General features: G+C 36.0%; 5 protein-coding genes across 8 annotated transcripts; 2 read left to right on the forward strand and 3 right to left on the reverse strand.

The window, feature by feature from the left end:
* The first annotated feature begins 2,056 nt into the window (after positions 1-2,056).
* LOC132544269 (vezatin-like) lies at positions 2,057-17,754 on the forward strand. Of its 2 annotated transcripts, XM_060207843.1 has the most exons (13): positions 2,057-2,118; positions 2,207-2,311; positions 3,493-3,591; positions 5,711-5,847; positions 6,297-6,590; positions 6,875-7,024; positions 9,935-10,091; positions 11,003-11,075; positions 13,452-13,686; positions 13,917-14,137; positions 14,826-14,923; positions 15,274-15,354; positions 16,167-17,754. In XM_060207843.1, the coding sequence occupies exons 1-13, from the start codon at positions 2,080-2,082 to the stop codon at positions 17,055-17,057; spliced, it is 2,580 nt and encodes an 859-aa protein (XP_060063826.1). In that variant the 5' UTR covers positions 2,057-2,079; the 3' UTR covers positions 17,058-17,754. The 2 variants fall into 2 exon arrangements, with proteins under 2 accessions (XP_060063826.1, XP_060063827.1); XM_060207844.1 differs by lacking the exons at positions 2,057-2,118; positions 2,207-2,311; positions 3,493-3,591 and adding an exon at positions 5,382-5,454.
* Positions 17,755-19,585: 1,831 nt separating this feature from the next.
* Positions 19,586-32,255, reverse strand: LOC132544267 (centrosomal protein of 83 kDa-like). Of its 3 annotated transcripts, XM_060207841.1 has the most exons (13): positions 32,200-32,255; positions 31,344-31,581; positions 30,897-31,047; positions 30,021-30,245; positions 29,392-29,640; positions 28,679-28,925; positions 28,040-28,184; positions 27,549-27,698; positions 25,924-26,287; positions 24,819-24,919; positions 23,851-24,046; positions 23,027-23,057; positions 20,230-20,312 (listed from the first exon to the last, which is right to left on the reverse strand). In XM_060207841.1, exons 2-12 carry the CDS (start codon positions 31,550-31,552, stop codon positions 23,043-23,045), a joined length of 2,052 nt encoding a protein of 683 aa, XP_060063824.1. In that variant the 5' UTR covers positions 31,553-31,581; positions 32,200-32,255; the 3' UTR covers positions 20,230-20,312; positions 23,027-23,042. The 3 variants fall into 3 exon arrangements, with proteins under 3 accessions (XP_060063822.1, XP_060063823.1, XP_060063824.1); XM_060207839.1 differs by lacking the exon at positions 23,027-23,057 and having other exon boundaries at positions 19,586-20,312; XM_060207840.1 differs by lacking the exons at positions 23,027-23,057; positions 32,200-32,255 and adding an exon at positions 31,966-32,021 and having other exon boundaries at positions 19,586-20,312.
* Positions 32,256-37,091: 4,836 nt separating this feature from the next.
* On the reverse strand, positions 37,092-39,513 carry LOC132544268 (E3 ubiquitin-protein ligase RNF135-like). The gene is made up of 3 exons (XM_060207842.1): positions 39,386-39,513; positions 38,045-38,228; positions 37,092-37,643 (listed from the first exon to the last, which is right to left on the reverse strand). Exons 1-3 carry the CDS (start codon positions 39,511-39,513, stop codon positions 37,092-37,094), a joined length of 864 nt encoding a protein of 287 aa, XP_060063825.1.
* Positions 39,514-43,937: 4,424 nt separating this feature from the next.
* LOC132544249 (E3 ubiquitin-protein ligase RNF135-like) lies at positions 43,938-45,662 on the reverse strand. Its single transcript, XM_060207822.1, has 3 exons — positions 45,538-45,662; positions 44,879-45,080; positions 43,938-44,387 (listed from the first exon to the last, which is right to left on the reverse strand). Exons 1-3 carry the CDS (start codon positions 45,660-45,662, stop codon positions 43,938-43,940), a joined length of 777 nt encoding a protein of 258 aa, XP_060063805.1.
* Positions 45,663-48,104: 2,442 nt separating this feature from the next.
* Positions 48,105-54,451, forward strand: LOC132544250 (uncharacterized). Its single transcript, XM_060207823.1, has 2 exons — positions 48,105-48,188; positions 53,495-54,451. Exons 1-2 carry the CDS (start codon positions 48,105-48,107, stop codon positions 54,449-54,451), a joined length of 1,041 nt encoding a protein of 346 aa, XP_060063806.1.
* The last annotated feature ends 455 nt before the right edge of the window (positions 54,452-54,906 follow it).

Raw genomic sequence — 54,906 nt, forward strand, 5'->3', positions numbered from 1 at the left:
AGAATTATTTTTCTGACTTAATCACCAGGTACTATTATTAATATCAAGCGGACACTTTTGTGATCAGCATACCATTTACACAGTTGTACACAGTGTTAGATTTGTAGAAACTGATTATCATATGAATATAAAACAATAGTTAAGAAAACAAAAGGATGAAAAGTATTTGATTGTATCACTATTAGATAAATAGATGCTGTGTTAATTAATCAGTTAAGTATCAGTGATTAACCCAACTTAATGATCAATGATGGAAACACTGGTGAAATCATAACTACCCATCCTGATTCTCCATAGCAATGTTTGATTAACAGTATACCTAGTAAATCACTGTCCTCATAATGACATTATTCTTGGTAATTGAAACTACTGTAAAGCTACATGTCAATAATTTTGTTATTTAAGAATTAATCAATATCATCATCCTGGTTGTAGTCTTCTATTCTTTCTATTTGTGATAATACAGGACACAAGCTCATCATACCTACAGGGTTTGTCTTCAGTGAACCTGGAACACATGTAGATGTAACTGTTGCCTTTGAAAGAAATTTGACACCAAGAAAGAAGACTTGTCAACTCTTCATCAGCATTTTCTATATCTAGCATGTTCTCTGTGTTTGAAAGGTGAAGATTTGTTTTCCTTAATGCTGCATCGCCCGAGTTGTTCACTAGAGCTGTGTTGTCTCTCCTAAACCTTTTTTCTGGCTTGGGTTCATCAGCTTGTGACAACTGATTCTGTCCATTAAGAAAGCCATATCCAGGCTCAATTAATTTTGAGGAGATTGCCAAAATGCCTTCATTGTCCATTGTAGATTCTGTCTGGTCTATTCCTATTTTCTGGTTCTTGTCTTGATGATGCTGTCTGTTTGTCTTCAAATTCATCTTGGGTCTTTGCTCCTTTACCATTTGATGGCTTGCTTTGCATTTTCTTTAAGAACTGCATGTGGTAAAAGAGAAAGGAAAGATATACCAAATGCAATACAAGTTATCAAAATATTTCAAAATTTATCGGAAATTTATTTCAAAATTAAGATATTTCACAAACTGCAAGTCAATATATTCGGAGGATATTACTTTATCAAGAGGACTGTAATGGTTACATAGTTTTGTAGTTACATGTTTTGTAGTTGTTTCAATGTTCAAGGAATTCCTGATATCACAATTTTCATGCAAGGTGTTAGCAACTGACAGACAAGCTCATAACACCAGGTTTCAAGAGATGCAGGCTGTTGAAATTACATGGGTATCAAGTTTTACAGTTAGCATAAAGATCAGAATTGGGAAATATTCTATTTCCTTGTATGATACGAAGTCAGACATGCTTGATGCCCATTAGTATACCTAATGGTTCCAATGTTCAAGTGACATTACTTACTTTGATCGACCAAGATTTACATGTCTGGTGTCGTCAATGAAGCTGGAGACGCTTATTCTTTGGGAACACCCTTTTTTTCTACCTGTAGTATTTTCAGGAGTCTCCTTGTAAATATTTGTTCGTATTTTACACCAGTTAAATTGAATTTTGAGTTAGAAATAAATTTCTGTTTACATATTGGTATTTTCTTTATTTATGCACCAATCATTTGTCTTCTTAATGTGATATGTTTTTCTTTTACACAGCTATTGTAAATTGTGAATACATTGCAGACCTACATAACATTTAGGTCCCTAATCAGACAAACAATTAGTATGTTAGTTTTGTAATAAAGAAAATCACAGACGATGTCATCATTGTTGACTTTAAAAATAATGATAAAAATCAATTTCTTGTGGAAGAAAAGGTCAAAGGTCACACACAGTTTCTCCAAAACAATAAAATGCCTTAAATACACAATTGATTCTGTAAATCGTCTTTCGGTCTTGCGTTACTAAAACAGGTACGGTTGTTTTATGTAACACATCTTCATTTTCCCTTTAAAATGATGTTTTCCGATTCTGGCTTATCCTGCCCAATTCTGCCTGATGCTGTAAATCGTCTAACCCGTCATCTTTATATTCTTATAAGTCAAATATTTTACCGGAAGCGGAAATGGTTAGTTGAATAAGAACCAAGAACGGACAGACATACTTAAACCGGAGATGGATGTATCTGACGAAGATGAAGATGTTATTTTTGAAGTAAGTACATATCCATGTAGTAAGCTTCTTTTGTAACACTAAATATTTACAGATGATTACATAGTTAAAACTTAAAATATTCTTTCAGCACTCTCCCCTTCACCAAAGCCTGAAAGAAGCTGGTTTGAAAGATGCTGATCTTCATCTGTGTAAGGGAGCCGCTGTTCAACTTTCAAGATCGACATGCAAAGAGGCGAGTAAAACATGTACAATGACGTCAACGTCATGTTCAGGCATAGAAAAACCTCTTAAAGACCTTTATACAAGCTCACTCTGATATTACTCAGGGATGTATATTATTACTCCGTATCTTACGTCCCTGTACTGCAGTAACATTTAACTGACAGGTAAATATACATCTACTTACACTCATCAACCAACGCTGTTTTTTTCTTCTTTTTGAAGCTCATGCATTAGTACTGTTACATTCAATAATAATGAATTATTTATTAACAGATTATTCATTTTTCACATTTCATATTTGGCCAATTTTCAGAAATCAGTAAAATCAAACTTTACATTGGATTATGCTTATAAACTATAGAAGATGGATTCTAGAATTTCTTTACTTATTTAATGCAATACTTAAAAAAAATGGAGAGTTTTCAGTGATTCAGAAATTCGGAAATATTACTTTATTTTGATAAAAATAGGAATGTATACTCCTATTTTTTATTGAAAATTTACACTACTGTATTCAGCATATAGAGACGTAATCAGCCTGTTTTTAGATGTAAAGCATAACAAGTAAAAAAAATCCTGAGGATGTCTGTAATTGTGGAAAGAGGGTCATCATCGTGACTTCCAGAGATCCCGAAGATTAACGAACGGTCACGTGCCAAGCACCACCACACACTCCGCCTTACAGTATTGCAGAGGTCCCGTTGGGCGCCAATGTTACAGTTCTTGTTTTCTAGCTAAAGAACACAAGGACCACTGGGTGACAAAAGCTAAATGCTGATCTTTGCAATATTGACATAATCTTGCTTCTTCTGACATTGAAAAACTGTGCTAGATATAGTTGCCTCATTAGTACTGGATAAGAGTAACTACCTCAAAAAAAATTGACAAGTTTAGATAGGGAAGTTTACACTTAGTAACTCTTGACCTTGGGTTGCAGGTGTTTGTGTTGACCTCTTGGTCTAACTGCAATAAAGTACCTGTAAGCCATATATCAATTCAACAATTTTTCAAAGCAAAAAATATAAATATAGATGAAACAGTTTAAAATATGTGATAATTACCAGTCACTGCATTGGCTTGTCATATACTTAATATCTAATGTTAACAGAAATACAGAAAGCAAATAACACCAAATATTAATTAAATAAATGTTTGAATTTCACCTTCTTTTTCTTTTGCTGTTAAATTTAGGAGGTACCTCAAAGATGGAAGCTGTCATTGGAATCAATGAGGAGATTTATAATGACTTTCCTGGGACTCACAATACTTTCACAGGACCTACAGAGACTGGTGGGTAATCAGATTGTACTAGTTCCAGGGTTTTCCGTAAGAGCCGGTCGCCGGCCAATTTGATCCGCTACCTTGATCATTTGGCCGCCTACACCAATCCAGTTCAATAAAAATGTTTCGTACATGACTACACGTACACAGCAGGCCAGCCTCCTACTTTCACTACACAGCCTACTACTAACAAAATTATGGAAAACCTTGTAGTTCTGATGTGTGGGATCAGGGGTCATGCTTTTTTTTAAACCTATACCAAAACTTATACCTGGATACATATATTTTTATAGACCTATATATTTTCAGAAACCAATAGTTTAAGGATGATGCTGTGATAAGATATATATATATATATAATTTATGTAATGTTTGTCTCTTGATAAAGGAGCAGGTTGCCTCGGAAATTTGACAATTTGCATGTCCGCACTGTTGCTATCACCTCATTGATCATATATAGTTATAGGAATAGTTAGTTGTGATCCTCATTAATTGAATATTTATTTGGTAAAAACCAAACAAACTGGATAGTTTGTAAGTTTTAAATTTAAGTCCTTTTTAGTGAAAAATCTATCTATAAACTTCACCTACATAAAGAAAATCAATATATAAGTAAAAAAATATACTAAAAATACTCTGTTGTGGTGTCCTTATCTTATACACAAAGATCTATGTCATTTTGGATTGATTTATTTGAAAGATAATTGTTTCCAGTTTAATGTTAGAGTTCACTTGCAAATTCTGGTTTTCTTTTGTTAAGAATTAACTTGTTTGTCTTTATATATTAAATCAAATGTATAATTTTACTACACCACACCTGTAAAGTTATGCATTGTCTACAAAAAGTACTGAACAGTTATTATTGATCCAACAATACATCATTTTAACTGAATTACACAGGACTGATGTGACAACAACAGAACAAAACAGGTAATAATTTCATAAAACTTATGTAGATGACCAGATATGAAGATTTGGTGGCATCTACCATAACTAGGTCAGTGTTACCTGTATTTTAAATTTCATGAAAAGAAAACTATTTTTTATTCTTTCTAAAAGCCCTCTCCCATACTATTTTGGCATTGGACTTTCAATATTTATTGTTCTTGTGAGGCATCCTCAGAAGACTATGTGCTTCATACATAAAACAGTCACTGTGACTTATGTTTTCAACAAACGGCTTCCAAGGTATATCAGATGTTCTTGTCACATAAATTATCTTTATTTTGTTATATCCTAGGAAGATTGTTGTCACATACCAAAAGTAGGTCATTATGATTAATATTGCAACCTTTGACCTCAGCAAGTAATAGATATTGGTCATTCCCATGGCTGAAGCGGTATCTTGTAGGATCTTTAGTGGGTATATATTAGGAAGGTGGTGTGTATTTTGTGTTAAAGACAGAAAACCTCAGGGGTCAAAATTAACTTATTTTAATCACTAGCAAACCATTGCAAGTGCCTAAAATTTCCACTAGCAAAAATGATGAACAAACTAGCAATTTTTTGGTGAATAGGTTTGACTTTCATTTACTGATATATTGAGTTTTTCAGGAACTGAGTGATATTGGAAAAGATATCAAAGACATTAGATAAGAATGGCTGATTGCATCATTACTAGATGATTTGTTGTATCCTAGACTAATATTCAATTCTTTTTCCCATTTCCGTACCGTTTTTAACGTGGCCGTATATGCACGTGGTTGTGATTTTTGTATCAGCAGCGTCAGGAGAAACACTCTCCGATTTCGACGATTTTTTTTCAGAAGGGCCAGGCTGTGGCTGTTGACTATCGTCTAACCTAATTACTCATTTAAAGGCAGATGGAGAAAGGCATTTTGTGGCAGATGTTTCGTCAAAAATAGTGATTAGGTATATTTCATTTCCACTTGCAAAATTTTTGCTAGTTCATTATTTTCCAGCTAGCAATAAACAGATTTTAGCTGGCATTTTGCTAGTTGTATATAGTTAATTTTGAACCCTGAAACCTTAACCTATATTTTTACTTTTGACCTATATATTACCTTTATGTATTATCAAGTGGAATCAGGAGTAGTAAGCTCTTCTTATAATGTATCGATATCTGGTCTGTGTGTCTCATTCTCTCAAAATATTTCATTTCTTTCAGACACGTTTTTACAATGCAGAAATCTTGAAATTGATACTGAAGTCAAAACTAATGACAGAAGAGGATATGGACTTTCTGAATACAGCGTTACCTATACGGGACACCCTTACTCACAGTATCACAGTCAGACCTACAGTGTAAGCATACAAATCTGTACTAATCCAAAGCATACTCCCTGGAATACTAAAAAAATATGTCTGCTATTGGTTATCAGACAAATATACCACCTGACAGTAAATCCTAATTGCTGTTTAACACACTGAAGGAATGCTTTGAAGGGATTTTAGTAAATTTTGGCGTTTACTTTGCTTGTATATTTACAGCTGCACTTTGAAGGTGCAATAAATTTTGTAAGCCATTATATAACTTTTTATGATATTAAACTTATACATATATTTGTATGTCTTTTGTAAAAGAAATATTTATCACAAAGAAATATGCTATGTTAATTGCTGATACCCGGTATTCTAAAATTGATTTCATATCATTACATGAATTAATAAAAAAGTTTTTCTACCATGTTTTCTTAATGATAATTTTCGGCAAATAATTGAAAAAATAGAAATGTTTGCCATTGTATCAACAGTTTGGTAACATTGTCCCTGCCTTGTCTCCTGGCCTACTTGTATGGGCGAGTAGTCTACCCAGAGATGCCATGGAAATTCCGCAGTCTGACCGATGTGATGGCTTTTCTGTGTCTGTGTTACATGGTAGCAGTGATCTTGAAATGGGTTGTGTTGTATCATCATCAGTCAAGGTTAACCCGAGGCTCCAAGCACATCCGCCGACTTGTCAGCTCCTGTGAGGGACTGCTGCGTATCACTGCCCGATCTCTACGACTTGTCCAGGAAGCAGAGCTTGTAGCCCGGGGATTTACCCTGTAAGATGTGTGATCACTGTATCTTAACCATGTAACATTAAATTGTGGGATTTGTCAACAAGACATTTGTTCATATCTATATATATCTTTATATTTGTGACAACTGTTGTGAGTGTCTGCTCTTAATCATCTCTGTAGGACTGAGATCAGTGCAGAGTGTCTTTACTGTCAAACATCTAGTTTGTGAAACATATGATCAGAAGAGAGACAATCATCTTAATTCAATCTTGTTCTTTTTTCTTGTAGCATTTGTTATTACAGTGTCAAGTGAATTTTTTTAATAGGGTGAGTCAGCAGACACCAGTAAGCAGACTAGAACAGAATAGTCTCCACAGCACACAACGACAATGTCCACAGCTGCGTGCTTTGCTCTTCCTTGTTTCAAGGAAGGCCATGCTTTTAGCTAAAGATAAGACCATGGCCCTTATCAACTGGTATCTTTTTATCACACTGTTAGTCACACAGTTTTTACTCTTATTGTTCAGCTGTTAAGGAAACCATAACCTCTGTCATTTTTGTTATTCTCAGTTGTTCCTGTTTCATTTATTTTTAAATACAATACTGAATTTTTTCCCATTCGTCAAGATATAGGACTTTGGTTTGTACTGTAAAGAATACATATGTTTGGGTAACTTGTAGATATAGGACTTTGGTCTGTACTGTAAAGAATACATATGTTGGGGTAACTTGTAGGACTTTGGTCTCACTGTCTGTACTGTAAAGAATACATATGTTTGGGCTACTTGTAGATATAGGACTTTGGTCTGTACTGTAAAGAATACATATGTTGGGGTAACTTGTAGATATAGGACTTTGGTCTCACTGTCTGTACTGTAAAGAATACATATGTTTGGGCTACTTGTAGATATAGGACTTTGGTCTGTACTGTCTGTACTGTAAAGAATACATATGTTGGGGGTAACTTGTAGATATAGGACTTTGGTCTGTACTGTAAAGAATACATATGTTGGGGTAACTTGTAGGACTTTGGTCTCACTGTCTGTACTGTAAAGAATACATATGTTTGGGCTACTTGTAGATATAGGACTTTGGTCTGTACTGTCTGTACTGTAAAGAATACATATGTTGGGGGTAACTTGTAGATATAGGACTTTGGTCTGTACTGTAAAGAATACATATGTTGGGGTAACTTGTAGGACTTTGGTCTCACTGTCTGTACTGTAAAGAATACATATGTTTGGGCTACTTGTAGATATAGGACTTTGGTCTGTACTGTAAAGAATACATATGTTGGGGTAACTTGTAGATATAGGACTTTGGTCTGTACTGTAAAGAATACATATGTTGGGGTAACTTGTAGGACTTTGGTCTCACTGTCTGTACTGTAAAGAATACATATGTTGGGGTAACTTGTAGGACTTTGGTCTCACTTTCTGTGCTGTAAAGAATACATATGTTGGGGTAACTTGTAGATATAGGACTTTGGTCTCACTGTCTGTACTGTAAAGAATACATATGTTTGGGCTACTTGTAGATATAGGACTTTGGTCTGTACTGTCTGTACTGTAAAGAATACATATGTTGGGGGTAACTTGTAGATATAGGACTTTGGTCTGTACTGTAAAGAATACATATGTTTGGGCTACTTGTAGGACTTTGGTCTCACTGTCTGTACTGTAAAGAATACATATGTTTGGGCTACTTGTAGATATAGGACTTTGGTCTGTACTGTAAAGAATACATATGTTTGGGCTACTTGTAGATATAGGACTTTGGTCTGTACTGTCTGTACTGTAAAGAATACATATGTTGGGGTAACTTGTAGATATAGGACTTTGGTCTGTACTGTAAAGAATACATATGTTGGGGTAACTTGTAGATATAGGACTTTGGTCTGTACTGTCTGTACTGTAAAGAATACATATGTTGGGGTAACTTGTAGATATAGGACTTTGGTCTGTACTGTAAAGAATACATATGTTGGGGTTACTTGTAGGACTTTGGTCTCACTGTCTGTACTGTAAAGAATACATATGTTGGGGTAACTTGTAGGACTTTGGTCTCACTGTCTGTACTGTAAAGAATACATTTGTTGGGGTAACTTGTAGATATAGGACTTTGGTTTGTACTGTAAAGAATACATTTGTTGGGGTAACTTGTAGATATAGGACTTTGGTCTGTACTGTAAAGAATACATATGTTGGGGTAACTTGTAGGACTTTGGTCTCACTGTCTGTACTGTAAAGAATACATATGTTTGGGCTACTTGTAGATATAGGACTTTGGTCTGTACTGTCTGTACTGTAAAGAATACATATGTTGGGGTAACTTGTAGATATAGGACTTTGGTCTGTACTGTAAAGAATACATATGTTGGGGTAACTTGTAGATATAGGACTTTGGTCTCACTGTCTGTACTGTAAAGAATATATATGTTTGGGCTACTTGTAGATATAGGACTTTGGTCTGTACTGTCTGTACTGTAAAGAATACATATGTTGGGGGTAACTTGTAGATATAGGACTTTGGTCTGTACTGTAAAGAATACATATGTTGGGGTAACTTGTAGGACTTTGGTCTCACTGTCTGTACTGTAAAGAATACATATGTTGGGGTTACTTGTAGGACTTTGGTCTCTCTGTCTGTACTGTAAAGAATACATTTGTTGGGGTAACTTGTAGGACTTTGGTCTCACTGTCTGTACTGTAAAGAATACATATGTTGGGGTAACTTGTAGGACTTTGGTCTCACTGTCTGTACTGTAAAGAATACATATGTTGGGGTAACTTGTAGGACTTTGGTCTGTACTGTCTGTACTGTAAAGAATACATTTGTTGGGGTAACTTGTAGATATAGGACTTTGGTCTGTACTGTAAAGAATACATATGTTGGGGTAACTTGTAGGACTTTGGTCTCACTGTCTGTACTGTAAAGAATACATATGTTGGGGCCACTTGTAGAAATAGGACTTTGGTCTCACTTTCTGTGCTGTAAAGAATACATATGTTGGGGCTACTTGTAGATATAGGACTTTGGTCTCACAGTCTGTACTGTAAGAATGTGGTATGGATCTCTTGACTTGGTAAACGGCAGGACTTGTTAGAGAATTGCCGTGAGCCCTATACTAAGATGGACAGTCTCAGCCATTTTGTCTTAAACAAGGCTAAAGTTTTGGTACAAATTAATACAAAGTATCTTACTTTAAGACTTGTAAAGTCTTACTAACTTGTCAGAGCAGTCTGAAATGTATATTTAATGTCAACAATACAAGTGTAACTTACATCATCTTCTCACTCCATTTTGAAGACATTTTGAAATTTCTTTTTCAGTCCCAGTATTATCCTTTATGATTTGTAAGATATTCTCCTTAGCTATATGACTAGTTACCCCCTTAGTGGGGACTTAGATGGAGCTTTAAATTACCTGGCCCAGGTACCTGTAAAAGAATATGGTCCATGTGTACAGACTGATGGGGACGGAGAGGAGGGGAGGTCACACCTGTACAACATCACTGATGGATTTTCTGTTGCCTCGTTGAAGGTAACATATCATTTTATATTTCAATTTCTACCCAAATCAGACTCGATGAAACTACTTAATGTGATCTGCTTCATTTACTGATGAATTTGACCAGTGCGTATGAATACAAATATTAGGTATGGGCAGATAACTCCCCAACTTCTACTACACTGCCAATATACAACAAGTATGAGATTTAAAAACATCAAAATAAAATTTTAAAAACTATTGAAAACTAATAATAAAATTTGAAAAAAAAAAGAATTATGTATTCAACATTTAATAACTGTAACTTTACGTTTCAAAAGATGTGAAGCGACTGAAGCCTGATATTTCTTGTTCTTCGCTTCGATGCCTGTAAAAAAAAGGCCGACATCGCTTCGTTTGCGAACTGGCGCACCACGTCTAGACGTTATTATTCTGCGGGAAAAAGATGCATATTGTCTTTGTTGCATAGAATTATCAAAATTTTTATTAAAGTTGTCCAAAAACATATTAAATTTTGTTCTTATTTAAATTTCATAGAATATTAAGTAACCATGCTGAAACATATTTCAACCTGTCACAATAACCTGTCTTCAAATGACGGACTATTTGCTTGTTTGACGTCAAACGATATGATGACAAGAATTGAAAATCTAAGTAGAAGATAAATTGCTTCAGTTCCCATGCTATAGAAAAAAGAAGCGTGAATTGAAATATAAGGATTGAATCTTGCTTATGTCGATTTCATGGGATGATAAATTGAGTTGGTTTTGAGACAAATTTAATGAATCCTTAAATGAATAAATATGATTAACAAACAAACAATGAAATTGATTTGCTTAAAGTAAAGATTTTATACAGACAGGTTTTTTTTGTCCTTTGCTTTCTTGTTCTACTTTTCATTGGCTTTTAGTTTAATTTATTAATTGCAGGTAATTGTTTTTTAGGGGATTAAACATTTGTGTGACCTGCATATATCTGAACTGTTCAGACGTTTGACCTTCGTCCTCTGTTATTCAGGTAAGTGTAGGTTCACACTGCTGTGCTTTACCTTATCTGGTACATAAACATTTACTGATATGTTCACATTGATTGTGATAACATTGGTGTACATGTTTAAGAGCTAATTCTGTTTCGTCAGTTTACTTCATATTTCATGATGTGAACTGTTATGACAATATGAAAATTACTGTTACATTGTTTTCTATTTCTTCTAGTTCAGGCCTGTTTAACTATTGCCACAATACTACATACATTTGACTGTAACTCATATTGTTATCAAGTTAAAAACCAGATCAAAAGTTAATAGAAGGGTTAGGTTACATTAGCTTTGAATTGAAAGATTTGAAGATTTTGGCTTTTTTTTTTGACTCCCCGAATTTCCGAGAGCATGTAGTTGCCACCATGTCCACCGGTCCATCCGTCTTTTCCTCTGTCCTTTTGTGTCCAGAACATGACTTTGTTCACAGTTAAGCAGGGATCAGGAAACTTGGTGTATACATTTGTTATACTAAGTTGACGTGCAGTATATCAAATTCAGGGCCTTCAATCCTTAAATCAAAGAGTTATTGCCCTTTGTTAAAATTATGTGGATAGAGCACGTGTCAATTTGCTTGAATTTTAACAAGGCTAATGAAACTTGTTGGATATATTGATCTTACTTAGAAAATGTGCAGTGTACAAAATTCGGAACCCTCCACCCCTCAATTATAGAGTTATTGCCATTTGTTAAATATTTTGAGCCCTGAGCATAACTTTGCACACAGTTAAGCAAGGATCATATGATGTTAGGGCCCACGTCACCTTGATTACAGAGTTATTGCCCTTTGTTAAATTTTTGTGTCCGGGCATCACTTTGCATGCATTTAAATGCACTGTGATATTGAAATATGATAATGCATTAGTCATACAAAAGCAAGGTGCAGTGCAGTAATGTCAAAGCCAATGATCCCTCAGGTACATAGTTATTGTCCATAAAATTTCGTCACGAGCATAGGTTTGTTTGCATTCAAACTAGGATCATGAAACTGTGGTAGATCTGGTTGTTTGCAGAATAAGTTAAAACAAACTCCTCTGAGTTACGTTCTGTCATTTATTGTTGACAAGAATTTTGGATCACCAGCCCTAGAACAACAGATAAAATTACAAGTACTTAAAATCTACACTTACCCACATATGGCATATAACTTGACACGTACCTATACACTTTGCATACGTCATTCAAATTATTTCCAATTACAATAATAGATGTAAATTATAAATAAAATTATATTCTTGGAACATTACATGTACCAATTGACATCAAATAACATTGTAGAACACATCGTACCTGCGTGTGGCACAAAGTCTTTATTCTGACCAAATAGACGTCTAGAGCGATTCTGTTTTAATACTGTAAAGGACAAATAAAAAAATGGACTCAAAAATATTTCCAAATCTCAAATTCATATGAAAACAGAAACATATTTAAATCATACGACTTTGGGAATTTGACAAAGTGAATCTTGTAATATTTGTTTCTAGATTTCACAATTTCAATCAATAATCATGATTAATTATATCTAACTAATCATATTAACTTGATAACCAAATATGGATATAAAAATGATAGCGTTGCCTCACTTAATAAAAATCATTCAAACTCTTACATTCAAAAATATGTCCGTCCTGCCAGGAGTCTACTAAAGGTACTGCCTAAACAGACTTGAAACACAAAGAAACACGTGCCAAACTGACCATAAGAACCTACCAATATAAATTCGCCAATATATGTAAACAACTCACTTATGGAAATTGGACAAACCACACCATGGGACACGAACGTAACAAAACTCCAACTGAGCAACACAATACACCTGTACACCTATAATCACAACATGGGACCCGGTACACGGACGCGACTTTTACATGAGCACAATATAATTACGGACAGCTGGCAGTCTGTAATACAATAAAATAAAACATACAAATTTCAGCCCTGCTAAAAACTATGTATACATTGGTCATACTAAGAAAATGTACAGTACACCAAATTCAGGTCCTGTAATCAACTTTGTTACAGAATTATTGCCCTTTGTTCGAATTTTGTGTCCACTTAAGTTGTTTTCAAGGAGCATTCATCAGTTTCACTGGTACTCATGGTTCTTATTTCCCTTTTTGTTTGTGTTTTATATACAAGATGAAGCTTTATTAGCTACAGACTAGAATGCTCTTAAAAATGTAAAAAAGGAATTGTTGTCGAGAGTTTGTGATTTCATCATTCTAAGGAGTTATCTAGTAAGAGATATTAATGCTCCAATCGGCAACACTCATTACATAAATCAGTATACATGTACATGCCCTACACTTTTGAATTTTTATTCACCAATTATGGAATAACTGGAATACTGTTTATAGGTGAAGAAGGTTTGAGATTAGAGACAACTGAGATGGAGGCCTTAGTGACTGGTATACATACCCCCATATCTAAGAAAACATGGTCACTAGAGCAGATGTACAAATCTCACGCTTGCTTGATAGAGGATAAGGGGACACAGACCCCAAAGTATACTCCTGATGACGCCCACCCCCTCAGAGAGACGTATATGGCTGTCCATAGTCTTGACCTCCATCTACAAGCTGCCTGGCTCAGGTAATCAATCTATGGCCTCATTAAGTCAGCAAAAATCTAGTTAAGATTATTTTGAAACTGTAGCATGATCCATATTTATGAAGATGCTTACCTTTCAGGAACACCTAGTATTATTCTCCCTGTACTTTTTTTGTTCAGGTTTTGTCCACATGTCACTAAAGAGTTTCAATACAGATTCTGTTGACATGTCAGTATTTTCATTGTTTTTATATTATGTCATATATCCTTAGGGTGCGGTCACTTTCTTCCCTCTTGGAGACACACATTGACCATAGCAGTGCAGGTCATCTTGACCATGGTGATGAAGGTCACACTGACCAGCTCAGAGTAAACGATGCCTATGATAAACTCCGTCTGCAGGTGAAACATGAGTTGCATGCCTGTAAGGCATGTTGGGAAGAAGGAATCAGTCGACTTGAGAAACTGGAAAAGGTCAAGGTCAGCAAAGAAGGTAAGATATATCTGCTGCCATCAAAGTTTTATTATTGTTTTTTATTCTTCTATTTAAAAGTTGATTGATTTCTTTTCCTCCAGGTTATCATTAGAGCATACTTTCAGATAGATAAAGATGGATTTAGGCAAACATGTGCCTCTATATCTATGTCTAACAGGATTTAATCTAGACAAAGTTTACAACCAGAATAGGCTAGTGTTCCCCAAGAGGTATGTTTTCCTCTCAGATTATAAACAAATTCCCCATGAAGAAAATACAGTGTATACTGAAAACATGGGGAAATTTCCTCTCAAAACAGAAAATAAGTACATATTTAAATATCATTTTTCAAATTATGCAATCATGAAAAAGAAAATATCAGTCTAACCACAATATTGTTTTACTTTCGTTTTTAATCTTCGTGGATGTCATATATTTAACTCTGTTTCTTTTTTAAATTCTGACTAGAAGGACTGCCTGAAATTTCTCCATTTCTCAAAATTGATTAACAGGAACGTGTTGATATAAATAGAAAAAATTAGTAATTTAATAGCAAGACAATAGATTTAATGGTATGCTTATATGAGTTGAATCTTTAAGGGTTTTTCTGAAGCTTTGTTTTTTTTTTATAAAGGACAGCTTTCTAAGCATTTTGATAAAAAGAACCATTTCCACATGTTTTTGTAATTTTGTAATTACCTTAAAGCAAACCCCTTGAAGACAGATGCTGTTTCAAAAGAGGTCCAGTCAGATGTCCCGCCCATCCCTTTGTTTGAAATGGGTGATCCCATTATAGAAGATCAGGTATGTAACTTCATCTGTCATGCTATGATTTTGAAACATTTCCTTTTTATTTCAAACATTTACACGGAAATCAGCCATGTAGAGTTGGTTTTTTAACAGTTCATATTAGTAGTTATAAATACTTTAAACGACATTGGGGCGACAGAGGAAAAGGTTCTGGCCGCATATTGGTTGTTTATATCTGGGAACTCCAGCTTGCCTCCACCATTCAAACCTGGCATATCCTTAACTGACCCTGGTAAATAACAGGAAGTAAAACAGCAATAAACAAACTAAACTGAAATCACATATACTGTGTATACATTAATATATAAAACATATGTTGTTTACCAGGGTATTTGTTTTTGCAGGTGTTTGAAGCATATATTACAGAAGACCCCGTTGAAAGCTATCAGAACACTTGGGATGAATTCATAACACCAGAAGAAAAGGTAAGCTTTGGCTAGCATAAACTTACACAGGCTCCCTCAAATTTACTTAAATTTGAGAAGTCTTCTGCACAAACTCCAGATATGGTCAAATGAAATACTCTTCATGAATGGAAGATCTTTAAGTGTTTTGCCAAAATTGTGAATTTCATGGCCCCAGGTCTTGCATTTCCCCATGGGGAGGGTGTAAATTTTGCTTTAGTTAATATCGGAAAAATAGATTTTTGAGGATAATCAGTTTTATTTTGATTGAAAATATTTCTAACTTAGTCAGAATTATGAGCAAAGGATGACAACTTGATAGTATGCCCATATAGATCCTGGGTGACCCCAAAAGGGCTGATGGGCAGGACAAAAAAGGTCAAATTTACTTAAATTTCAAAAATCTTCTTCTCAGCACCAAGGTATAGTAGAATCAAATGCTCCGTATGAATGGAAGCATGGAAGGTGCTTTAATTACCAAAATGGGTCTCACATTTCTTCCTGGGGAGGAAGTTTGTTTTAAATTGCATCTTTGAGCATAACGTTGGTTATTTTCCCCAGGAATGTATGTATTGACACTGTCTATATTTAGTGTCACAATTTCTGTTTCATGACCCTTGATAACTAACCTTTAACCTTTATATTCAATATTGCTTATCACAGGTGACCGTCAAGGCTGCTAAGACTCTTGTTCATACTTAAATTTTGTCTCAAATGGGGAGAATAACCCATCTCTGATGGGCCTTGGGTTTTTTTGATACCTTAGACCATCACAACATGGTATCCAGACCATTAAACATATGTCCTCAAAATCTTGGTTCTTCATATTACAGGCTAAAAAGAAGAAAGAAAAACAAGAAGCTATGAGACTTCTAATGGAGTTGAAATCCGTCATTTCTGTTCGTGCAACAGAACGGGAAATACGAGAAAACAAAGCATTAGAGAAGTCAAGATTGCAAAGTAATGGAACAGTGTCTGATGACAATACCTCTTCAGGAGATAGCACTTTACAAGGAAAAGTGGCTAACTATGGGAAGACAACTGTAAAAAGTGCTAAACAGACACCAGATACTGTGGCTGACAATGCTTGTTTGCAGTGTGACCTTGAGAGACAGTCTTATGATGGTAAAACTAGAAACAGATTATTTAACTGTACAAGTGAAGAACTACGTGTACAGATGTTTCGACACTTGAAGGACGAGCATAGCACAGAGGATTCAATAAATTGTAAACAAACTGAATGTGATTATCCTTTGGATACTTTAAATGAGGAATCAAATTGTAATCAAGCAGAATATAACAAGTATGTTCAGGATGGATCAGGGGAGCAAAGTGAGGACTCTGAATCAGAGCATTTCTCCTCGAGATACAAACAACGGAAAGTCAGACTTCCTGAATACACAGACTCTGAATCGGAGGGAGAAGAATTGGTAAACAGTTGGTGTAGAATTATTCAGTCAGAACGGGTTCAATCTACTACTGAAAACAAACTTGACACAGGTGACCAGGAAGATTATGTCTCTATTGACAACCCATTGATTAAGGGTCAGGAGACATTAACGGAGAGAGTGGCGCGTCTCTCTGGGGCAAACATGGCCTTCTCTTCAAATGTGGCTGCCATGGCTGCAGCAAGGTCACGTGACATGGGCTTGTCAGAGGCTACCTTTGGAGACGACGACATCAATGATGACAGTGATGAAGTTGATGTTATCGTAAAGGATTGAGCATATTAATTTATTGTGTCAAAATAAGTGTTCATACCTGGTTCATGTTTTTATAAACTCTGTATTTTTATTGGGAAGAAATTGAGTTTAATAGACAAAAACCCATTCAATCTTAATTCAATAAGCACAAATTTTAAATGTTTTATGGATGAATATGGTTGAATTATGAATATGATCGTGATGGAAAAACTAATTCCTAATTCCACCAAATAGTAGCTGTCATGATCAGGAAGGGACTCTTTTGAAATGAAGGCCATTTAAAGCATGTTGTTAAGGGAACTCCTTAAACAATTGAGCATGGCGGCAAGTATTAAACTGCTGGTTGGTGCTTTTCAATGATCTCATATGATCATATTTCTTCATATGTTTTTAGTGGTCTCGATCTTTTGGTTCAGTGAATTGTTCTGTAAATTGTATACTTTTTAGCAAGGCTTTAAAAAGTTACTGATTGGTAGGTTAAGGTTTTAATTGATAGATGCTTGATGGATAGAGACTTTCAACATGTGTGCATTAAATGCTGGCGGTAGACACAAGTTCATATATTTAAGACAGGGGAAACAAATATATAATTCTAAACATACACATCTAATCATGATAAAACATGTAAGTAGTTTTGTAATTTATTAATAAATTTATGTCTCAAGTATTCATTACAGTTTATAGCAGTATTAAAAGATTTGTACATTTGATAAATGAAGTACTAGTCATTAAAACTTTAAATCAAATTTATTTTAAAATGTGTTTATTTGACATTTACTGCTATGGACAGTTAAAGAATAAAGACGAAACCTATCTCAGTTGAATTCTTTGCATTGTTGTCTCCGATTCTTATATGTGACACCTTCGGGCCAGGTAAGTAAAAAATGATGGAGCTACTTTCTGATTTTAATGAAAAATGCACTTTGGCTTATTAAACATTTAGCACACTTTTACAAGTTCCATGCATGTAGTGAAAGACACATTTGCCATCAGAGAAAATGTTAGTTTGATATGTAACACTCACTTATATATTCCAATGACCGGAGCTCATTTTTTTAATATAACATTCTGCTCTAAAGGTAAATTTCCCCCTATTTAGGGAATCTGTTATTGTAGCAACACATTTCAAGATTTCAAGTGGTTTAAAAACATGTTTCAATAGAGAAATACACATTTTGACCACATCCTAACTTGATGTTTCATGAAAATGATGATGTTGCAATGATAAGTACATCACTTAAACCACTATTTATATCATTCATATCTATTATTCGGAAAAAAAGTAGACTGGACAAGAAATGTCCTGCTTCACTGTTGGACATGAAATGTTCCAGGGGTGCAGAGAGTGATAATGAACATAATCCCTGGAGTAACAAGGAGGCTGTTGGAAGACACATTAAAAATACATTCACTGAAGTGAACTAAAGAGGCCACTAACGGTAACAACACTTTAAGTATTCTGTTACCTTTAACTGATTTTATGTAATAAATAACATTGATGGAGGTAGAGCTGTCATAAAAGTTTCAAAAAAGATCGTTGGTAATTTGAACAAAGATGAATTTAAACCTATTGTCTGAGACAATGTTTGTGAGAGGAAATCACGGCCATTATAGACCTCAACCTCAACATATTGAACAGTTTTCAACTTATCTAATGAACTGCAGATATAAAGTTATCCTTCCAGCTGTTACTGCTTGATATCAGGACTGATGTATACAACACAACAAATCTTCATTAGTTAATATAATTTATTATCTTACATTCACAATGTACAATAACATTACTTTGGACATGTAAAATGTAGATATGAAGGAATACATAAAATATATAAGTAGAAATACAGATCTCGAAAGAACTTTGGAAATGTAATGATAAGTGAAACTTCAATTTCAACACAGAAATTTCCCAAATTCTGGCAGCTAAACATTATTTCAAAAAGATTGCAATTAAAAATGCTGTTCTGGATTAAAAGTTGGTGTAGAATTTTGCAAAATACTTTAATATAAAAAAGACTATTCGTGTTTTGATGTGCAGATATTAAGTCTGACTTTTATCTACAGTAGGATTCAAGAAACCATAATTGATAACATCCTACACTAAAATATTAAATACTGATAACAAAAATATACATGATCCAATACTTCATTATGTGACCGGAGAAATGAAAACTGATAGAACAAGGTTGATCACTTTTCTTGGCCTACACCAGTGGTTATTGTGCCAAAGTCCCCAAACAAAAATTATCGTTAGCCCTGACAACAATTCTTGTGTGTTATATTATGGAATAAAGTGAGCAAGAAGAGAACTGAATGACTCGCCGAATAAATACATGTGTACTTATCATGATTCTTACATCCAACTACTGGTACTTTATGCAATCCAGTACCTCAAGTGAACATGTTATTACCGTGAGGTTAAACAGAAATGATGTGTAATACATGTTGTGACTGATAAATAGGGAGTATTATATCCAATATATAAAGCCAATAGTTTTGGCAACATAAAGCACTTATAACTCCAGATTCTGCGCCCCCCCCCCCCCCCCCTTTTTTTTTTGAAGGCCAGGTGTTAAAAGTTATTTACTGTTCCATAGTAGAGAACATTTTTCAATTGTTAAACTTGTAATGCTTCTTTCTAAACATTCAAAAATATTAAAATTGAAACAGACGCCTGTACTACATGTTTGTCATGTGTGACAGAGGATTTATCACCACACCCAGCAGGAGCTAACATCTCGTACACACACCATCAGGCTTTTGATATCAATTGTTAAATTTAATTCAAGATTTCTAATCGGATAACTCGTGTCTAAGAAGGTAAAAACTAGTAAAATTTACCCGATGATTTTCTAAAATCATAGAAAAAGTACAAAGAAGTTTAGAAAAGGCTTGTTATAAAAATAGTCCTATTGAGTATGCACCTTACATGACACCAAAATTTGACAAGTTACTATCACAGATACAAAGGCCTAGAACAGAGGAAACACATCAGCTTGACTTTTCTGTGTCGGCTTTTTCAATACTGTCTGAATCATCATAATCATCTTCATAATCATCGATATCCTCTCCCATAGTAGCTGTAACATTGTCCTTAAAGTTTCTATCCAACTCCTTAGTTGTATGAGGCCCCTCAGACAGGTCCTCTACACCAGGCAAGGAACCCTTAAATGTACTGTGGGCAATCTCCTGAAGCTCCTCCAGTTGATGTTGCTGGTTGTTATCAACAATGTCCAGACGCTGTTTGAGTAAACGCAAGTCTTCCTGGTGTTTCCTCTCCTGAAATAACAGTACATTTATTTAAACATGCCTTCAGGTTGTATTTCAGCATCATTCATGTTTATATAGAACTAATTTTTTTTTACCTCACCTTCAACTTTAATTTACCAGATTTATTTATACCAGGCATGGTGCTCTCATGAAGTCTTTGGATCAGTGGTTGACTGTACTTACTACTAGGAAACTAATTCAAATTTTTACTTTTATGGTTAAAAAGAAAGTCTAAGAATACTTCAAATAGCAAATGATATTATTTCATGTGATTTAAACACACAAGGAAGTAAACCTTTCAATGACTTTTTCTATACGATGACAACATAGCAACAGAGTTCAGATATAAAGAAATATAAAGGTGATTTCTACAAAACCTCTGATAGACTGTTGATAGCTATAAGTACTTGTGCCCTCCTTTCAATCTTTCATAAGCAACTAGTACAAAATCTACAAATACTTTATAAATTTGCTGTATATATATATAACAGTACAATGTATCTTCAAAATAACCAATTTCAATTGCCAGCAGTCAGCAATTAAAGCTATCAATAGTACCAAATGATCATTTTCTGTAGAACTAGTGCCTGTTAAATATCAGGGATACTCTACATTGGATAAAGAATGTTAATCTTTGATTGATAATTAGAAATAATTGTATGATATAGTGCTCTGTATAATCAAGTATATATCAATAGCTAGGAACAAATGTTTACAACACAGACATGTGTGGACATGCAGGAACGTCAATAAGGACAACACACCACTGGTTTCTCTGTAAGTTGACAGGTATGGGTTTTCGCCTAACAGGACCCCAGTGATCTTATCCTATCAATGCATGCAATTAACAACATCAGCACTGACCAGTCTTATTCTGTCATCTTTCATTATTGTACTCTTGTCATAATCCTTACACCTTGTTTTTTTTTTTTTTTTTTTAGTAAAATTTTCATGAATTCCATGTTCCTTACGAAGAATTTCTTTCCTTGGGTACAGAATGACATTCCAAATCTAACCAGTCAATATTGATTACATAACCAGTAAACATTCAATGTATGCCTGTGTATTGAGAAATTTCACAATTGTTACACCTGTATGGCTTTTCTTTTCCTTGTTTGACAGTAAATGGGTATAGGGCAAGGGACAGGCCTGAAGGGTGTTAATTGCATCTATAATAAAACACAGCTAGTTACCAGCAACTTGATTAAAGAACAGGAAAAAAATGAAAGAAAAGTAGAATTAACATTAAAGACAAATGAGACAAAAATGTTGTGCAACTACTCAGTATGGTAAAAACTTGGTGAAAAACAATTATCTGTGCAAAACTGTACATTAAACTTTGTATGAAAATTAATAATTAATAAAGGGGTCCAATGGGCCTGCATTGTTCACCTGCTATTCAATGTTCATCAACAATAGAATCAGTGTTAATATCACATATATATTGATATGTATACTTTCGGCATTCAGAGTGGGCACATCCAATCATTTTAACCAATTTTCACAACAAACCACTTCCAATAATCAACTCTAAACAGTGACAGTTATAAACTGGATTATGGAAAAATGCTATTTCTTTTTCACCATGAAATTTGTTGGGCTTTGACCTAGAAACACTATTCAACAAAATATCTTGGTTCTTGGGCTTTTCTATTACCAGATGAAGTCTTTCATAGGTTTCAACAAATTTGATTGTGTGACTTTCAATATGGGTCAAGGTAATTTCTTTTCATGAATAGTGTCAGGTATCATCTTTGGAACCTAACAGACAAATATCATGCTTCTGCCTCTTTTGTTTAGTCAGAAGAAGTTGTTAGTGAGAAGTTGTTTAAATGTTTTAACATATCTGACCCCTGTGATCTTGAATAAGGTTCAAGGTCATTTTTTGGGTAAACTGTGTCAAGCATTATCCTAGGAATATACCAGCCAAATATCATGCATCTAGGCCTTTTAGCTCAAGAGAAGAAGCCGTTTGATGGTTTTAAGATATTTGACCACTGTGACATTGTACAATGGTCAAGGTCATTTCTATGGAAAACTGTGTTGGGCTTTATCCTAGGAACATGCCAACCAAATATCATGCATCTAGGCCTTTTAGTTCATGAGAAGAATTTGTTTCAATATTTTAAGAAATTTGACCCCTGTGACCTTAAATATAACTCGAGTCATTTCTTTTTGTAAACTTTGTAGGGCTTCATCCTAGGAACATACCAGCCAAATATCAAAACATTTGTTCCAATGATTATTTAGAAGAAGTTGTTAAATGGAAAAAGTTGATGACAGACGACAGAGGCTGCACCAGGGCATAAGCTCACTTGGCCCTTCAAGCCAGGTGAGCTAATAAACAAAAGTGAAACACATTGTGGTAGTATGCAATTGCAAAATGAGCATAAATATTTGCTATCTCATTTTAAAAAAAAGTGTGAAAATCCTAAATAATACATAGAGAAGCAATATACAATAAAAACAGAAGGGTCTCTGAAGTATAATACAGTTTAGACAACCAGGTATGATAATAAGGAAAGCAAGAAGGTTGATAACAAAAGCGGTAACTGTAACACGCTGCATTGTAGTTACAGGGGATGTTCAATGTACAGAAAGGCTTGCTATGATAACAGGATTAAGATGCAAGAATGTAGATGAATGTAGGCTTGTGAAATTCCTCAATGCCAGGACAGCTTATATACAACAGAGATGAACAGCGATGCTGTTTGGCATCCTACCTCAAGCCAGTACTATCTACTGAGTTTTGGGCTGGAAATCAAAGAGGTGAGGTGAAGGATTAGAGCATCGTCATCAACAAACAGTCAAGGGTGCCAAATCATGATGTGTGTTCAAAACTATTCAATCTATTACAGAAAATATGTAAATTAAATTAGTTACCCATTCACTTAACTATCAATTTAATCCAAGTGCATAATCTATGATATTTGTTGTATACAATAAATACAAAAATTCAGAATTATACCTAAAGATGTCTATTATAATTATAGTCTTCATTTCTTTTTCTAAAAGTTACACCATATTTTTCTGGTGTCAGTTCTGTTCTGCTTCTTTCACACGTAAAATTGATAAATTATTAAATTTGGCAACCTCTCCGACACAGAAAATACAATATTACAGTACTGGTACATTCAGGTAGGACATGTAAAAATGAAACGGTAATTACACTACATGATGACTAAAAAATAACAGCTGTATAGAGTGTACCAAGATAAATGCCAGATCTCTGACAGATTTACAATTAACAGAAGATGTGGGCAACTAGATGGTACACCAGTGGTTAATGGTTTATACATAACTTTTTGTGATAAAAAGAATGTAAAAGAAAAATATAAAACGTCAAAAAATGTCAAAATGAATGTAAAATAAATATATTGATTATTGATACAAAGAAATGACATAAATACAATGGATGGCTATCATCAAGTTGTGATTGAACTATGTTACTGTCAGGGATTTAGAACAGTATAGAAGAGTACAGTCACAGCAGACTATGCTGTACTATGTTGCGAACTTTTTGAGTTATCAAGATAAAGCTGCCTACCTGCTCTGTGAAGCTGACATTAGGTATGAGGGTAGCATCCATTGCCAGGTTCACAGATCCAAATGACATGTCTCCGATGGCCACCTGCTGTAAACCCCCTGTTGAGAGTAGGAAGCGGCGAAATTCTCCGTGACGTCTCTGGAGGTCTTTCCACTGCTTCTTCAGTTTATTGTAGGTATCCTGAGGCACACAGGACCTACAAACAGAGACACTGACACTAGATCTTTAGAGCAAAATTAGATACTCACATGCGGTCAACCTCAGTCTTATTAAAATGCAGATTTTTTATTCCTAATCTATTTCATAAAGGATCTGACAACATCATGTTCTGTGACTTTTCCATGATCTATTTACTTTTCATTTACTTTCAAGATTCTGTTAATGGTAATTTGATTGGCTAATGCAAAAGGTCACAGAGCATGACCTCTTATGGGATGTTGTCAGATCCTTTGTAAGCAGAAAGTAATGGAGTGAGAAATAGGATCTGTATTTTAATCTAATTGGGTCAACTTCAGCACTCTAGGAATGCCAATCTCTGCATACTTTAAACATCAAGTCCATGTATTTCACAGTGTTCTGAAACCAAATACAAACTCACAGTAATTTGGTATGTGTAGCAGATAAAAATGAAACCCAACACGATTACCATGATCATCTTTACTTGACCAGGTCAAGATTGCCATACCTGTCAAGGAAATCTACTTCACCTACAGAGACACATACCCTCTCCTTGTACCACCCTCTACTACATAAGAATCGTTTGAACTCAAAATATAATTATGAAATAGCTATGTTCAATGGATCAGTTCATGATATTTTCCCCCTAAAACAACCAACTGATCATATAAAATGCCAAACAACATGCAACGACTACTGTTTATAAAGTATGGTTCAGCTTAGCTTGAACATGGTATGAATGTAAGTCAGCTACTAAACAGCTACGCCATTGACTGAAACAGTATACTTACTCTAAAGCTTTTTTTTCCAACTGCAGCTCCTCATTTTTAGCCTCCATCAGTTGAAGACGGTCTCGAGTATTCTCCACTACATGTTGACTGCGTTTCTTATACTGTCAATAAATTTCAAAGGACTATAATCAATAGGTTATTTAAATCATAGATATAATTATATAATATCGGTATCGGTGAGACAAATTACAGAAAATTTACCACAACTTCATAAATGAAGATCTAGCATTGCATCGCTCCTCCAATGTGACAAGCACTTTCAGGTTTCAACCTTTAAACTTCATTCAAAGTTTGGTTTAACCCAGCTAAGCTTATTAAGCTACATGTGTAACAGCACTGTTGTGAGCAGATGCAGAAAACATTTCTGTTCACACAGTCTCTAGTTTTACCATTACAACCTCCCTATAAAGCTAGATTAAAGAAAAAACTACTGTATAAGGTTTTATTACTCTGTATTCAACTTATTTTTGCCCTGTTGATGAAAAAAAAGAACTGTGCCAGGGCATTTAGCAGACCACAGACAGTATGGACTCCCAACCAGGAGTTTTGACTCTTGGCTTTGAAGGGACATTTCTGTTTCCTACCTGCTCATTAATAGATTTTAATTTCCAGATATCTTAATGCTGATGACCAATACATGTACATTAAGATCAGCTAGCAAGCTATTCTGGACGTGTGTACTGAAAGTTAACTATCGTAATTATTAAACCTACTACTTGATGAAATAGAGATGAAAAACAAGGTAATATTAAGAGATAACTGCATTTTGTAACAATGAAAATTAGCATAAATCATTATTTATATTGAAGCAGAGATATGTAATTTTTCTTACCATTTCAAATTTGTAATTCAGGACTCTCGATCTGCCAGATTTGGGGCCGATTCCCAATGCAAAATACTATCTTTTTTTCCCAATTTAGACCCCAAGGTTTCCCAATTATAAGGAAAACACCATTATTTTTCCCAATTCAAAGGGCCCCGGGCCCCAGTCCCAAAATGGGGTGTGAGAGCCCTGTAATTAGACTTTTGAAGTTGAAAAATGTCAAATGTTAAATGAAAACCTCAATCAATAGCATAAAAGTAAAAAAATAAATATAAATCCTACCTTTTTGTAAACACTACAAGCCTTTTGATATTTCTTTTGAGCTATGCCCAGTTTGTTTTCCAGTTCATGTACCCGTAATTCAAGTTGCGCTCTATCATCAGTGAAGGCAGTTTTCTGTTGAGCCACTATTAAATCATGGTTATCTTGAATTCTATGTAACTGATCTTTTGTCAGTTTCACTTCCTCCTTTAAGAGTTCTACTTGATTGCGTAACCTAATATTTTCATCTGTCATTTCGTGTTCATTTCCCATAAAACTGTTGAGTTCGGTTTCCACTTTGTTGAGTTTACTTTTCAATTCAGAGTTTTCTCGCCTCTCTCTCTCGAGTTGGTCTGATGTAGAGTGTGAGTGAGTTAGTTTTGTCCTGTAACAGAAAAGAAATAATGTAAAATATCTGTAAAAATAGAAGAGATGCCAACACAAAATTACATAGCAAATTTACCTACATGATACTCTTACATAAATTATGGTGTATTTATATATATAGCCCAGGTTAAAGAACTCTTTGCCAAACCTATTCCATTTCTGGGGCACAACCAAAAGATGTTCAGGTCTCAACACTTCCAAACCTGCTGCCTTACCTCAATACACCAAGTTAGTATGTATCACAGGTTGTTTTATATTGCTTTACGGAGCTTAAAATTCTTGTCTAGAACTGTATCACAGGTTGTTTTACTTTTCTTTACATGGAAGGAGAAACATTTGCCTAGAACTGTATTAGTCACATAATGAATTATATAATCTTACATAGTGCAAATTTTGATGTTTTGTTTTTTTTCCCCAACCCAAATTAATAAAATGTAACTATTATTCCTCAAGAAACATGACATCTGCTGGTGAAATATATAACTGAATTTAACAATTTGTTATATGATGTCAGATGTGATATCATTACTATACAACAATTAAGATTATGTCACTGATTCCAGCACCTTTGAAAAGACAGAGACCAAATTAAATGGTTTTCCATAGCATATACTGATATTTTTGTTTGCTTGAGATTTTCACAGGAGAAAAATATTAAATATCCTTTATAGACTAAACAGGGATATCTGCTGCACATTAAATATCCTTTATAGACTAAACAGGGATATCTGCTGCACATTAAATATCCTTTATAGACTAAACAGGGATATCTGCTGCACATTAAATATCCTTTATAGACTAAACAGGGATATCTGCTGCACATTAAATATCCTTTATAGACTAAACTGGAATATCTGCTGCACATTAAATATCCTTTATAGACTAAACAGGGATATCTGCTGCACATTAAATATCCTTTATAGACTAAACTGGGATATCTGCTGCACATTAAATATCCTTTATAGACTAAACAGGGATATCTGCTGCACATTAAATATCCTTTATAGACTAAACTGGAATATCTGCTGCACATTAAATATCCTTTATAGACTAAACAGGGATATCTGCTGCACATTAAATATCCTTTATAGACTAAACAGGGATATCTGCTGCACATTAAATATCCTTTATAGACTAAACTGGGATATCTGCTGCACATTAAATATCCTTTATAGACTAAACAGGGATATCTGCTGCACATTAAATATCCTTTATAGACTAAACTGGGATATCTGCTGCAAAGTAAATTGGAATCATACTTTATAACAAGAAGTTCTCGTTCAGCAATATCCTTCTGGTCCATGGCAGCACGAATCCTTTCTTCTGTTTTTTCTCTCTCTGCATGTTTTTGAGCCTCCTCATCAATTTTCCTTCGCTCGATTTCTTGTAATTTAGTTTCCATGGCAAGCCTGGAGAAGTTCACATATTGAAATTTAGAGATACCTTTGAATATTGGTCTAGACAATAAAAATTATTTTCCTACCTTTGATTATTAGTCTTGACAACAAGAATTATTTTCCTACATCTACTAGGTACTAGATACACCAAATCTATTGCAGAATATGTGTATATCCCCTTCCCATGGAAAATAGTACTAGATTTATAAGCTCTTTTGTCTGTTAACGTTAGCATTATTGGTGCTACTAAAACAAATATACATTACACATGTCAAGGTACCCCATTCATATCTATATCTAAAAGAGATGTTCTCTAAATGTTTAACTGGCTATCAATGAAACTGGGACCTTACTTCTCACTCTCCAGTTTTGTGAATTTTTCAAACTCTTCTTCACGTGCTCCCTGAACACGGCGCACTGCCTCCCTCTCTTTCTCTGCAAGCCCCCGTGACTGCTGGTCAATGGTGTGTTTAGAAATTTCCAGTTTTGTTTGAAGATCTGCCAAAAGTCAGCAACAGTGTGAAGGGTCATTCATCTCAGCAATTAACACAAATAATACAGATTTTGTGGATTTGAAACAATGCTTTAAAAGACAGAATACTGCTGCAACATATAGAGATCAGTGAAAGAAACACAGATACTTTTGTATCCACACTTGGATTGCAATGCAGATAGGTTTTTGAATTGCAATGCTTAAAAAAAAAATTAAAATCTTTCTTTTGCAAATGTTTGAAGCGTAGAAACTTGTCTAGAAAATACACTTTACTTGTATAACTTTCATACACTATGGAACTTGATTAAATTGATGATTTACATAATTACAATGTTAAATCAAACTGTACAGAATCAGACACTGCAGGGGCCCAATACATCAGTTCAGTACCATTAAATGTCTACCAGCCAATGTGCCTTTCTTTGTGATGGAAACTCAAAGCTGAGCAGTTAGATATTCACAAAGTTTTTTGTGATGTCAGTTACTGACTTTATCTTACCATCGATGAGGTTGGATAGTCTGTCACGATCACGCTCCAGATCCCCTCTCTGTTTCAGCATGTCCATCTTCAGATTAGTGAGATCTACCTTGCTCTTATGTGATACCTCATCTGCTTGATTTTTTAGCTGAATGTTTTCCCGCTCCACTTCATGTGTACGAGAAATCAGCTTATTGTGAGTGTCTCCTGTGGCTGACAAGTCTCGCTGGAGCTGCTCAACTTGTTTACGCAGTGACTCCCTCTCTGTCTGTAAACATCAAAATGCAATGACACACTAGCAATTCCTTTCTGTGAGAAAAACATGAAAATACATTATTCTTCACACTTACGAAACCTCAGGTTGCCAGCACTTACAAGACCAAGATGTACCATATGACACCACATTGATTTTTAAAACAAAATATCCAATTCAAAAGCAGATAAAGCTTTCAACAATCAACAGAATAATGGCCATGTGAAAAATTAAAAGAAAAATTCCAGTCATGTACAGGTATGTGTACTTTTTATGACTAAAATCCATTTATTGGTAAGTAAATGTTTGTCACATATTTTACATTTCTTCAATGTGCATATTACCATGCACTTTATTTTTGACCTACAATCATTCAATTGAAACTAATTCTGTTATCTTAATAGGTTTTGTAAACATGATTGACATGATGAAAAGTGATCTGTACAGATTTATCACACTCCCTTTCTCTAGGATTTCATACCTCCATAGACTTAATGGATGCTGTGAACTCAGCAATCTGTTTGGCCTGTACACGATTGAGGTGGTCCACATCAAAGTTCTGTTTCTCTCTCTGAGCCTGAATCTCCTCCATTTCTGTGGTCAAGCTCTTTAGCTTCAGATGCATCTGAGCATTCTCACGTTGCAAGACACGTACCCGCTCTGAGTCTAGATTGCCTTCTGCCTTCATTTTAGTCAAAGTCACCTCTCGCTCTTTCCTCAGATTTGACACCTGTAACAATTACTGAGCTTATACGATGGATCTGGACATTTACCTCATATGTGTTATAGATATAATACAGAAATTATCAAGAAATTACTCTAAAATTTATTCTATGGAGAATACAAACTTACAGTGTACATGAACATTACTTCATCATACAGAACTAAGATTTACTCTTAAATAACTGAATCATTGCAATCACTTTTTCTACATCAATTCAAATCAATAATAATCAAATGCTCCTTGGTCAATATTATCCTAAAGATTTGACATGTATAGAATGATTTCATATTTTCACCAAGAAAGAATACAAGTTTCTTCTTTCCAAATATAAATAATAACATAAGTATTGTCTTATCAGCATTTTTTCACCATAACAACCAACCCACCTCTGCCTCTTGTTGTAATCGTATTTCCTCTAGAATGCGCTGGTTTTCTAACTTGTCATGTTCAAACTCAGACTTAACAAATGCGAGCTCGTACTTGAGTTTAGTACAGGTAGTTTTAAACTCATCTAACTCTGCCTCCTGCTTGTGGTACTTCTCTTTGTAGGTTTTTTCCATATCATCTACCACCTGCATCTTCAAGATCTCCAAACGTTGGGGTGTCACCACCTAACCAATAAATATTACAACAGGAATTTATTATTCTCAGAAAACTTTATAAAGTAAAACTATGTACATCATGACATCTAGGGTGTGATTCCCTGAACAGACATGATTAGATATGGGATCAACTATGTGGGGTTTTCCTGGTTGCTCACTGTACTCTTGTTTTCTCCCACAGTAATATCCCCCATCTGAGCAAACAAGTAGTTAAAGTGATTAACATAGACTTAAAGCTTGTATCACCATAATTGTGAAATAAACAAAGTTTACATTTTCATATTCTACTACACCATAATATTCTCAGATAAACTACATTGCGTTTCTGACAACAATTCAACCATGTACTGGGTTGGTGTATTAGTTAAATAAATCTTACCTCAGAGTTGACATTGTGTCGGTTTTGTATTACAAATAATCTACCAAATGTGTTTTTTTCTTATTGCATAAGCATGTACATGTACTATGTACTCAAACAAGAATGCATGTTTTATCAAAGATTTAGCGACTCAGATTTTTATAATGCATGCAACTGGGAATACAATTTAAGGAAATACAACAATTTGAGCATTTTCAATTCTGAAAGTCATAGTAATCTTCTGTAAATTGAGAGTGTTGTGAAACTTGACTATTTTAAACTATCTTATCACATTTTCCTACCTTACTGCGAAGCTCCTCCAGCTGTTCAGATTTGATTGTCAGATCTTTCCTTGCTTGTTCATACATTGTTTTGTATTTCTCTTGCACAATCTTACTCTCCTCAATGGTGTGCTTAATTTCATCTTCCAGTTTAGAGTATTCATCTTGCAATCTATAATAACCATACATCAACAGAATTGGAATGATTTCATTGATAACTCTGGCTGATACATGTCAATTTAGTGTTACATGTACATCTTCCATTTCTTTTCAGTCGAGACATCATGTCATAGTCTAAAGAAGAAGTTACCTCACATATAGAATATATTCTTATTTCAGAAATTTAATCAATACATTGCTGCAGTTATTGATTTATTGGAGTATCTCATCTCACAACACTAAATCCTTTATGGAAACAATATGCCCATTCATCATAATCATAATTCTAAATACTGTATTTCAACAAACCTTCTATGTTCTTGTTTTAACTGTTCATAGTTTGTTCTGTGCATTTGACTTCGCATCCGCTCATCAGCTAACATTTTTTGCAGTTCTGTTTCGGTTGTTATTTGGGGGAGTTTTTGAGCCAAGTTTTGTCCAGGGGAGGGAGGCAGAGGTGGAAGGCTTGCATTTAAACCAGCCCCTCCAGAGGCTCCCAAGAAGCTCCCACTTGCCATCACGTTGGTGTATTATATATTATCTTTACCTGCAATAAAATAATTGTTATCATATCTTAAGTCTCATAGACTGGAAGCAACCTTCCTTCATTAAAGGCCAAAATGGTGCCTGAAATTCCAGCACATCCAAAAATTCTACTTCTTAATTTCAAGATCTAAAATCCTAACAGAGCGACATAAATAAAACCTATTCCTGGCCTGATACCTCTAGCTCTCTGTATGTCTTCAAAATTATTTATTTTGTTGTTATGTATTTTCGTATAAGCCTGCATTGACAAAATCTTCAATACAATGTAACAGGTAAATTAAACTGGTACAAGTTAGGCCTAGATGATCACAGTCGCAAAATGCTAACAGACAAAATGATAGAGTATATATTATTGCAGAATATGCGTGAGAACAAAACTACTTACTTTAAGAGAATTACTGTGCAGTCTATGTGTCAATATACATGATTCTATACGAAAGGAAATGGTTTCATTTTCAATGAACTGCTGACCGAATTCGAATCTCAAATTCAAAACATGCCTGAACACATCTCTTAAGTTCCCGGCTTAAATTGACGATCTAAATATGAGTGATGAGTAGGAATCATTACATCGTTAATCACATATCATATAAATGTTGAACCAAGAAAAATAACCTACCCCTTATCGCTCAATAGGCAAAATATATATATTCACGAACCAACACAACATTATGTTTACACTGTTCAAAAAATGTCAACACTAAAGCTGCGCATGTGCAAGCATATATTCCGGTCATGTTATAACGGTCTGATTAAATGACGGAGCCGAACCATGATCCAGGTCGACAACAGTGAAAGAGTTCGGGATAACAGTATGCACGTCTCCAAGAGAGCAAATCTGGAAAATGAGTAAATTCTAACGTAAATTTAGATTTAGCCTATCAGTGTTAAATAATCAATACCTGATACTCCTAGTTTACATTCTTATAATTCTAAAAAGAAAAAAAGAAAAACTTTCATTTCTTCAGTGGATGACTCTGTGCATTTAGAACAATGATGCATAATTTATGAAAAGATGGTTATGTAGAAGTAAAGGTAGAAAATATGAATGTTATAAGAATAATGTCTATCATTTCGTGCATAGATGTATAATACCGCGGGGTAATAAACTGTCTATATCTGTTTATCACTTGGTAACACTATAAGCAGCATAGTGATTCCAGTTAACTAGCCTTGCTGTGTAAATAAACCATTTTCTCCAAAAGTACATAACTAATCCTTTTTAAAACATACAGAAGCTTGATATTTTTCAAATTGATTGTATAGCACTTCCTGCATGAAAAATGTCAGATAATTTTTGAACGGATGGCATTAAGCTGATTTTCCTATTGATTTAGTCGTGTAATTATGTGATAGTCATATTAACTTATTAGTGTAATTTTTTTTACGAAAATGAAATTCGCTTTTTTTCCTGGTCGAATGGCTCTGGTCAGACCGGGTCAGTGCCAAGTTCACACTAACTATAGCATAGTAATGAATGGGGGCACAATTAGACAAGATTAGATAAATAACAACCGTAAGAAGAGGGCATAAACGAAAACGTATATTTTATTATCTTTGTATTATTCAGCTGGTTGGAACCTGGTAAGTAAACTTGCCTTGGCATGTCTGTTGAGGTTTTATTCGAAAAAAAAACAAAACAAAACAAACAAAGATTTCGTCAAGTTAATGTAATTGTTAGATACAAAATAAAGCCATGTCACAAACTACCTACGTACTTTGTACCTCTCAGACTCCAGTCCGGAACTAAAAATTACAAACGACGAAAAAAATCGAAGTTAGTCATAGCAATATACCATTAACCTATCGATAATAGCTGATGAACCACTTTTTCGCCACCGTTGTGTTACCGATGACTCGCCGGTGTTATACCGAGGCGACACCGTTGTGTTACCGATGATTGGCCGATGTTATACCTAGGCGTCGCCGTTGTGTTACCGATGATTCGCCGGTGTTATACCGAGGCGTCGCCGTTGTGTTACCGATGATTGGCCGATGTTATACCGAGGCCACAGCGTTGTGTCACCGGTGATTGGCCGATGTTATACCGAGGCGTCGCCGTTGTGTTACCGATGATTCGCCGATATTATACCGAGGCCACACCGTTGTGTTACCGATGATTCGCCGATGTTATACCGAGGCCACACCGTTGTGTTACCGATGAATCGCCAATGTTATACCGAGGCCACACCGTTGTGTTACCGATGATTTGCCGATGTTATACTACCTAGGCATCACCGTTGTGTTACCGATGATTGGCCGAAGTTATACTAACTAGGCGACACCGTTGTGTTACCGATGACACGCCGGTGTTATACCGAGGCGTCGCCGTTGTGTTACCGATGATTGGCCGATGTTATACCTAGGCGACACCGTTGTGTTACCGATGATTTGCCGAAGTTATAATACCGAGCCGTCGCCGTTGTGTTACCGATGATTCGCCGATGTTATACCGAGGCCACACCGTTGTGTTACCGATGATTGGCCGATGTTATACCGAGGCGACACCGTTGTGTTACCGATGAATTGCCAATGTTATACCGAGGCGTCACCGTTGTGTTACCGATGATTCGCCGATGTTATTTCGAGGCGACACCGTTGATTTACTAATGATTCGCCGGTGTTATACCTAGGTGTCGCCGTTGTGTTACTGATGATTGGCCGATGTTATGCTGAGTTATCACCGTTGTGTTACCGATGATTCGCCAATGTTGTGCCGAGGCGTCGGCGTTGTGTTACCGATGATTCGCCGATGTTATACCTAGGCGCCACTGTTGATTGGAGCTCTAGAGATGTGATGTCGCTAAGAACGATAGTACATCTTTAGCATACTTGTATATGACAGGACTAAAGTAACACGCCACAAATACTGTATATACCAGAGAGTCGCCCGATCTATTTTCGAGACTTGACTCATGCTCTACCCTTATAATTAAACGAAACCATACCAGGGTACTGCCGTTGATGTTACAAAAATGTTGGAGCATCGCCTGTCGTTGCTTCTGTTTTTACCGTTGTTTTGACGATTTCCGACAATGCACTACTAACCAGTCTTAGTGATGTTATATCGATACAGCAATAGTACCGACCTCGTACTGTAAATTACGGTTATATATATTATCATATATACAACATGGTCTGCAAAATGACGCAAAAATAGCAAGTTATGAAACCAATGACTTGGAGGAGAAACATATTTATGGGTATATATAATTTATATCGTGACTGCTGTAATTTTGTGGGTCTTTTCAGACCTTGTACGTGATTTAAAACATATGGAACAAGATCCCATATAAACCACACGTTTATACTGCGGTGTATACGGAGGCGAAATCGTGAAGAAGATCGAGTTTCTGGTCGAAAAGAATCTTTGCCGAAAATATCTCCCAACATGCTATTGACATACCGTGTCTCTCTCTTGGTTGACTTCATATGGGTCTATATCAAAACAGGTCACAGAGACCATGCCAAGTCCATTACTGTCATATGTCTTAACTTTAGATAAAAAATACTTTATTGACCATGTCCATGGTATATACCGATCGGAATTGGAAATCGATGAACACGGTATTTTATCTTAGACGCTTACCTTGATATTTTCCTACAACGAAATCAACAGGAACAGCGTGCCATCAATTTGTATGTGAAGCGTGAATTTTTCATTTTTCTAATTGTATATTTCCCTTTTCTACATACCAACATTCCTGCTTAGAGTCGGCCAGGCTCGTTCCATAAAGGACACTGCGGAAATCTTTGTGTCAAAATTCGGGAGCGAGAGAAATGCGTCAGTCAGTCTGTTCAGACCGCACATGTGATTTATGCGGAAGTCAGTCAAGACTCATTCTAGGGAGTACTGCGTAATTCCCTCTAAGAAGATTTGCTGCGAGAAATATCAATGGAGTCCACCTGTCTAGATTCACCGCGGAGGGCAATATGGAAGAAGCCTTTCTAGGATCGCTCCGGAGGGTAATGCGGAAGTGTGTATGTAAAGACTTCCTCCGGAGAATAATGCGGAAAGGTGTCTGTAAAGGCTTCCTCCGGGGGGAAATGCGGAAAGGTGTCTGTCTAGACTTCCTCCCGAGAGTAATGCGGAGGTGCACCTGTCAAGACTTCCCCCGGAGAGTAATGCAGAAGTGCGCCTGTCTAGACTCACTCATGAGAATGACAAGAAAGTCCTCCTGCCAGACTCGCTGCAAAGAGTATCACGGAAGTCCGTCTGTATAGGATTGCTCCGGAGAGTAAAGCAGAAATCAATCTGTCAAGACTCATTCCAGCGAGTATTGGAATTGTCCCTCTGTCCAGACTAGCTCTGAAAATTATAAAGGGATCTATCTGGCGAGGATCGCTCCGTGGAGCGACGGAAGTCCATCTGTCAAGACTCTCTCCGGAAAGTATTGCGGCGGTCCATATTGCCAGACACGCTCTCGGAAATAATGCGGATTGAACTCCATCAAGAATCGCTCTGGAGAATAATACATTAGCTCTGGAGAGTAATGCAGAAGACAATTTGCATACTCTCGCTCCTGAGAGTAATGTCCATATTGACCAGAAATTTTAAACGTTATGTTAAAAAGGCGGGTAAAACGGACCTGTCGACAAACTTGTGAAAGTTATTACAAAAGGAGATAAAAAATATAAGACGAGGAAACCTTGGATGGGATTTATAAACGGGAGAAAACTTCAGGTCCCCCGGTAAGGGACTTGTGACCTAATCAATTTAAAACGTAGCCAAATATGTTGCTAATTGATAATCATTGTACAATAAGTCAAACAAAGTAATTATTTGTTAGAGTAGGTTAACCATAACTTCCCAGACCGGAACTTTGGGAGGAGGCAATTGAAACATTAAACGCACCACGTGATAATTGCGTCTCGGTAGCGATACTAACAGACAAAAGGATGGAAACTTGAAAGATCTGTTAGATATCCAATGTAGGATTACATTATTTCAAACAGGTAAATAATCATTTATATACGTGATACACATTCCAAATTCGGGTGTACTTCCACCCTAGATTTTTCGGCGATGGCTCTTTTTCAGTGTATTAAGGTGGAATATACTGACACAAGACTTTCATTCTTTAATGGTTGTGTGGTTTTAATTGATAACAAGCAAAGCTTATAAAATTGTAGTTTTCCTAATAATTGCATCATTTTTGCATCGTTGATAATCTTTCTTTGATTCAAAACCATCAGATAAACTATGTTTAATCCAATACGTGGATGATGTGTTTTCCTAATTCGACTAACAAAAAACATGTTCAGGGTAGCAATAAGCTGCAAATTCATCTTGACATTCACAGACAATGATGATATCAACACAACTGATATCCACCGGGCAAGGACAAGCCGAGTTTAGGAAAACAAAAAATCAATAACGCGTTTGTCTTATGTATCGGATTTTATCATGCATTCCATTCAGGAAAACATGTTATTGTTACCTGACCGCATAGTCATTTTTGAAAAAGCGACCAAAACGAATTCCGCAATCGCTATTCATGTCAGTTGCATTTAGTCTTCGACTGCCAGTGCCTGGCGCTCCCGTTGTGCTCGGCGCTGCTCAATGGACTCAGCGTACAGTATAAGGAAGAAGAGAACACTATACAGAAGCATGTAGGGAAAGAAACCACTGGAGATAAGCATGATGGAGAAGGTGTATCCGCTCCACACTACCGCCATCACGGACCGGTTCGGACATCTTATTACATCGGATACAACTCCACAAATGTCCTGTAAGAAGTGACTTAATATAGAGGTAAACGAGAAGACGGGCAAATTCTGTACGGCATGTTGCGCTACTAACTGACTGTCTCGTGCCGTTGTGAAACTGGCATCGGATTCGTCCGAAGTGCTGCCACAACTAAATGTCACTCGAGCGCGTCGTTGCTCCACATGACTAGTTATGTTGTCCACCTCACTACTGGACATCGCCGGAAGAAGATTCCGCAAGGGAACCTCCCTGAATTCAGTTCGGGACACCTCTTCATTATTATCCTCCTCATCGCTACCCTCGTCAGCACTCTGTGACGCGACTGATCGAACCTGAATAGTCTGGGTTCGAATCTGAAATGAAAATGATAATGAAATGCAGCCATGGTCATGAACACATCACCTAGCATTGTACATCGTATGTCATCATTTGGACTGTTTATGGCAAGGCGGATCATATTTAACGTCAATATACCAATTAATGAAAACTAATCATGCATTTTAGTCTATCATCCAAACCAGATCTTTAATGTCAATGTGATTTAAACGTATTTCATTGGTTAAATCCAACAAATGCGATATAGGCAAAAGTTATCACAACTTGAAAGTACCTTCTCCCAAGAATTACGATTGCACATACATCTAACATATCAACAATGTAATATACTTCCATATCATGTCATGCTACATATTACGATAGTAATGGCAACTTTTCATAGCTTGAAGATATTTTGATGGAGGGAAGTGCGTCTTACCGTGCTCTGTTCGCTGAGCCAGTTTTCCACAAACTCCTGTAGACTGTAGTTGACGGTCAGTTTTCCCTTCCGTATGTTCTTTGCACTTAGCGGACGTCGACAGGTTGGGCAGTGCAACTTTATTTGGTTGGGATTTGAGCCAGGATGCTGATCTACGGCATTCCGTGCCAAACGACCAAGACAGCTACAGGTAGTAATAAAAAGCTTCTGATTCAACGATATGTATTCATTACGTATTTCATTGTACCCGATCCTCAAAACGCCTCGAAAACTACAGTTTTACAGTATTTCTGAGTTTATTTCATAGGGGAATTGTATAATCCATCAAAACCTAGCTAAGTAAGCCAGCAATCTGAAGTTATGAAAATTTCGTTTTTATATAATTCGCCTAGACTTACCATGAAATCATTCGCTCTGGCCAAATACCAAGCATCATTTGTAGAACAGTGGACGTTTTACAGGTTTGATGTAAAACACAAAAAGGGTAATGTAAAATGTCCGATTCCTATAGTGAAATAGATGTATTTGTGTACAAGGGGCGGGGCAGTATAGCTTGTACATAGGTAATGTAACGCTACCAAAAACGGAACGCAACCCAAAATGGAACACTTATTTGATATTTGACGTGGTATTTTTATTTTGCAATATAAATGAATATTAAGCATTCTAAACAAGAAATAAGGTTTTTATGAATTACTATGGCATTTTTATCAGTCCCTGTCTTCTATGTTGTTTATCCTCTTTGTTTAAATTAAAAAGATGAAATTATAGTGAAAAAAAATCCTGGGAACAACACAAATATTGTAACATGTTTTGAACAATGAAACGTACAGCTGAAATTAACATTTTGACAGATAAGTGACCGAGGATGATGAGAAAGAAGTTGAACTTTCATAAAACGAAGAAAAATATTCAAGATAATGTCATTTTATTCTATAAACAAACAGAATATAATGGGTGATCCATTCTAGATAACCCTACCTGTTAAAAGACTGTTGAACCTGGCATGCCTTGCTGCGATCTATTTATACATACGTGCGCTGCTGATATGTGACCAAAACATGGAACAAAAGTTGAAGAAATCTTTTTGTGAAATACCAAGAAAAAACACATGATTTTTAACCTCATTTGACAGAGCAAGAGACCTGGGTTTGATTCCTGTCGGGGAATTCGGCAAGGATGTGTTTTCACTGTTCTTTTACATTAGAAATGTTGTACAACTCAAATACTTTAAAAGGATACGCGGGGTCAGATCAGCAAAAGGTTTCTTTAGACATCTTAACCAAAATGTTCTCACCAGCTGCAGCTTCTTTCAACTCGAACATGCAGCAACACACTCACCTTATACAGAAGCTGTGTCCACATTTCAGGGTATGTGGATTGTTGTAGTAATCCAAACAAATGCAACATTTTAAGGACTTATACCATAGTCTGTCCAAGGACTGCGGGGTTTCAGACTCTTCCATCATCCAAATGCATTGTAATCGTCTCCAAGACAGAAAACATGACGTCATCAACAATAAGCGAAAAACGTCAGTTTTGATGACGTGGAAAGTAAATGAAAATGGCGTTATGATCGGCTACTTGAGAATGGCTGAAAATAATGAAGGGCCTGTCGAACAACGTGAAAAACATGTACGATTTTTATTGGACGAAGAGAGCAACGCCAGACCAAAGAAGCAATACAGAAAAACTCCTAAAAAACAGCAAAAGAAACAATTTCCCATTGCAAAGGAAGCGTGCGACGAAACCAGAAATGACGACTCAATGGCAGAGATGTACCGAAGAGTGATACAAATGACGGAAGAAGCAAAACAGTTGAAACTTGAGACTCATCAACTTGTAGGTGATTATGCTGACCTAGGAAAAAAGTTTTCGAAACTAGAGTTGGAGAAGAAAGATATCGATTACGAGGTTGAGCGACAGGTTCAAGAAATAGATGAAAAACGGTATCTGAATGGACTTATCCACCATTTGAATGAAGTTGACCGGAACATGACATTTGAACCATGCCAGGTTCTGAGATCTTCTATAAGTAATGCCTTTTTACAGGACAGAAGCTCCCTTTCAGAAAGTTAATGTCTCTCTTGGATATAACGAAGTAGAATGTGCGAGCATGGCTTTAAAAACACATTATCGTCTACAGTTCAGTGTGAACATAAATACAATGTTGAATTGTTTCAATTGCTTTAAAAATATTCAATTTTCAATTAAAACAATTATGATTTCCTTGTATTTAGACGTTGTAATGATGCCTCCAATACATGAATATTTCCCTTTTCTGTGATGTCCCATTTTGTATCATGTTGTTTGTCATCGTAAAATCTCACTATTTTTCTTACAGGTTGTGTAGCAAAAACTTAGTATACTAGTATATTATCCTTGTATACTAACTAACACGCAAAATGTTTCTGTTAAAATAAAGCAAATGAAAGTAGAAAATAGTTAATAACGGAACTGGACGGGGTCAATCGTAAGCGACCAGTTAGCTCTGTAGGTAGAGCATCCCCGTCAATATATAATATCAATTATTAGAAAAAACAACACCATCCATCTAGAGTTCGGAAGGTCTCGGGTTCGAACCCCAGTCTGGCCGCTCGTTTTCCGCTCCTGTTACATAAGTAATTGTAAATTCTACATTTGATCATACACAAAAGCTTATCACAACTAATGACCTCATCATTTCTTACTTTGACAAAATTTCGAATATTTACTGAGGTCAATTTAACAACGGATTTAAGAATTGATAGTTTTAAACTTCCTTTGAAGAAAAGCTTTTTATATATTGGCGGTTTTAGCGAAAAACAGGAAATGATTGACACAAATTCTGCTGCAAAAGGTGCAAGAGGCCACATCTAGTACACTTCCCATGTGATAAATGATCGAATGCCACACTGCTGGTTATCCAAATCGAGAAGAAGCATTATTTCGACCTGGTTTTCTCGTTATAAAGACTTTCTGCATTTTTAAAACTTACAGTTGTTGGCATGTGGAATGGCAGAATTGTTAACCATACTGGGCTTCGGTACATCAGAAGCATTCTAAGAGAGTAAAGTGATACAGTTGATAAAATTCCGAGGAAAAAAAATCTGATTTACCGCTTTAGGAATGAACTACATATGAAACATTGTAAATCTTTCTAATTTACTAACACTTTGGAAACAATATATGATAATACGTGCTGCACTTTCATTTCCATAGTAGGTCAGGAATGAAAATAATAGTTTAATCTTAATCAGAAAGTTTTAAAGATCAGTCGTCATTTGATTTTGTTGTAAAACAAGAAATCTGCGGTTGTCTCTGTGAACTGATCTTTTGACGGAATATACATAGGTGACCCTACTATGTTTCCGGTATTTCTGCTTTCAAAACCACGTGAAGCTTTACTAAACTAGTAATTGATCATTGAAAAAACCTAAAAACAAAAAAAATAAACAAGGACGGAAACGAAACAATACAGACTTAGCGAGCGACCGCCATTGAATACAACCCAGCAGAGAGTGGGCGACAAGGGAGACATTAATAAAAAGGTATGAGACACATCAGCAAAAGGTTAGGAGACGCATAAACCAACGAAGGACAGGAGACATATCAGCGAAGGGTAGGTGATATGCCACCAAATGATGAGAGACCCATAAGTGAAAGGATGAAAGACGCATCACCGGGGAATGTGAACACATCAGCACAGGTTAGGAGACGCATAAACCAACGAAGGACAGGAGACACATCAGCAAAGGTTAGGAGATATGCCACCAAATGATGAGAGACCCATAAGTGAAAGGATGAAAGACGCATCACCGGGGAATGGGAACACATCAGCAAAGGGTAGGAGACTAATAAACCAACGAAGGACAGGAGACACATCAGCAAAGGTTAGGAGACGCACAAACCAACGAAGGGAAGGAGACACATTAGCGACGGTTAGGAGACTAATAAACCAACGAAGGAGAGGAGACACATCAGCGAAGGGTAGAAGACGCATAAACCAACGAAGGGAAGGAGACGCATCAACAAAGGTTAGGAGACGCATAAACCAACGAAGGACAGGAGACACATCAGCAAAGGTTAGGAGACGCATAAACCAACGAAGGGAAGGAGACGCATCAGCAAAGGTTAGGAGACGCATAAACCAACGAAGGACAGGAGACACATCAGCAAAGGTTAAGAGACGCATAAACCAACGAAGGGAAGGAGACACATTAGCGAAGGTTAGGAGACGAATAAACCAACGAAGGGAAGGAGATACAACAGCGAAGTGTAGGAGATATGTCACCAAATGATGAGAGACACCTTAGTGAAAGGATGAAAGACAAATCACAGGTAGCCAAAACTTCTTAAATATGTGCAAAATACACGTAGACTGGATTATCGCCCGTAAACTTCGCGTCGAACAGTCAAGCTCGGAGAGCATCTTCACTACGTGTAGCCAATCATGGTACTAGTATACCGCCGTAAGTTCCAACACATCGTGGGGCTTTCCCTTAATGAAGTTAATATAAAATAGGGAAAATATGAGAGTGGACAGAGCCATATGATAAAAGACAATGAAATGGACTGTAACTATGTCTGTAGGATACAAACAGGATGAGCAATCAACGCTTCAACAAGTTTTACAGGTTTTGTTGAATTACGGTTATTTCTTGATCATATGACTTCCGGAAATATTTCACGGTGTTGATATTTTGAGCTATAGAACTCCAAAGAACACTCCAGATTGCCAGTCGTGTGATTCTTTACGAGGACATGTCCTTCTCAGTCGTGCTGATATGTTGTAATATCTCTTACGAGGTGACTGGAACTCAATGTTAGTTAACAAATGCTATTACAGGTAATCTGTATATATCCAAAATCCATTATCCACATCCGTGGGACAGACGAATCCTATGTATTTGTCCTCCGCTGTCACATTACATCAGTACTAAAAGTCATGGTCATTATGAGACTACACTGTTGTATTATTAGTTCTCGGTGTCCCAATGACTGAATTTGTTTCATAGCAGTAAAGGGTTTTGTTCAGAATAACTAGGTACCTTTTTTTGCTCAAATCAACATTGGTGATGTAAATACAAAGAAATTTGTCTGGTTATGATTATAGTCGATATAAATGTAAGATATACACCTACCATGCAAATCTTACACGAAGCCACTAACAATGATATCGAATGTATTATTACATTGAGAAAACATTACTAAACGAAAACAATAGCATAAGGTATTACAGAGCAGAACAAGGTTCTAACTTCTGTTCGCTATTTCAACTGTACTGTAATTAAACTACATATTATCCAAAACGCTTCCAGCGTGTGATGGTATTATGGATGAAGATCACCTACGGAAATAGGGCGACTTGATTTGAGTGTCGATAACGTTGTACAGGGATCAGCGATAAACGCAAGACAAAATAACGACAATCACAGAATCTGAAAATATATCTTTATTAAAACTTTTCTATATACAGATGAAGGGGATATAACACATGTATATGCGGTGTAAAATGCCGACTTTAGGTTATGGTGATAAAGTTATACAAAAACATGAAAAAGGAAAATGTTCTTCGGTTCGAAAACATATGTAATATTTTTGTTATTCATAAAGGATTATTGAAATTTTACTCTTGATTCGGTGTGTATATGCCCAGCCCTGAGTCCTAGTTCCGCCTTCGTCGCTACACCGGTATTTAGCAAACTCCGATATTTTACGCAGCACTTTCTTCGAAATTTGAAAGCATCGCTTTTCTGTTTGTGTTCCTGTATAGCTTGCTCATGACCTACACAACCTTCTCTTCTCTTAATGAATGTGTACCTCCCCTCCCCCCTACCCGTCCCTGTGTCGCCCTCCCCAGTCTAAACCTCTTCCAAATAAATCGTTTTATCAATGTTCTGTGTCTCACAGATCAGCATTCCGCGTTTGTCTGCCACGGCCCTGTGTTTGTCTGCCATGATCCTGTTTGGTATGGGATCATTTGGAATGGCGGTGGGTAGAAGTTTAGATTACCGCCGATCGACAGAATCGCTGGATCCATTACACCGGGATCGTTATGGTAAAATGGCGGTGTTACAAATCCGGGAGGTGTCGCCTCAAGTTCGTTGCTACTTCCGGTGACTGATTTCAGTTCGTTGTATATCTCATTTGTTTTGCCAGCGTTATTTTGGTATTTTAAAGATAGTTGATTTTCAATATAGTTCTGGTTTTCTAGCCTTATACAATCTATTTCATCCTTACATCCTTGGAGTATCGAAGTTTTTGCTTTCGTTGATATCATTAATGAGTCTAACTCCGAACTGATTTCGTTTATCCGTTGTCCGGTCATTGCGAAAGTTTCGGTGTTTGTGGAAGCGTCCACCTATGTAAGAAACACATTTCTGAGTCAAACAATATAACATATATCGGAAACATTTTAAAGATATTCCTAAGATATATGCTTTCTATACTTACAAATGCAAAATGAAAAGATAGCAATTTCAAACATTTCTACACTTCAATCTCCGTCAGCAATTAATTCAATGCATAAGCTTAGACAAAAAAATCTAACGTGTTTTCTTAAAACAGACCCACAATTTTATTCCTATTTTAGAAGTATCCCAAGAAAGGCGTATCCTGTCAATGTCCTATTTATTGTCACATTTAATTCGTTGTTTTCCAGGACAGGGATTACATTTCCTCTTGACCGGACTCTTTGTTAGTTTTTTCTATTTTTTTCTGTCACTTCCTAATGTCACATTGATAATACTTGTTCTGCAGTTGTAGTACATATCCTGTTCTTACATCTTCAACAATATAACCGAGCAGTAGAGAGTTTTGTACGCAGAAGAGGAGAAAAATATGTATACTGACCTGGGAACGAGGCTGTCCCATTTGTTGGTAAGACTCAATGATGGACATAAGGACGAAGTTAGGAACGACACCATTGGTTTTGGTCATAATGTTTGTGAAGGCGACGCCACAACGACAATTCGGACACGGCACGGTCATCTCCATCAGCATGAATGGATTCTTTACTTGACGCTTCTTGTGTTTTGCTAAATCCAGGAGGCAACTGTAAATGGAAACCACAGCAAGTACATCGTAAGTGAGGACGGTGGTTACATATGGAACATACAAGACCGGTATATCTGTATGGACAGTTCAAACAAGAGGCCCAGGGAACTGTATTGCCCGCTTGGATGTTTCAGCTTTCGTTTCAAAATATTTTATTCATAATTTTCTTGTTGCATTTTCAATAAAGATGATGATTTTAAAGCCTCCAATTAACTTTAAACAAACTTACTCATCCAAGCAGAAAAAGAATGTTTTAAAATTTTGGGTTTTATGTACCAGTTTAATATAAATATCTAAAATTTCCAAAGTTGCACTAAAAGTTCCCGAAAGCCCTTTTAAAGACCAGTTGTATTCTTTGGTATAGGGGCAATTATTTGGTAATCTCTTTGCACACGAACTCTATATGTTACCGATAAATTCGAATAATCATCATACAAAATGGACATTCAACTTACTTATAACAAAACGTGTGACCGCACGGCAAGGCAGTTGGATCATTGTAGATCTCCATACAGATGCAACATTTCAGTTGTTGAAGTAAATGACCTCCAATCTGATGTTCCAGATTGTCCAAGTTCATTCCGAATGTGAATGGAAACTAAAATCTAAACTGAAGTAACCTAGAATCGAAAAAAATGCGACTGAACCCTCCTAAAAGCAACTGAATAATAGTTGTTTTTCGTAGCAACAATGACGTCACTACCCTTATGACGTCATAATATTAAAAGAAGGGAGATTATCCATTGCTGTCATTTTAGGTTACACACTATTGTACCTTCTGAGATTAGGACTGAAATCTTAGCAAATTATCATAGAAGTTACCAAGGCAAAGAACTATGCTAAAACTTGTTTTCTTCTGAAGGATAACAAATAGTCTCAAAAATTGACATTTCAAAGACCGCCTCCAGACGTAAATAATACCCAAATCGCTCGGAAACTACCAGGATCAAATTGTAAAATTGGTATCTAAAGTTACGCTATTGTGTTAAGGTACAATAGAAAAGTTTAAAAAATCGTGATTGCTTTTCTATCAAGTTATGGTTAAATAATCTGCCGCGAAGAAACCTAAAAAAAATGTGTCACAGTGAAGTTTTGAAGTCTGTTAAACTGTCGGTGTGTCAAGAGCGCTTTTCCTGGAGTTATGTCCCTTAGCGTATCTCGCACCAGACTGCAAAAAGTTTGTCCATGTGCTAGACAAGCCTGTTTTTTTGGTGTCAATTGTCTGTGTTTGTGTGGTATTTACAGTCCCTTGAAATATCAATGCCATGCACCTAGTAGATTTACAAGTACACATTTAACCCTCCAGCCTTCGGGCTTCATTGCAGATCCCTCTCATCTATCACACCAGAGAAGGCTCGGATGAGGGAAATTTTGCAATTTTCAAGCAGAGAAGAGGTCCGTATATAACGTAATCGAATTGCCACAACTTTTATATGAAGTTCTTAACAGGAAAAACAAATGGCGTTTTATTATGCATCAACAAAGCTGTAATTTTATTCAAAACTCGATTTACTTTCGTTTTATATCGAATAATGTCTTACTTCCGGTCAAATATGACTATCAAAATCTTACTTAAGGTACTGTTTTAACATAACTATATGTAGCTGTTTAACTGTATTTACTATAAAACTGAAATGAAATAAGTTATTTCAACTGAATTAATTATTACTACATTGTCCCGGATGAAAGTACACGAGGAATTTTACTGTGACCAGGAACCAGAATACTTGAGGATTTTTTTTTATTGGGGCCTAGACTAGAGCGTTTCAACTCCGTGACGTGCACTCAATCACCTTACCTATGAACACGGACTTCGTGCTATGAATAACGTAATAATTATATAACTTCTCAAGATGTGGTCAATGGTTTAATTACTAAATAAAGCATTACTATTAAATAAATAAAGACGATTTTAGGAGTTTGGTCTACAACATATTGTTTGCCTGATAAATTAACTTAAATGTGTGCCTTAATTAAAAACAAACAATGAAGTTCTCAGACAATATAATTAGAATTATCGCATAAATCGTCGAGATTTAATCACGGAGGAATGACGATCAGGAATTTAATCAAATTGTACAAGATGTAAAATATCTTATGTAACATTATATCTATAAAAAGGCTTTTGATGTATGATATTTTACATACAGGGTCAGATATCTCATATATCAACACTTAATGGTTACGATTTTATATCAAACAGTTCCTTGTGAGAAACCGACCGTATAAATACAGTCATAGCGGTATACATTGGTATTTCACAACCGAATTTAGTAACATTTTATGACATTCGACACTTTACAAAAGGCCAGGAATTGAACATGTATATATACGACTCAGTATTGATATCCGAGGCACACTTTCTACATACATTTGTCCTAACAAAACATTTCATGAATACGATATACAAAAGAATGACAAAATAGCCGCTGTCTTGAATTCAGTTCAGAAACGATCGCATGCTCAAGCAAATTAAATCGTGTTATTAAGAAGGCAGGTTACGAGGAGCGTTCCAGTTGTTGACAGCATGACAATGCCCACCTGTGCATTAATGTCAGTCACGGACCGCCGCGAACCCCCCGCCCAGGTATTCATAACTGTACAGTATTGACATTGGACGCGCAAATATTTATACAACAATATACACCAGTGTTTAAGATTCCCTAGCGAGATAATGTACAGTACTTATATCCAATACAGTCAAAGATAATAGGCTAGCAAATCTTTTCTACCAATTTTAAGAATCAACTAACCTTAAAGAAAAATAATTAGTACTCTTCCGAATGTGGAACTTGCCCAAGTGTATACCTGGGAACTCGTTATAACTGCGAGAGTGCACAGTGAAAATGTTCATTTGCAGCTGGTAAGACTGACTTAACCTCGAAATCCCTGTAGCCGATGCCACAAGGTTCCACAGTCTGCTCGTGCATGGACAGTCTAATCACGTGCACCTATACCTACTACAGTTGCTGACTTATCTACATTTAACACATGTCGTTTGATTGAACTTTCTAATTATAAAATGTGTGGCGTACTTAAGGATGAATTCACTTGGAAAAATTGCGGATTTTCTCATGGAAATAGGAAAGCATTTTACATGTGTCAAGTAAGTACAATGCTCGTGTATTTACAAACACGTACATGATAAAAAGGAATGTATTACCATTTCATAGTGTAAATAAGTACATCACATCTTGCAAGTACGATGTGTTTTATAGTAAGTATGAACAATGACAGTATACAATTAAAAATATATTATAGTAAGGTATGTAAATAACACTTTGAAGAAAAAAAGTACATAATTATATCTTCAGGCGTACGACTTGTACTGATTAGCAATGGAACATATACAATGGGCATTACACGTATTATGTGACACGGTTCAACGATTCCAATACCCAACAGAAGTGTTAGTGTCATATAACCAGTTCACAAACTGATTAACTTCACAGCAAATAGAAATGATAAAGATAATTAGCTACGATGATAAACTATTACATGAAGATAGGTAATATATAGAATGTGTTATATAAATCAAGAAACTTGCTTTCTTATAGAGTGACATTACCATACAACGTATGAACAATGTCTTTTTGTGGGTATGGAAACGGCGCTGCTAAGCATCAAATTGGTTGTTCCTCGTTACTGATTAACTGCCGATAATTAATAATAAATTTAATAAAATTCAAACAATTTTCGGTGTAAGACATCAATGAAAATAGAAGTATTGAACCAGCGCCTTATGTGGTATTTCCACCCAAGGCTCTGTCATTTATGAGCCATAATTGTCATTGCTTAAATATGTTTGGAAGTAAACTACCTACTCAGCAGAGGGATGTTAATTTGTAACTACATAAAGAGACATGATCGATTTACCAAGTGTTACTGCGAAGCAATAAACTCACACGTGTTATCTACCATCTACATATGTTTCTATAACGAAGACAACGTGTGAAATTGCCATTCGTCATGTTTTTTTTTTACAATGGGTCTATCTTTTTCTAGGTGTAAACCCCACTTTGTCTCCATGACATATTTTTTCTACTCATTTACACTCTCGTTTTCTCCGTCAACCCCCTACCAGGGAATGCCCCTCCCCTGACTAGAGACTCTACGTCCAGACGGTTGTGTGTAACCCGGGGAGACTAAACTACCATCATTATCTACGTGTGTTAATGGAGTTGATGTGTGAAATTAGGGGAGACATCACCGGTGTAAACACCACAGACCTCCTAAGCATTCCTCGCCTTCCCGCAAGTCACTGTTACGGTTTTCACATCTGGACTTGCAAAAACATTAAACAACATGTGAACAAAACCTTGGGCACCGAACATCATTGGTCGATGGAAGTTCATCATTTCGCCGTCGGAATTTTTATATAAGTTATTTTGATCATCCGAATCTTTACGGACTAAGAACGGGAAGAGAAGACGACAGTAAAAGTGTTTATATAAATATGATATGACATTTCTTCCTGATTATTATCTTTGTTACAAGTCGGTTGGTTGTCTGTACCTAATACACGAGAAAGGTCATGATGTACCATGTACTCTTTCTAAATATAATCTGGTGTAACGTCATTACATGTCACCATCGGGAACATCTGTAGCATCACCGACTCTACTTCCATTCATATCCACACTATAAATAATTTCTAACATTGTCTGCCTGGCATGTCACTGTGAAAGAGGATCTTATGCTAGAGTAAGTTGATACAAATAAAAGTTATAATATCATTTTAGATCAGATTGGTGTAAAAGTGTTTTTATTCTGTCGCCGAAATCGAAATAGACCAGATCAGTTGCTTCACAAAAAAGACATTCCTCTTTTCGTGCTCAAATGGCATTAAGAATTCATGCTATTCATCTATCAGTCCCAGTTTTGCTGGTCGCCGCATTCTGCTCCTGTATCAAACAACACCATATCACCAATGTAGAGATAATCAAACCTTTCCGTAATACCAAACCGTACTACCCACAAGCAATATACTACCACGGACAGGATGACACAAGCATTATACTAACACGGACAGGATGATACAAGCATTATACTACCAAGGACAGGATGACACAAGCATTATACTACCAAGGACAGGATGATACAAGCAATATACTACCACGGACAGGATGACACAAGCATTATACTAACACGGACAGGATGATACAAGCATTATACTACCAAGGACAGGATGACACAAGCATTATACTACCACGGACAGGATGATACAAGCAATATACTACCAAGGACAGGATGATACAAGCAATATACTACCACGGACAGGATGACACAAGCATTATACTAACACGGACAGGATGATACAAGCATTATACTAACACGGACAGGATGACACAAGCATTATACTACCACGGACAGGATTATACAAGCAATATACTACCACGGACAGGATGATACAAGCAATATACTGCCACGGACAGGATGATACAAGCAACATACTACCACGGACAGGATGATACAAGCATTATACTACCAAGGATAGGATGACACAAGCATTATACTACCACGGACAGGATGATACAAGCATTATACTACCACGGACAGGATGAAACAAGCATTATACTACCACGGACAGGATGATACGGATTTCATTGTATTCCTGACAGTATGAAGACCATTAACATACAGTCTTAACTCATTTTTGTTAATATGTACACGTTTTTTGATGTTGTGTTTTCTTCTGTTGGTAGGTCATGTCTTTAACAAAATAACGAGGCTTCCATTTTGTTACGAGAAAAATGAGTCTTCCGTCTGTAGAGGAATTAAACTTCAGTGACGCGAGACATTATTGGTCATCTCACGGTCTAACGGAACGAGTACTGAACATTCATAAAACATGTGTGATTAGGCTTTTTATGTTATTGGTTAGAAGGACATGTTTATGATAAGAAGCTGTGCAGTAAATATATGAAATGTTTTTTACCCTTCAGAAGTCCCTAATATTGTCTTACAACTGTCAGAGCAACTTACCCTGTTTCGAAATTAAAAGCAACATCATCACAGACACAGTTTCCATTTTTGATACAATATATATATTTCATAAGCACATTCTACATTTGATGGACGTGCTGTGTGTAACTCAGACATTTATTATCCGCTGACGGAGTAGATTATGCCTAACTCTACCCTCTCGTGCTAGGTTGCTTCTTTTAATAAATGTACATAGGCATGTTATACAAATGGATTATGGCGATAACTTACAAGATATAACCCCTTTCGTTATCTACCATCACATTCACATCTCTACAGACAGACGCCTTATAAGATTTCGACGAATTCATTTTATAAGTCATGAATTACATGTCATGCTAATTGATTAATGCTAAGAAAGTAATAAAACGGATTCCAATAAGCTCTTACTTCCTGTGAAAACTTTGAAATAATTTAACCAATTCTAACTGCACCAGATTTACAATCGTTTGTATGGTAACGAGCTAACATTGAAAAATGTAAAGACTACCAGAACCTCACTTCGCTGTACTTCAGATTAGAGCCCCTGCTGGTCCGCATTATATCAACAAAGGATACCATGTGATTATTAATGGAGATGCAGCTCTTTAAACCTGAAACCAAAAGCATTGTGTAATAACGAAACTTTACTTTACATAAACAGCAGGAGAGTGGGAAGGCTGCTTACATCATTATCATGAAAGGTATTTAGAATTTCAAAGGGAACTGTGATGTTTGAAGACAATAATTTCGATATAACCCAGCTAAACACACCGGTCTGAATTATGGCCTGTTAGGAACTTCCAGGTTGCAATACTTAAGCTCGAATAGTGAACGTCATTACGTTTTCTTTATGGACATTAATTCTTAACATATCGAAACACGGAATATTCCAATTAAAAAAAATTCCCATCACTTGCATAACACACATACTTGTGTTATTGTATATGAAGGCATAGTGTGATTTAAAATTCTTAAAGAAGGACAAAAACTTCGAAGGTCGGAAAGTAAAAAGAGACATAATCGATGACCAAATGTTACCGAGAAGTGAGTAACTCCAATTATTATTTACATATATATTTATGTACAATCTTCATGTCAGGTCTGTAGTGTAGATAACCAGTGAAATTGCCATTTGTCATACTTTTCTATGACGAGTCTGTTATATACTAGATGTAAAACTCTCTTTCTTTCCATAACATGTTCGTCCTGTCCATTTACACTTTCGCTCTCTATACATCTTCTCCAAGAATTGCGTCTCCCTCCAACTACATACCCTAATTGAAACAACACATAGTGGTACATATATGGAAATATTTGTATACTATAAACTTACTTATAATCTCTCTGTAAATGTATATTTTCATTAAGGAACGACGGACTTACTGATACCTCGACAAAATAAGGTATCTTACATAAACGTCGATGTAATATAGAAATTAATCGAATATAAAATTACCATATAATCCGAACTTCTGAAAAAATTGATTTAAGTGAGTTGATTCACTAGAAAGGCGTTACATTTCACGGTGACAAATTAGCGTTATTACACACGTATCTTACAACATTGATGGCGTTGACGTATGGTGTGATACAACACTCCAGTTATGTGGTAAAATTTCTTTCAGTGATAGCTGAGTGTAGGTTGTGTTCATTTTTTGAAACATACGAGCTGCCCACTGTTTGAACATACTCTGCACACCTGGGAAAACCCTAACGTAAGACGTAATAAAGACATTTTACCACACATATATAAGTGGTACTCCTGCTGATCGTAAGAAGTCTGATCAGTTTACTAAAGTAAAAACCGATTACTTGAAGGTCAAAGAACAAGTGTGCTGTTCGTATGTTATATAAAGGCCTGCATATCATGAAAAATAATTACTTACATACAATTTGACGGTATATGTCTCGTCCTCTCCACTTTTACTTACTCTAGTGGCTAATTGTCACCAAAAACACGAACATCAAAAAGGTTGAAGGACTCGTTTCATGGTGTCTACGTTCTTTATTTCAGTTTGAAAATTGTTGAGTTCTATTCCATCCTTCAAACCCACCTAAATTTCATGCTTTCACCAAATATGGACTATAGTAATTTCTAACAAAATATTAGTTGTTAATTTTTTTTGAGTGCTGGAAGTCATCGGGAATATATCTTTATATCAAAATACAGAAATAATAACACATTTCATGTACAGTGAAATCAGAATGAAAATATTTTGGTAGGACTTAATTTTCATGGTTTTTCAAATGAAATTTTTTCGTTGGCCCTTGAAAGTAATTTTTTACTCTTTATCATTTCATGAACTGACCGTATTCACAAAATTGATGAAAATAAAACCCTCACGAAAATCAATGACTTCACAGTATGGTGAAAGTTTAAAATGAATATCTAAGATCAAAAGATGGCTGTTGGGAATGTGTAATAAGATGTTCTTTGTGTTTCAGTGGCAGTGGCCTCCCTGGCTGTATCTACTGTTCAGGCTTGTAATCCTTGGTTACTTGGTAGGGGCGTTTATACCAGTCATCGTACCCACAGACGCCAACGCCAAACACAACCTACTTGTCTACCTCACTATCTGGACCTATATCGTCCTAATCGCACATAACGTCGTCGCTACCGTCGTTGCATTATTTTATCATTGTATGCAAGAGAGGGATGAGGATGATTTGTCAGCCAGTGTTACATCTCATCGGTATTCTCTAAGTGGCGATAGAAATTCCTCATACAATTCATTCAAAGAGAATACTTTCCAGCGTGACGCTGCGACTACGTCATATACCGTAACCAAGGCATCAGACGATTCAGAAACAAAAAATCATACCGTCAATGGCACGGATAAATCAAGCAGAAATATGCCACTCAAAGACCAATCAAATGGGCGTATAACCTCTGATCCTGAGACCCGGTCTGTGACAACTATAACTCCAATAGTGTATGAAGAAACAACAGACAATCTGTCATGCTTGATGAAATTCTCTTGGTTATTGTCTGTAGTTGCGCAACACTTTTCGATCTTTGTGACTTTGTTATACTTTTCAGCTGTATTTCCTTTCCTGAAGGTTAAAGTGGGTCTTGTGAATGACATAAATCTACACGCAGTCAACAGCTTCATAGTTCTGCTAGACCTCGCGGTTAGCGCGCGACCAGTGCGTTTTCTGCATGTTCTGTATCCGGTCATATACGGCTGCGCATACACAGTTTTTTCTATTGTTTACTGGACGTTTGATAAGGAACGGAACGTCTTATACGCCATTTTGAATTGGAACAATCCAGGCCTAACATTAGGCGTCATAGCAGGCGCTATTTTCATCGTAGTTCCATTGATTCAGTTTACGCTGTACGGATTATATCGACTTCGACTGAAATTATACCGTATTCGTTATAAGCATGTATACATGTGATACAGATAATCTTCAGCAGCTTGTATGCAAATTAAACGTGAAAATAAATAATTTTCACATGCCATTACAAGTGTATCTTTAAAAGGGGAGGGGGTGAAGGAGGCGGGGGACGTGGTTTGGGGGCAGTGATTTCTTATATACTTCTGTGAGAAAAAGATAGCAGTTTTTATCTAATTACGAAATGTTGAACATACTTTCAATTATAGATGTATCTAAGATCAATACCACTGTAAAGTCATATAACACTAAAGGGATACTTCATTTTCATGTTTTGGTTAGCTTTTCCATGTTACAACACATTTCGATATTTACATGACTTAGAAAATCATTTCTTGCTGTATATATCCAAACATTATCATAATTGCTCATTAAAAATGTGTATATACGATGAATGATGTTCTGTCGTATTAAAATGAATTCAGATTCGAACCAAACAATGGTTTCCATCTTTGTTG

This window comes from Ylistrum balloti, unplaced genomic scaffold (genome assembly GCF_031769215.1).
Source record: "Ylistrum balloti isolate Yb309-2 unplaced genomic scaffold, AGI_CSIRO_Ybal_v1 Utg369788, whole genome shotgun sequence".
Taxonomy (NCBI): Eukaryota; Metazoa; Mollusca; class Bivalvia; order Pectinida; family Pectinidae; genus Ylistrum; species Ylistrum balloti.

Coding starts and splice junctions, on each gene's coding strand:
- LOC132544249 (XM_060207822.1), bottom strand. CDS start 45,662: ATGAACTTGGACAATCTGGAACATCAGATTGGAGGTCATTTACTTCAA. Junction 45,081..45,537: donor GGTCACACGTTTTGTTATAA/GTAAGTTGAATG, acceptor TTCCATTTACAG/TTGCCTCCTGGATTTAGCAA. Junction 44,388..44,878: donor TGGGACAGCCTCGTTCCCAG/GTCAGTATACAT, acceptor TTTCTTACATAG/GTGGACGCTTCCACAAACAC.
- LOC132544268 (XM_060207842.1), bottom strand. CDS start 39,513: ATGATGGAAGAGTCTGAAACCCCGCAGTCCTTGGACAGACTATGGTAT. Junction 38,229..39,385: donor GGACACAGCTTCTGTATAAG/GTGAGTGTGTTG, acceptor TACTACCTGTAG/CTGTCTTGGTCGTTTGGCAC. Junction 37,644..38,044: donor GGCTCAGCGAACAGAGCACG/GTAAGACGCACT, acceptor TTTTCATTTCAG/ATTCGAACCCAGACTATTCA.
- LOC132544269 (XM_060207843.1), top strand. CDS start 2,080: ATGGATGTATCTGACGAAGATGAAGATGTTATTTTTGAA. Junction 3,592..5,710: donor CACAGGACCTACAGAGACTG/GTGGGTAATCAG, acceptor CATTTCTTTCAG/ACACGTTTTTACAATGCAGA. Junction 11,076..13,451: donor CTTCGTCCTCTGTTATTCAG/GTAAGTGTAGGT, acceptor TACTGTTTATAG/GTGAAGAAGGTTTGAGATTA.
- LOC132544250 (XM_060207823.1), top strand. CDS start 48,105: ATGTGTGGCGTACTTAAGGATGAATTCACTTGGAAAAATTGCGGATTT. Junction 48,189..53,494: donor AAGCATTTTACATGTGTCAA/GTAAGTACAATG, acceptor TTTGTGTTTCAG/TGGCAGTGGCCTCCCTGGCT.
- LOC132544267 (XM_060207839.1), bottom strand. CDS start 31,552: ATGGCAAGTGGGAGCTTCTTGGGAGCCTCTGGAGGGGCTGGTTTAAAT. Junction 30,246..30,896: donor TGGAGGAGCTTCGCAGTAAG/GTAGGAAAATGT, acceptor TTTATTGGTTAG/GTGGTGACACCCCAACGTTT. Junction 27,699..28,039: donor ACAAAACTGGAGAGTGAGAA/GTAAGGTCCCAG, acceptor GAACTTCTCCAG/GCTTGCCATGGAAACTAAAT.